This window comes from Chiloscyllium plagiosum, unplaced genomic scaffold (genome assembly GCF_037043375.1).
Source record: "Chiloscyllium plagiosum isolate Xiang-an unplaced genomic scaffold, Cpla_swu_hap1 HiC_scaffold_28, whole genome shotgun sequence".
Classification (NCBI taxonomy): domain Eukaryota; kingdom Metazoa; phylum Chordata; class Chondrichthyes; order Orectolobiformes; family Hemiscylliidae; genus Chiloscyllium; species Chiloscyllium plagiosum.
The window spans coordinates 18,610,991-18,683,079 of record NW_028270166.1 but is presented as its reverse complement, the minus strand read 5'-3'; the positions used below and the strand labels follow the sequence as shown (position 1 = coordinate 18,683,079).

General features: G+C 42.7%; 1 long non-coding RNA gene across 1 annotated transcript; it reads right to left on the bottom strand.

Moving 5' to 3' along the window:
* Positions 1-19,115: 19,115 nt before the first annotated feature.
* On the bottom strand, positions 19,116-61,716 carry LOC148142502 (uncharacterized). The gene is made up of 3 exons (XR_015751901.1): positions 61,293-61,716; positions 55,711-55,785; positions 19,116-19,905 (listed from the first exon to the last, which is right to left on the bottom strand). It is a non-coding gene; the product is annotated as an uncharacterized LOC148142502 (long non-coding RNA).
* Between the last annotated feature and the right edge of the window lie 10,373 nt (positions 61,717-72,089).

The window sequence follows — 72,089 nt, the reverse complement described above, 5'->3', positions numbered from 1 at the left end:
GAACAGACTTTCCTAATTGCTAGTTACGTGGAGGGCAACAGTGAGAAATATGGGAAAATATGTTGAGGTTGAAAAATCTGAATATTGACACCCCTTACCAATTCAGCCGTGGGTTCTGATCTTACTCATAAGCACGACTGCCTCATTTTCATACATTTTCTTCTCATTATTAGCTAATGTTGCCTCTTTCCACACACCTCATGGTTTCTCCCTCCTCTCCTGAGAAACTAGATGGCAATAACCCAGACTTGAAAATACATCTGGTGGATGCTGCTCACCACTTTCTTCTCTCGGCCTCCATTCCAAGGTCAATTCATCACCATTTCGTTGCATGCTCCTTGGATGGTGACAAACAAAGCCAGTGTCAGCAAACAACCAGCCTCGCCACATTGTCAGGGCTGATCTCTACTTCATTTTGATTAACTTAATCACTATCTCATTTTGACTTCAGTTTTAATTGCTAAACAAAGAACAAAGAAAATTTACAGCCCAGGAACAGGCCCTTCGGCCCTTCAAGTCTAAGCTGATCCAAATGTACTGTCTAAACCTGTCGGTCAATTCCCAAGCATTTGTAACCCTCTGCTCCCACCTACTCATGCATCTGTCCAGATGCATCTTACATGAATCTACCGTGTCTGCCTCTAACACCTCTGCTGGCATTGCATTCCAAATGCCCATCACCCTCTGTGTGAAGTACTTGCCACATGTATCCCCCTTAAACTTTCCACCTCTCACCTTGAAAGCATGACCTCTCGTTATTGAATCCTTCACCATGGGAAAAAGCTTGTCTCTATCCACCCTGTCTATACCCTTCATGATTTTGTGAACCTCAATCAGGTCCCCCCTCAATCTCCTTTTTTCTAGTGAAAATAAACCTAACCTACTCAACCTCTCTTCATAGCTAGCACCTTCCATACCAGGCAACATCCTTGTAAACCTTCTCTGCACCCTCTCCAAAGCATCCACGTACTTTTGGTAATGTGTCATCCAGACTGCACACAGTATTCTAAATGCGGCCGAACCAATGTCTTGTACAACTTTAACATGACTTGCCAGTTCTTATACTCAATATCCCATCCAATGAAGGGAAGCATATTATATGCCTTCTTGACCACTCTATCCACCTGTGCAGCAATCTTGAGGGTACGATGGACCTGCACTCCCAGATCGCTCTGCCCATCAACTTTTCCCAAGGCTCTCCCATTATTGTATAATTCGCTCTAGAATTAGACTTGCCTAAATGCATCACCTCACATTTGTCTGGAGTGAAAGCCACCTACCACTTTTCCACCCAACTCTCCAGGATGACATAAGGGAATAGGTTACAGAGCCAGTCATCACTACATGCATGTTGTTTACAATCAAGAGATTAAACCTGAATATGACCAATCATAAGTTTGAGGGCTCATATGCTGTAGCGGTAGTGTCCCCACCTCTGAGTCAGATGTCCTGGGTTCAATTCTCACCTTCTCCAGAGGAATATCATAAAATGGCTGAATAGGTTGATTAACAATAACCATGAAGTTCCTTACTTGATTATGGTCAATGAACAAAGTTGATGCGTGAAATTGAGCTTGACATTAAACAGTACCAATAAACTCAGTCCTAAAGTTTAAAATTGCACATCACCAGGTTATAGTCCAACAGGTTTATTTGGAAGCACTAGCTTTCGGAGCACTGCTCCTTCATCAGGTGTTTGTGGAGAATAAGATCGTAAGACACAGAATTTATAGCAAAAGTTTACAGTGTGATGTAGACAATAGATGCAGGAGTAGGCCATTCTGCCCTTCGAGCCTGCACCACCATTCAATATGATCATGGCTGATCATCCTTAATCAGTATCCTATTCCTGCCTTATCTCCATAACTCTTGATTCCACTATCCTTGAGAGCTCTATCCAACTCTTTCTTAAATTAATCCAGAGACTGGGCCTCCACTGCCCTCTGGGGCAGAGCATTCCACACAGCCACCACTCTCTGGGTGAAGAAGTTTCTCCTCATCTCTGTCCTAAATGGTCTACCCCGTATTTTTAAGCTGTGTCCTCTGGTTCAGCACTCACCCATCAGTGGAAACATGTTTCCTGCCTCCAGAGTGTCCAATCCTTTAATAATCTTATATGTCTCAATCAGATCCCCTCTCAATCTTCTAAACTCAATGGTATACAAGCTCAGTCGCTCCAATCTTTCAGCGTGAGATAGTCCCGCCATTCCAGGAATTGACCTCGTGAACCTACGCTGCACTCCCTCAATAGCCAGAATGTCTTTCCTCAAATTTGGAGAGCAGAACTGCACACAGTACTCCAGGTGTGGTCTCACCAGGGCCCTGTACAGCTGCAGAAGAACCTCTTTGCTTCTATACTCAATCCCTCTTGTTATGAAGGCCAGCATGCTATTAGCCTTCTTCACTACCTCCTGTACCTGCATGCCTACCTTCATTGACTGGTGAAAGTGAGGACTGCAGATGCTGGAGATCAGAGCTTAAAAATGTGTTGCTGGAAAAGCACAGCAGGTCAGGCAGCATCAAAGGAACAGGAGAATCGATGTTTCAGGCATAAACCCTTCTTTAGGAATAAGGAGGGTGTGCCAAGCAGGCTAAGATAAAAGGTAGGGAGGAGGGACTTGGGGGAGAGGCATTGGGAATACGATACGTGGAAGGAGGTTAAGGTGAGGGTGATAGGCTGGAGAGGCGGTGGGGGTGGAGAGGTCGGAAAGAAGATTGCAGGTCAAGAAGGCGGTGCTGAGTCTGAGGTTGGGACTGAGAAAAGGTGGGGGGAGGGGAAAGGAGAAAGCTGGAGAAATCTGCATTCATCCCTTGTGGTTGGAGGGTCCCTAGGCAGAAGATGAGGCGCTGTTCCTCCAGGCATCGTGTTGCCATGGTCTGGCGATGGAGGAGGCCAAGGACCTGCATGTGCTTGACGGAGTGGGAGGGGGAGTTAAAGTGTTCAGCCACGGGGCGGTTGGGTTGGTTGGTGCGGGTGTCCCAGAGGTGTTCTCTGAAACGTTCCGCAAGTAGGCGGCCCGTCTTCCCAATGTATAGGAGGCCACATCGAGTGCAGCAGATGCAGTATTTGATGTGTGTGGAGGTGCAGGTGAATTTGTGACGGATATGGAAGAATCCCTTGGGGCCTTGGAGGGAAGTGAGGGGGGAGGTGTGGGCACAAGTTTTGCATTTCTTGCGGTTGCAGGGGAAGGTGACGGGAGTGGAGGTTGGGTTGGTGGGGGGTGTGGATCTGACGAGGGAGTCGTGGAGGGAGTGGTCTTTTTGGAACGCTGACAGTGGTGGGGAGGGAAATATATCCTTGGTGGTGGGGTCTGTTTGGAGGTGGCGGAAATGACGAAGGATGATACGATGTATCTGGAGATTGGTGGGGTGGTAGGTGAGGACCAGTGGGGTTCTGTCCTGGTGGCGATTGGAGGGGCAGGGTTCAAGGGCGGAGGAGCGGAAAGCGGAGGAGATGCGGTGGAGAGCATCGACAACCACATCTGAGGGGAAATTGCGGTCTTTGAAGAAGGAGGCCATTGGGTTGTTCGGTATTGGAATTGGTCCTCCTGGGAGTAGATGCGGCGGAGACGAAGGAATTGGGAATATGGGATGGCGTTTTTACAGGGGGCAGGGTGGGAGGAGGTGTAATCTAGGTAGCTGTGGGAGTCAGTCGGTTTATAGTAAGTCGGTCGTCCGTTGTGGGCGGCACGGTGGCACAGTGGTTAGCACTGCTGCCTCGCAGCGCCAGAGACCCGGGTTCAATTCCCGACTCAGGCGACTGACTGTGTGGAGTTTGCACGTTCTCCCCGTGTCTGCGTGGGTTTCCTCCGGGGGCTCTGGTTTCCTCCCACAGTCCAAAGATGTGCAAGTGAGGTGAATTGGCCATGCTAAATTGCCCGTAGTGTTAGGTAAAGGGGTAAATGTAGGGGTATGGGTGGGTTACGCTTCGGCGGGTCGGTGTGGACTTGTTGGGCCGAAGGGCCTGTTTCCACACTGTAAGTAATCTAATCTAATCTATAGAAATGGAGAGGTCTAGGAAGGGGAGGGAGGAGTCTGAGACGGTCCAGGTAAATTTGAGGTCGGGGTGGAAGGTGTTAGTAAAGTGGATGAACTGTACAACCTCCTTGTGGGAGCATGAGTAGTGCCAATACAGTCATCGATGTAGTGGAGGAAAAGGTGGGGGGTGGTGTCAGTTTAGCTCGGAAGATGGACTGTTCCACATATCCAGCGAAGAGGCAGGCATATCTGGGGCCCATGCGGGTGCCCTTGGCTACTCCTTTGGTTTGGAGGAAGTGGGAGAATTGGAAAGAAAAGTTGTTCAGAGTGAGGACTAGTTCAGTCAGTCGAAGGAGGGTGTCAGTGGAAGGGTACTGGTTGGAACAGCGGGAAAGGAAGAAGTGTACTGGTGTACAAGAACACCCAGATCTCTTTGTACTGCCCCTTTACCTAAATTGATTCCATTTAGGTAGTAATCTGCCTTCCTGTTCTTGCCACCAAAGTGAATAACCATACATTTACCCACATTAAACTGCATCTGACGACTCACCTAACTTGTCCAGGTCACCCTGTAATCTCCTAAGATCCTCATCACATTTCACCCTGCCACCCAGCTTAGTATCATCAGCAAATTTGCTAATGTTATTACTAATACCATCTTCTATATCATTAACATATATTGTAAAAAGCTGCGGTCCCAATACTGATCCCTGCGGTACCCCACTGGTCACTGCCTGCCATTCCGAAATGGAGCCGTTTATCACTACTCTTTGTTTTCTATCAGCCAACCAACTTTCAATCCAAGTTATTACTTTGCCCCCAATACCATGCACCCTAATTTTGCTCACTAACCTCCTATGTGGGACTTTATCAAAAGTTTTCTGAAAGTCCAGGTACACTACATCTACTGGATCTCCCTTTGTCCATCTTCAGAGTTACATCCTCAAAAAATTCCAGAAGATTAGTCAAGCATGATTTTCCCTTCATAAATCCATGCTGACTCTGACCTATCCTGTTACTACTATCTAGATGTGTCATAATTTCATTCTTTATAATAGACTCCAGCACCTTTCCCACCACTGAGGTCAGACTAACTGGACTATAATTTCCTGCTTTCTCTCTCCCACCTTTCTTAAAAAGTGGTACAACATTAGCCACCCTTCAATCCACAGGAACTGATCCCGAATCTATTGAACTCTGGAAAATAATCACCAACGCATCCACGATTTCTCGAGCCACCTCCTTCAGTACCCTGGAATGTAGACCATCAGGCCCTGGGGACTTATCAACCTTCAGACCTAACAGTCTTTCCAACACCAATTCCTGGCAAATATAAATTCACTTAAGTTCAGGTCCTTCAGCCACTGTTACCTCAAGGAGATTGCTTGTGTCTTCCCCAGTGAACACAGATCTGAAGTACCAATTCAATTCTTCTGCCATTTCGTTGTTCCCTGTAATATATTCCCCTGTTTCTGTCTTCAAGGGCCCAATTTTAGTCTTAACCATTTTTTTGCCTTTCACATACCTAAAAAAGCTTTCACTATCCTCCTTTATATTTCTGGCCAGCTTACCTTCGTACCTCATTTTACCTCTGCGTATTTCTTTCTTAGTAATCCTCTGTTGTTCTTTAAAAGCTTCTCAGTCCTCCGTTTTCCCACTTATCTTTGCTATGTTATACTTTTTCTCTTTTAACTTTATATGTTTCTTAACTTCCCTCGACAGCCACGGCCACCCATGCCTCCTCCTAGGATCTTTCTTCCTTTTTGGAATGAACTGATCCTGCAACTTCTGCATTATACACAGAAATATCCGCCATTGTTCCTCCACTGTCATTCCTGCTAAGGTATTACACCATTGAACTTTGGCCAGCTCCTCCCTCCATATGCCCTTTATTCAACAGAAATATTGTCACTTCCGATTGTACCCTCTCCTTCTCAAATTGCAGATTGAAGCTGATTGTATTATGGTCACTACTTCCCAATGGCTCCTTCACTTCGAGGTCCCTGATCAATTCTGGTTCATTGCACAATACCAGATCCAGAATTGCCTTCTCCCTGGTTGGCTCCAGCACCAGCTGCTCTAAGAATCCATCTCGGAGGCACTTCACAAAGTCTCTTTCTCGAGGTCCAATACCATCCTGATTCTCCCAGTCTACCTGCATGTTGAAATCCCCCATAACAACTGTAGTAACATCTTTGCGACAGGCCAATTTCAGCTCCTGATTCAACTTACATCCGACATCCGGACTACTGTTTGGGGGCCTGTAGATAACTCCCAAGAGGGTCTTTTTACCCTTAGAATTTCTCAGCTCTATCCACACTGACTCTACATCCCCTGATTCAAGGTCCCCTTGCGCAAGGGACTGAATATCATCCCTTACCAACATGGCCACCCCACCCGCTCTGCCCGTCAGTCTGTCCTTGCGATAGCACGTGTAGTCTTGAATATTCATTTCCCAGGCCCTGTCCACTTGAAGCCACTTCTCAGTTATCCCCACAATATCGTATCTACCAATTTCCAAAAGAGCCTCAAGCTCATCCATCTTATTTCTAATGCTTCATGCATTCATATATAGTATTTTTAATTTGTTACTGCCCTCACCCTTCCCATCAAGTCCTATTTCACTCAATCTTACAGCATGATCCCTTTATGAGTTTTCTGCCTCATTGATACAGTTGTCTTTCTTGACTTCCCTTGTTCTAACCTTCCCTTCAATTTCCTTCTTAAACATTCAGTTTGTCCCTTCTCTCCCCCCCCCCCCCCTGCTATTTAGTTTAAACGTAGCTGTAACTGAAATTATATAGTGAAAAAGACTATATTGGATTGTTTGTTAAGTCTCATCTTTTAGAATGAATATGTTGGCTTCAGTTCTTTCATATGTAAATTGCAGAACGTTTTTAGAAGTTACATTCTCAAATGAACTTCAACAATTGGTGAGCTGCCCTATGTGAGACTGTCTGTACCACAATGTTCAGATTGATTCTAATCTAAAAAATGGATTTAGAGAATCTTACCATGGCTTCATGCAGTTTTGAGCAAAATAAAATGTAATTCTGCAAGTACAAATTCACCTCACAAACATATATCTATCTATATGTATGTATGTGTATGTGTGTATGTGTGCTTGGGGGCAGTGCTTATGAGTGTCTGTGACAGTGTGTGGATGTGTGTGAATGTGAGTGTGAGTGTAAAGAGGTATAAGTCTGTGAGAGGGTGCGTATGTGAATGTGGGAGTGTATGGATACCACCATTACCCATGGGGACACATCCCACTATGTACGTGGCAAGTACTTATGCGACTCAGCCAACGTTGTCTATCTCCTGCAGGCAAGGATGCCCTGAGGCATGGTACATTGGCGAGACCAAGCAGAGGCTACGGCAACGGATGAATGGACAACACACAACAAACAACAGACAGGAGTGTTCCCTTCCAGTCAGAGATCACTTCAGTGGTCTGCGACATTCAACCTCAGATGTTCGTGTGACTGTCCTCCAAAACGGTCTTCGGGACAGGCAACAACGAAAAGTGGCTGAGCAGAGGCTGATAGCCAAGTTCAGTACCCATGGGGATGGCCTCAACCGGAACCTTGGGTTCATGCCACACTACAGGTGACCCCATTGCACTGCACACATGCACAGACACTCTTACACACACACACTCGTCCACACACACTCCAACACAGGCTCACACACTCTCCTACACACACACACACTCCGACACACACACACTCCTACACACATACACACTCGTCCACACGCACTCCAACACACGCTCACACACTCTCCTACACACACACACACTCCGACACACACACTCCTACTCACATACACACTCGTCCATACGCACTCTAACACACGCTCACACGCTCTCCTACACACACACACACACTCGGACACACACTCCTATACACACACACACACTCGTACACACGCACTCCAACACACGCTCACACACTCTCCTACAAACACACTCACACACTCTCCTACACACATACTCACATAAACTCACACACACACTCCTACACAAACACAATCGTACACACACACACTCACTCCTACACACACACACTCACTCCTACACAAACACACTCCTACACACACACACGTACATACACACTTCTACACACACAAACTACACTCACACACACAAACTCTTCTACACACACACATACTCACTCCTACACATACACACACCCCTGCACGCACACAAAAACTCCTACACACACACACTCCTGCACACACACACATACTCACCTCTACATAGACACACACTCACTCCTACACACACACTTGCTCCTAAACACACACACACTCACTCCAACACACACACATACGCACTCCTACACATACACACACTCCTACACACACACACATACTCACTCCTACATACACACTCACTCACTCCTACACACACATACTCACTCTTACACACATACACACTCCTACACACACACATACTCACTCTTACACACATGCACACTCCTACACTCACATATACACACTCACTCCTACACACCCACACATACTCACTCCTACACTCACACATACACATTCACTCCTACAAACCCACACATACTCACTCCTACAGGAGAAAGTGAGGACTGCAGATGCTGGAGATCAGAGCTGAAAATGTGTTGCTGGAAAAGCGCAGCAGGTCCTGAAGAAGGGCTTATGCCCGAAACGTCGATTCTCCTGTTCCTTGGATGCTGCCTGACCTGCTGCACTTTTCCAGCAACACATTTTCAGCTCATACTCACTCCTACACTCACACATACACACTCACTCCTACACACACATACTCAGTCCTACACACGCACACATACTCCTGCACACACACATACTCACTCCTGCACACACACATTCTCACTCCTACACACACACATACTCATTCCTAAATACACACTCACTCACTCCTACACACACACACACTCACTCTTACACACCCACATACTCCTGCACACACATACTCACTCCTACACACACAAGCTCACTCCTACACACACACACATACTGACACCTACACACACACATACTCATTCCTACACACACACATACTCATTCCTACACACGCACACACACATCTACTGACTCCAACACACACATACTCAGTCCTACACACACATATACTCACTCCTACACACACACACTCACTCCTACACACACACACTCACTCCTACACTCACACACTCACTCACTCCTACACACACACATACTCACTCCTACACTCACACACATACTCACTCCTACACACACATACTCACTCCTACACTCACACACATACTCACTCCTACACACACATACTCACTCCTACACACACATACATACTCACTCCTACACACACACACATACTCACTCCTACACACACATACATACTCACTCCTACACACACATACATACTCACTCCTACACACACATACACACTCCTACACCCACACATACTCCTGCCCACACACATACTCACTCCTGCACACACACACATACTCATTCCTAAATACACACTCACTCACTCCTACACACACACACTCACTCCTACACACACGTACTCACTCCTTCACATGCGCACACACACATACTGACTCCAACACACACACATACTCAGTCCTACACACACACATACTCACTCCTACACACGCACACACACTCACTCCTACACTCACACACGTACTCACTCCTACACACACACTCACTCCTACACACACACATACTCACTCCTACACACACACATACTCACGCCTATACACGCACACACTCTGACTCCTATACACACACATACTTGCTCCTACACACACACACACACTCCTACACACACACACACACTCCTACACACGCACACACACACTCCTACACACACACACCCCTACACACACACACTTCTACGCACACACACTCCTATGCACACACACACACACTCCTACACCCAGACACTCACTCCTCCACCCACACACCCACACATACTCCTACCCACACACACATTCCTACGCACACACACACTCCTACATACACACACACATGTTCCTACATACACACACTCTCCTACACACACACTCCTACACACACACACTCCTACACACACGCACACGCACACTCCTACACACACACACACACACTCTCCTAGGCACACACACACTCCTACGCACACACACTCCTACACACACACACACTCTCCTAGGCACACACACACTCCTACGCACACACACACTCCTACATACACACACACACTCCTACATACACACACACACTTCTACATACACACACACTCTTACACACTCCTACGCACGCACAACACTCCTACGCACACACACTCCTGCACACACACACACACTCTCCTAGGCACACACATACTCCTACGCACAACACACTCCTACGCACACACACACACACTCCTACACACACACACACTCCTGCACACACACACACTCTCCTAGACACACACATACTCCTACACACACACACTCCTATGTGCACACACACTCCTACGCACAACACACTCCTACGCACAACACACTCCTACGCACAACACACTCCTACGCACAACACACTCCTACGCACGCACACACACTCCTAAGCACGCACACACGCTCCTACGCGCACACACACTCCTACGCACACACACACTCCTATGCGCACACTCTCCTACGCGCACACACACTCCTACGCGCACACACACTCCTACGCGCACACACACTCCTACACACACACTCCTACACACACACTCCTACACACAGCACACTACTATGCACCACACACTCCTACACACAACACATTCCTACACACACACACACACTTCTACACACACACCTACACACACACAAACTCCTACACCCGCACACTCCTACACCCACACAAACTCCTATACACACACACACTCCTACACCCACATACACTCCTACACACAGACACACTCCTACACACAGACACACTCCTACACCCACACACACTCACTCCTACACCCACACACTCACTCCTACACCCACACACTCCTACACCCACACACTCCTACACCCACACACTCACTCCTACACCCACACGCTCCTACACCCACACACTCCTACATACACACACACATGTTCCTACATACACACACTCTCCTACACACACACTCCTACACACACACACTCCTACACACACACACTCCTACACACACACACTCCTACACACACGCACACGCACACTCCTACACACACACACACACTCTCCTAGGCACACACACACTCCTACGGACACACACTCCTACACACACACACACACTCTCCTAGGCACACACACACTCCTACGCACACACACACTCCTACATACACACACACACTCCTACATACACACACACACTTCTACATACACACACACTCTTACACACTCCTACGCACGCACAACACTCCTACGCACACACAGTCCTGCACACACACACACACTCTCCTAGGCACACACATACTCCTACACACACTCCTATGCGCACACACACTCCTACGCACAACACACTCCTACGCACACACACACTCCTGCACACACACACACTCCTAGACACACACATACTCCTACACACACACACACTCCTATGTGCACACACACTCCTACGCACAACACACTCCTACGCACAACACACTCCTACGCACAACACACTCCTACGCACGCACACACACTCCTAAGCACGCACACACGCTCCTACGCGCACACACACTCCTACGCACACACACACTCCTATGCGCACACACTCCTACGCGCACACACACTCCTACGCGCACACACACTCCTACATACACACTCCTACACACACACTCCTACACACACACTCCTACACACAGCACACTACTATGCACCACACACTCCTACACACAACACACTCCTACACACAACACACTCCTACACACAACACATTCCTACACACACACACACTTCTACACACACACCTACACACACACAAACTCCTATACACACACACACTCCTACACCCACACAAACTCCTATACACACACACACTCCTACACCCACATACACTCCTACACACAGACACACTCCTACACACAGACACACTCCTACACCCACACACACTCACTCCTACACCCACACACTCACTCCTACACCCACACACTCCTACACACACACACTCCTACACCCACACACTCACTCCTACACCCACACGCTCCTACACCCACATGCTCCTACACCCACACACTCCTACACCCACACACACTCCTACACCCACACACACTCCTACACCCACACACACTCCTACCCACACACACACACACTCCTACACCCACACACTCACTCCTACACCCACATACTCACTCCTACACCCACACACTCCTACACACACACGCACTCCTACACCCACACACTCACTCCTACACCCACACGCTCCTACACCCACACGCTCCTACACCCACACACACTCCTACACCCACACACACTCCTACACCCACACACACTCCTACTCACACACACACTCCTACCCACACACACACACACTCCTACACCCACACACACTCCTACATACACACTCCTACACACACACACACCTACACACACACACACACACTTACACCCACACACTCACACCTACACACACACACACACACTCCTACACACACACTCACTCTCCTACAGGCCCATACACTCACGCAGACCTTCTGTCATACGCTCACACATACACTTCCACACTCTCACGCACCCTTTCACAGCCTTATACCCCTTTACACTCACATTCACACAAATCCACACATTCTCAAGGACACTCAAAACACCCCCCTCCCACACACACACACACACACACACACACACAAGTTTGTGGGGTGAATTTGCACTTGCAGAATTACATTTTATTTTGATTAAAAACTGCATGAAACCATGTAAGATTCTGTAAATCAGTTTTTAAGATTAGAATCAGTCTGAACATTTGGCACAGACAGTCTCACACAGGACAGCTCACTCCTTCAATGCATTATCTGGGCTGACATGGCATCTATTGTTAAAGTTCACTTGAGGGACAGAATGGCCTACTCCTGCACCTGTTGTCTATTGTCTATTGTCTAATATAACTTTATGAATGTTCTGCAATTTACATATGAAAGAACTGAAACCAACATGTTCATTTTAAAAGATGAGAGACTTAACAAACAATCCAGGTCTTTTTCAATATATAATTTCAGTTACATCACACTGTAAACTTTTGCTATAAATTCTGTGTCTTACGATCTTATACTCCACAAACACCTGATGAAGGAGCAGCGCTCCGAAAGCTAGTGCTTCTAAATAAACCTGTTGGACTATAACCTGGCGATGTGTGATTTTTAACTTTGTCCACCCCAGTCCAACACCGGCATCTCCAAATCATGGGGTGTTTAAGGGGATGTTAGTTGAAGCCACATTAATGGATGCTGGCAAGCATTTTAAGGAGCAACTAGTTGTTTAACTAGCTCAGAGGCAATTAACTTCAAACCCTTTACCAAGATGGTATCTTATGCTAAATGCAGGATTTAGTATTTCAGAGTAAGACCAGATCTCAGTCACCACTTTAACACCTTATTTAATTATCAAAAGCTGTTCCCACTATTTACAAGTCGTTCATGGCCTACTGCAGGGGCTCGAGAAGGGAGGATGGGAAGGTTTAAATTTAATTATTGAAGGAACGATCAATTGTTTTGGAAATGGTTTCCACCTTACTTTTTAAAGCAAGATTATGTGCATTTATCAGCAATTCTTAAAAACTCACATTCTTAAATTAAAAAGGAAGCTTTGGTTACAGCTTGTAAACCCTCAAACTGATGTGTAAACCCTGAAATGATCCTGAGGTGTCAGGAGGATAGATATTTGAATATGTCAGCAAAGAAAACACTTGATAATTTTATTTCACTTTGTGTACTGCTTTGATCTGACTTGCATCATCTGAAAGGATGGTGCAGCAGCTTCAATCATAGATCCTGAAACAACACATCTCCATGACATACAAGTTCTGGACCTTCTCCACCGCCAGGTGCTAGCCACCCGAGGCCTGGAGGAAGAACACCTCATCTTCCACCTTGGGACCCTCCAACCACATGGGATCAATGTCAATTTCACCAGTTTCTTCATCTCCCCTCTTGCCACCTTATCCCACATCCAACCTTCCAACTCGGTACTGCCCTCTTAATCTGTCCATCTTCTTTCCCACCTATCCACTCCACCCTCCACTCTGACCTATCACCATCACCCCACACCTCCATTTACCTATCGCATTCCCAGCAACATTCCCCCCAGCCCCATCCCCATCCCATTTCTCTCTCAACTCCCTTGGGCTTCCCCCACATTCCGGATGAAGAGCTTGTGCTCAAATTGTTGACTCTCCTGCTGTTCGGATGCTGTCAGACCTGCTGTGCTTTTCCAGTGCCACATTATTTGATTCTGATCTCCATGACATTGTAAGTCCAGTGATACTTTCGGTGCTAACAAAATGCAACTTTTTACACACAGGTGGCAGAATAAATAAAGGCTTGAATTTTCCAATACATTAGTAAATGGGTCACAAAATAGGCTTGGCCTCAATGTTCCTTTTCTTTGTAAGTCCTCATGAAAACAAAGATTTAATTCACCACCCATGAGGCCAATACCTATTTAGACTCCACAGCTGATTCTGAATATATTTTAAGCCAGCACAACAGTAATCAAATCACGCCCTGTGCCTTTAATGGAATCCACAGTAATACATTATTAATGAACATGTCGATAAATCATTGCATCCAAGAATCGGAGGATAATGTGTAAATGAGAGTAAATTCTGAATATGAATAATTAAAACAGCAACATTGACCTTACATAGATTTTAACCATATCTAATATTGTCTCATTATATATTTAACAGGGCATCATTTATACGTTCTTTAAAGTTTCACAAATCTACTTTGTTTATTGATGGCCATGTTGCAAGTCAGAAGCTTCATGATAGGGTCATATTTGGGTTTAAATTGTTGGTTGAAAACAGCTTGTATTTATTGATGGACTGCTCTGTAACCTTTTCCTGATGTCAGTCGAGATCAGCTAAACCTAAGAAGGGAAATTAAAACAAAGCGTTTAATGCTTCTGTGCACTCTTAGATGGCCACCTTACCTCTCCAAAAAGAGCCCCTGGACCTCTCTGAAAGAGTATGCTATCTCTCCAAAAGAGTCTCCTACTTCTCCAAAGAATTCAGATAATGTTTATACCTTTTCCTGAAAAGTAGAAAGCCCGCAGCTTATATTTTGGATATCCCAGTGATGAGGATGGTGTTTGAATGAAGGTAGCTGCACTTTTACATGTGCATTGTGTCTCTCTGAACTGTGAATGTAAGATCTACACCCATCCCTAGCTCTCCACCATCCCTCTCACTCAATCATCAGAATAGCAGATGCTGGGGTTGGGGATAGAACATCTAGAATTGGCAATGCAGCACCGTTTGAGTTAGCTGGAGATGATCGCTTTCATTGTGAAAAATTCAGGTCAGTATGTCTGCCCATGTGAGTGATTCTTTGCATTGCAAACCTAGTAGTTGCAGCAAAACTGCTGGTAAACCGCTAACCTTCACAGGGGAGACTGCACTTTCCCTCAAAAGGCAACCTTGAGTAGATCTGGGTGTTCTGCCTCAAACATTATCACCATGCTGTCTGGGCTGACTGGTAAGGACCATCCAGATCAGCAGTAGACTTGTGAGGATAACTGCTGTCACCTTGAGAGTCCTCAGCAAGCTTTTTAAAGTTCCACGGGGCTTTTTCTCCACTTCCACTTATCTGGAGTGGCCACTAAGCAATGCTAGCAATCCATAAGAAGACAGATTACAATCAAGTGGCAGTGTGTCCTCATGACCTTTGCTCCACTGCTTGAACAGGATGCACTTGTTGGTTCTGAAAGGTCAAAGGTACAAGAATAAAGAAACGTGGAAGGCACGGGGGACTGACTGGAAGACATGGAAAAGTAAGATGACTGTGCACATATACCATCCCCATCTTTGTAAATTAGAAGAGACTGTGGGTTGAGGAGGCAGTAGATTGTATGCGCTGAGGATGATTAAATATAAAAGGTGTGATCTTCATTTCTGCCTCAGAGATTGCTATTGCACTTTTGATAATAATCAGCATGACCATCTGCATCTTGAGCATTAAATTATGCAGATGTGCCTTTCTGGCACTGGTTAGTTTCTCCGGCCTCGAGTTCTGCACCATCGTCTCCCTGCTGAAGAGAGCATTGTGCGTCAGTGAATGTTCTGCAAGTGGTTTGAGTGGCAATGGCTGGTTGGATGTATGTATATGCAGTCTGTGAGGTGTTAGTGTGAGATCTACAGGAGTGTTAAGCTTGAGGTATTTTTCAGACTATTTTGTGCAGCTTGTTTTGTAACTTCCGTGTTAGATGTGAGTTCTGTTGATACAAATTGTTGGTAAGTGCGTTACAGAGATATGGTGATTTCAGCCATAGCTGAAACTCATGGTGCACTCATTGACCTAACCACTCATGTGTGGTAATTAAACTTCTTGTGACACTGTATCCAGACCTTGGAGCCAGAATTGTGGCATTAACTGGCTGGCTCATTGTACCCACCAATATTTCACAATGTGTCGAGAGAGCCCATTGGTTATGTGTATTGGACATCTGTCCCTGTTCCACTTTCCTCACCTGGGCTAGCATTAAAAAGTCTGGGTATCCCAGTTTTCACAGTTTCAACCATTCTTCTGCCCTTTCCATGTTGGATTCCATTCATAGGTGTCTTCACTGCTTCTCCAGCCACAATGCACCTTTCCTTTCAGCAGTGCGAGCAAATATCAGTTTAGGGATTCTTATCAACTGATAGGCAGTGCCATTTGTACTGGCTGCCCTCTGAGATCGTGTAAATGAGCCAGCATCATAAAGACACCGTTTTGCCTCCGTTAACAGAGCCACTTCATCTCACATCCCAATCTCGGCTCCTGATTTTTGGTGCCATCTAATTTTTGCCTCTTCTGATATCTTTTCAGCACTTTCAGGAAAGTTCAAATTATAGTAATCAGAACTGCAGAACAAAATGTTAACCTAATTTCAGGTTTTCAAATTGGTGTATTAGTACTTAGTCTGTTTTCACCCTTTGACTGATATACTTTGTGGTATTCTGAACATAGCTCATGTTAGATATACAACAGGCAGTTGAGTTCTTATTGAGAGGGATGTATTGAAGTTTATTAACAGCATTGATATTGTAGCCATGTAAATAGTTAGAGGTTTAAATACAGAGTCTGGTTTCTATGCTTACTGTACATTGCACACACAACTGAGTGACTACACTGCAGAGACCAAGTCAATGCTGGATGGAAAGGTACTTCATATCAAAATGTCACATGTCACAATACTGACTAGTTTATAGTCTCTGCCGTAACAGATTAGATAAGATTACCTACAGTGTGGAAGCAGGCCCTTCAGCCCAACCAGTCCACACTGACCCTCCAAAGAGTAACCCAACCAGACCCACTTCCCTCTGACTAATGCACCTAACACTACGGGCAATGTAGCACGGCCAATTCAACTGATCTGCACATCTTTGGACTATGGGAGGAAACTGGAGCATGTGGAGGAAACCCACACAGACAAGGGGAGAATGTGTAAACTCCACACACACACAGAGTTGCCCAAGGCTGGAATTGAACCTGGGACCCAGGTTCTATGAGGCAGCAGTGCTAACCACTGAGCCACCATGCCACTCTAAATATTGACTTCTGGATTCTTCAAGTATCTTCACTTTCAGGAATGTATCATTTTAATGTCTTTTATTTGTAATGCCTTCATAAATTTTAGTGAACTCAATCTCTCAGCATTTATTTCACATTACCCCAATTGGCATTCAATAAAATGATTGCACTTCCTTCGGTTTTTGTACATGAACTTTGTTCATTTTTTTCTAACGTTAATTGCAGACCTCTTTTGGGATAAATAAGATAAATAGTAACCTGAGTCTGAAATCCAATTTTATCTGAAGTTGTTCAGTTCATTAGAGCAAGGCCAAACGTTTTCTTTCAGCTTCACTTGAGCACAGATTCATTTGTGATTCCCCCTCTCTTATCCCCCACAAGTGAAATAATCTGCAACTCTGCTACATTTTACTTTGCTATTAAGTTGGAAGAGGAATGGAGATTTGATGGTTTGGATTCTTGCAATGGTTCAATGGGAATTCATCTGCTCATAGCTATACTTCATTTCTATTTCACACATAGCACTAAAGATTCCTTTAATCACGCTGGAACTGTCTGAAAAACACATCCTTTTGTAGCTTTCTCTAATTTAGCCTATTTAAGTGCTGTATTTATTACTTTCCCATGGCACAGCCTGTGGAGCCAAATGTTTATAAATTCTATCCTGCCTCAATAGGAGAAAAAGATTTAGCAAAATGTTAATATGCAAAAGGATTCTGGAATAGGGCCCATATGCATTAAAAAGCAGAGAGAAAAAATGGTATACATTATACAAATAAATTCAAGAATAAATTAGGGGATGACAACATGAACAGGAAAAAGGAATAGATATTTTAAATTTAAATAAGTTTATTTTTATGACCAATATTAAATGAATAATGATAGTGACATAAAAATGTCTGTTTGAGATTTACAGACAGAGAGGAAAGCAAATTGACAGACTGGAAAACATCCAGAGACGTAGGTAGACACCAGACAGAGTAGGCAGCTAGTCAGACAAGCATTGTGGTTCCAGATCTGTATATTCAGTTATTTATTTAACAACTAAAAGAAATGTGCGTCAAGGGACTGAAACTTTTTGCATTGTGTTCCTCTTCCCTTTGGGGAGACACCTTTTGATTGGCTGATGTCCCCCATCGATTCCAAATCCCAGAGGGTTGAGATGGTGGGATAATAGCACGCTGGTTAGCTCAGTTGCTTTGCAACTGAAATAATTGCAGAGAGGCCAGTCTCCTGTCACAAAGTCATCCTTTATTTACATGTGTAGACCAGCCAGCTCAGTGCAGTCATAAAATCTCCTGTTTATTTATTATTTTTTATTTATTTTTAAACAATTACCCCCACACTACTGCCTAACTGAGGTAGTGCTTACTAATTCCCCCACACCCATGTTGTGTGTGTACATGCAGGTGTGAGACACAGTGAAAGACACAAGGTGCACAAGTCTTTATTCAGTTTCCACCACCAGGAAGAAAAGAAACACCCAAGTGGCCAGTGACAGGTAGTGCCAACAACCCCAATCAAGGATCTCATAGTCAATGAGATCCACCGGGCCCTGGTTCCAATCAGTACAGCAATGCAGCATAATTCCAGCAGGTAGAAAGTGAGCACTGAAGATGCTGGAGATCAGAGTTGAGTGTGTGGTGCTGGAAAAGCACAGCAGGCCAGGCAGCATTCCAACAGCATGGGTTCAACTCTCACACTGGCTGAGGTTACCATGAAAGTCTTGCTTTTTCAGCCTCACCCTTAACCAAAGCAGGTGACCCTCAGCTTGAATTCACTGCCAGTCATCTCTGTTTAATGAGAGAGCCGTCCTCTGGGACCATGGCTACTACTGCTAATGTTAGGCAATGTAATCAGTGAATCAGAAAAGATCTCTTCTGTGTTTGATAAATTCAGCTGGCTGCAGGCTTTCTAAGTTCAGAATAAGGTAACAATTATTAGAAAGGAAAAGAACGGTTTTCGTTTGAATAGTGCCTGATCACACCTCTTAAATTATTCAATATATAACACAGAATGAAATATGAAACGATTGCTTTGTAAGCCACTCTGTTTATATCAAGATTTTACAAAGGGTTTCGATTTAGTTGGTTGAAGGAAGAATGTTGATCAAGCTGTCAGGAGAAGTCCATGTTCCTTTCCTTGAATAGTGGTAAGAAGCATTAACACCCAGCTCAACTATTAGAACAGACAGAAAAGACTCTGTTTGGCAGCTCCTCTGACATTCCTCCATACTGGAGTCTCAATTTCTCCCACAGCTCAGGTCTGACTGGAATATACAATACATTTCTTTAAAAAAAAAGTTGACCATGCAGTTTGATAGCTAGTCATTGCTATTTTTCTTCATGATAGAGAAACAATATTTTTTAGCACGTTAAAAATTCAATGGCACTATTTCATAGAGTTATCACACAAAAAATGATTATCTGATTATAACCTCATTTCTGTTTCTGGAGGTTTGCTGTGTGCAAGTTGGCTGATACATTCCCTATCACAACAATGAACACACTTCAAAAGTACTAAATTGGCTGGAAAACATTCACAGACATCCAGTGGTTAGGAAAGGTTCTATATAAACACAAATGTTTGTTTCCTTTTCTTTTGAATTGGGGCATTGATCAAGACCTCAACAAAGACTTTATGAAGTGAAATGGTCTTATATCTTAGAAACAAATCAAATATATGCAGTCTGCAACCATTATACTTATAATGGTGCTATATTTGCTGCCTTTTGTTTTTAACTGGATCTTTGTTAGAGTCTGTCAGAAGCTCCACGAGCACTGAGAAGATTTTTATTTTGATGATTGCAACAATACTTTGGAGGCTATACCTTCTAAAGTTGTGCCTCACTAATAAAGAAAGGGTGGCATGGTGACTCAGTGGTTAGTACTATCGCTTCACAGCACCAGGGATTAGATTCCATTCGATCCTTGGGCCACTGTCTGTGTGGAGTTTGTACATTCTCCGTGTATCTGCGTGGGTTTCCTCCAGGTGCCCTGGTTTCCTCCCACAGTCTAAAGGTGTGCAAGTTAAGTGGATTGGCCATGCTAAATTGACTTAGGATATGTAAGATAGCTGGATTAGCCATGGGATATGCAAGGTTACAGGGATAGAATCAGGGATGGGTCTGATGGGATTTTGTTCAGAGGGTTAGTGTGGATTCAATGAGTCAAATGGTCTGCCCCCACACAGTAGAGACTCTATTATGACATGAGGCCTTTTCAATTGTGTGGCCGAAATTCAGTTGAGACAATCACTTCAGTTAACTTAAGAGTAGCAGTGCTCCCACAACATGCTTTGTTGTATTTGAGGCTTGGAACTGCCTTCGTGCTTGTCACTTTGAGTGTTTACATTTTTATTGCAAGAATCTATTTGCTATTGGATCTCTGCCTGATAAATTCTCAGTATTTGATATTTAGTTTCAATTAATTGAAACACTCATTGGAAGAACTATGACAAATATTTTTAAAAAATTATTAACCCTAAAGAATTTTCCTGTTGCATCCCAGATGACCAATTAATTATCTTACTTTTGACCAAAGGCATATTTTTCATGTTTACATATTTATATTGATTTCTTTTCAACAGCTATCATATCAGGTTGAATGGATCAGTAAGCTGCAACTGTGTGTTTTCACCTTGAGGAGAATAGCAAGACCTCGCCATCCAATCTGCAAACGATGATGGACAGGATCAAACCCATTTATCTCTGACCCACCCCAGCAGACACTAGGCTAATCGCTTGGAAATGAGAAGTGGAAAGCATGAAGGTGAAAAGCTGCTACGAGCACAATTGAGGTAAACATTGGACATGTAAGATATAAAAGGGCTTTTGTCAAAAAGGTTTTGCTTTTTTACTATTTCTTCCCAAACAGTCCTCAAATTAATCCATTGAGTTTAGTCCACTGAACTGATCCACGGCCATGAGATAAGAGATCCATTAAAATTGATTCAGGAAAAGCTCTGCCTGCAAAGCAATGAATCCTCAAAAGATGTCCATGTTTCTAGAGAGATTGAAAAGAACATATAAAGTTGTGCAGGGATATTTAAAAACATCACAAATATGCTTAAACAAACGTGCTATGGCTAGGACATTTCAAGTAGATGAAGTACCAATATTATTGCTTTTACAAGGTGAACTTCAGAAAGCAAAATTTGGTGGTGGTTCCGAGATAGCTAGAAGGTTTAGAAAAGTGATTTATTTGGTAGTTACTCCTAATCACAAGAAGAAAAATCAGTGATGTCATGTGAATGTCATGTGAATGTACTGAAGCAATATCTACATAGCGAAGATGAGAAAGAGCAAGTTCATCAAGTGATAAAAGTGGTGGAGGATGACACCGACAATAAGAATGAGCAGGATGGAAGGGTAGACCATTCTCAAATCTCATCCAACACAACTAGCCAGTATGAAAATACTAGAATAGTTAGACACTATTCTTGCAATTGGAGGAAAGACAATGGGAAATTCTGGTAAGGTTACTTAGGGAGATTAAGGAAATCCTTAGTGTACTAGGTTAGGGAGACACAATGTAAACATAGGAGACTCTGTGCTAATAAAATATCCTTATCAATTGAGCAGAGAAAATCAAGCACAGGTGGAAAGTGATTCAGTACAACCAGAAAACCACTTGAATGGACCTAGCCACAGCATCTGTAGTTCACTATTGTTAGTTCCTAAGCCTGATGGATTGTCTAGATTTTACATAGACTGTAGACAATTAAATACAGTCATGAAAACAGATTCCAATTAGGCTAGAAGATTATACCAACAGACTGGCAATATATTTCCAAAAGTGATCTCATGAGGGAATACTAGAAAATATTACTACATAAAATATGTTATGTCAATGTTGGGTGATGCAGCTACATTCCAAAGATGTTTGCATCAAATAGTAGCTGAAGTACATGACTACGTAGTTTATTTAGACAGTGAGAGGATGAGGACGAGGACGAGGGGAGAGAAGGATTTGTCCTAAGTTTTAAAAAAGGTAAAATTAAGTATGACTTCTATCATTGATATAGGTGTCACCTTGGGGCAACTTATAGAACTCCAGTATTTTTCATGTAAAAGTACACAAGACAATACATTTCTATTCTAACTTTGGTCCATCAGCATTATTGAAAGCTTAAAGTCTGAAATGTAAGATTTTTCAGATGGATTTTAGCGATACAATGATTCAAACTTAAAGACTTTTCACAGCAATGCAAAAAAGCCATGAGATAACAAACGCATTGCCACAACATCATAATTGAATAAGTTGAAAATTTAAGAGAATTGATAATACAGATATACAATATTTGTGTACAGGATGAATGGAGATGAACAGATGTAAGTTTCATATTTTATTATCTATGCAGCATATACTTTTTCAATGAAATGCATTTGTAAAATGTTGTTTCATAGCTCCTAAGGGTGGAGGACCCTTATTTCTTGGACTGTGTACAAAAAAAAGGTAAAAATTACTGCATTAAATCAAGAGGCAAAAGTGAGGACTGCAGATGCTGGAAACCAGAGTCTAGATTAGAGTGGCGTGCTGAAAAGGCACAGCAGGTCAGGCACTATCTAAGGAGCAGGAAAATTGACATTTCGGGCAAAAGACCTTCATCAGGAATGAATCGTTCATTTTAAAATGAAAGAACAAAGAAAATTTACAGCCCAGGAACAAGCCCTTCGGCCCTCCAAGCCTGAACTAATCCAAATCTACTGGATAAACCTGTCACCCAATTCCTAAGCGTTGTACCGCTCTGCTCCCCAACTACTCATGCATCTGTCCAGATACATCTTAAATGAATCTACCGTGCCTGCCTGTACTACCTCTGCTGGCAATGCATTCCAGATACACATCACCCTCTCTATGAAGTACTTGCCGCGTGTATCCTCCTTAAACTATTCACCTCTCACCTTGAAAACATGACCTCTCGTTACTGAATCCTTCACTCTGGGAAAAAGCTGATCTCTATCCACCCTGTCTATGCCCTTCATGATTTTATAAACCTCAATCAAGCCCCCCTTAATCTCCTTTTTTCTAATGAAACCAAACCTAACCTACTCAACCTCTCTTCATAGCTAGCATCTTCCATACCAGGCAACATCCTCGTAAACCCTCTCCAAAGCTTCCACGTCCTTTTGGCAATATGGTGACCAGAACTGTACACAGTATTCTAAATGTAGCTGAACCAATGTCTTGCACAATTTTAACATGACTTGCCAGCTCTTATACTCAAAACCCCTTCCAATGAAGGCAAGCATACCATATGCCTTCTTGACCACTCTATCCACCTGTGCAGCAACCTTCAGAGTACAATGGACCTGCACTCCCAGATCTCTCTGCTCATCAACTTTTCCAAAGGCTCTTCCGTTTATTGTATAACTCGCTCTAGAATTAGACTTGCCTAAGTGCATCACCTCACATTTGTCTGGATTGAACTCCGTCTGCCACTTTTCCACCCAACTGTCCAGTCTATCTATATTCTCCTGTGTTCTTTGACAGTCTCTTATGCTTTCTGCTACTCCACCAATCTTCGTGTCATCTGCAAACTTGCTGATCATACCAACAGTGCCCTCTTCCAGATCATGTATATATATATATCACAAACAAGAGTGGCCCCAACACTGGGTTCCTGTGGAACACCACTGGTTACCTTTCTCCATTTCGAGAAACTCCCTTCAACTACTTCGGTCTCCTGTTGCTCAGCCAGTTCTTTATCCACCTAGCTTGAACACCCTGCACACCATGTGACTTCACTTTCTCTATTAGTTTACAATGGCGAACCTTATCAAATGCCTTATTAAAGTCCACGTATATGACATCAACAGCCCTTCCTTCATCTATCAACTTGGTCACTTCCTCAAAGAACTAAGTTGGTAAGGCACGATCTCCCCTGCACAAAACCATGTTGCCTATCACTGATAAGCCCATTCTTTTCTAAATATAAATAGATTTTATCCCTCACTACCTTCTCCAGCAACTTTCCCATCACTGATGTCAGGCTCACTGGTCTGTAGTTACCTGGAATATCCCTACTACCCTTCTTGTACAGGGAGACAAGATGAGCAACCTTCCAGTCCTCCAGCACCTCACCTGTGTTTAAGGATGCTACAAATATATCGGTAAGGGCCCCAGATATTTCGTCTCTCGCCTCCCTCAGCAACCTGGGATAGATCCCATCATGTCCTGAGGATTTGTCTATCTTAATCACCTGTAGCCTACCCAACACATCTTCCCCACTTATGTCAACATGATCCAGATTAATCAAACCTTTGTCTCTAATCTCAACATCCATCAAGTTCCTCTCCTCAGTGAACACTGATGCAAAGTAATCATTCAGAATCTCATCCATTCTCTCAGGTTCGAGACACAGCCTTCTTTCATTATCCTTTCGTGGATAAATCATTTCTCTAGTTATCCACTTGCTTCTTATATAAGAATAAGACACTTTGGGATTCTCCTTAATTCTGCTCGCTAAAGCTATTTCATGACCCCTTTTAGCCCACTTGATTCCTCATTTAAGGCTTGCCCTACTCTTCCAATATTCCTTCAGGGCGCATTCTGTTCTTAGCTGCATGGACCTTACGTACACTTCCCTTTTCCTCTTGGCTAGTCGTACAATTTTTCCTATCATCCACAGTTCACGAATCTTTCCCTTCCTACCCTTTGCCTTCAATGGGACATGCCTATCCTGCACCATCTCTGAAAGCCTCCCACATATCAAATGTGGACTTCCCTTCAAATAGCTGTGTCCAATCCACATTTCCCAGCTCCTGCCTAATTTCGATATAATTGGCCTTGGCCCAGTTTAGAACTCTTCCCTTAGGACCACTCATCTTTTTCTACGAGTATTCTATAAGTTACAAAATTGTGGTCACTGTTCTCAAAGAAATCCCCCACCCACAACTTCTACCACCTGTCCTGGCTCATTCCCCAGTACCAGGTCCAATATGGCCCCTTGTCTCATCGGGCTATTGAGGTACTGCTCTGGAAAACTCTCCTGGACGCTTCTTACAAATTCTACCCCATCCAGACTCTGACGCTAAATGTATACCAGTCAATGTTGGGAAAATTAAAATCTCCCATCACCACCATCCTATTGCCTCTACATCTTTCCATAATCTGTTTACCTATTTGTTCTTCTACCTCACACTCACTGTTGGGAGGCCTGTAATACAGCCCCAACAATGTAACTGCACCCTTCTTATTTCTCAGCTCCACCCATAATGCCTCACTACCCAAGCCCTCCATAGTGTCCTCCTTTAGCACAGTCACGATATCATCCATGACCAGCAATGCACCCTTTTACATCCCTCTCTGTTCTGTCTGAAGCGTGTATATCCTGGAACATTTAGTTGCCAATCATGGCCTTCCTTCAAACAAGTCTCTGTGATAGCAATATCATACTCCCAGGGACCAATCCAAGCCCTAAGTTAATCTGCCTTACACATTATGTTCCTTGCATTAAAGTAGATGCATTTCAGGCCACCAGTTCTTTTGCATTCATCTGCTCTCTGCCTACTCTTCCCTTTATGCTATCTTCATGATTCTTACAGTCTCCACCTCACTACATACTTGTTTTCTCTTCTGGTTCCCAGCCCCCTGCCACATTAGTTTAAAACCTCCCAACAGCTGAAACAAAAACTCCCCCCCAAGGACATTGGTTCTAGTCTGGTTCAGATGTAGATCGTCCATTTTGTAATAGTCCCATCTTCCCCAGAACCAGTCCCAATGTCCAACAAATCTGAACCCCTCCCTCAAGCCACTTGTTCATTTTTCCTATTTTTTCATTTCTACACTGGCTAGCACATGGCACTGGTAGTAATCCCAAGATCATTACCTTTGAGGTCCTCCTCTAACTTCTCTCCTAGCTCCCTGAATTCTTCGTTCAGGACCTCATTTTGATTTTCCACTTTTCCTGCTCCTCAGATGCTGCTTGACCTGCTGTGTTTTTCCAGCGCAACGCTAATCTAGACTCTGCATTAAATCAAGAGTCTGCAGAAGATGTGGAAGTTTTAAAATAAAACTATTACAATTCATTGCACCTTGTATTCACAAAGTTCCCTAAATTCAGTGGGTGGGCTGCTATATACCTCCATTTTGTACATGAATGTACAAGGGCATAGTGACAGATTTGTGATTGATTTTGCAACCAAGACCAGTTTTATGTTCAGGAGTACTCAGCAAAGCACAATTTTGTGACTAATTCCTGGGTTGGGCATAACCAGCTTGGGGCTGGGACAATACTGGAGAAACATCCAGTCATGAATGGAAAAACATCTCTCCCTCTTTCCCTTCTGAGAAAGAACATTCAAAACATGGACACTGCCTGTATATTTCTAATCACTCACTATTAGAAGTATTCAAATCACTCTTCATAGAGTGCACAACAGTGACCACAGTCTCTGCACAAATTCCAAAATTAAAGCTCATGCTTTTGCAGTCAGTGGTGTTTCCTGCTGCTCCTTTTCCCTGGGATATAGTATATGGGACTTCCTTGACCTCAGAGCACAGGTCCCACAGACCTTCTGACCTGCCATTTCTAACTCCAAAACTATGTTTTTTGTGGAATAAGTATGGACTTACTTTGAAAAGTTAACAAGATCTTTCATAGAGAAAGATGGAAATGTCCCAAAACCTAAACATAAGTTATTTACATAACATTCACTTCAAAAATCAGAAATACATACTCACTAATCAGTTGCCTTTCCTGCACTCATGATGTTATGTTGCTATTGGTCTCAGCTTAGATAGGCCTCTCAATCTTTGCTTTATGTTCTTCCCTGCTCACCTTTCACTCTAGAGACTCGATTTCCTAGAGGGAAAACCTTAACTAAAACCACTCTTTCCCTAAATTCACAACTACTCCATTTCACCCCCAGCAAAATTCCCCCTCATCTTCACTGTATGTTTTGAATTTAGATTAGATTAGATTACTTACAGTGTGGAAACAGACCCTTTGGCCCAACAAGTCCACACCAACCTGCCGAAGCTTAACCCACCCATTCCCCTACATTTACCCCTTTACCTAACACTACAGGCAATTTAGCATGGCCAATTCACCTGATGTGCACATCTTTGGACTGTGGGAGGAAACCAGAGCACCCGGAGGAAACCCACGCAGACATGGGGAGAATGTGCAAACTCCACACAGTCAGTCGCCTGAGTCAGGAATTGAACCCGGGTCTCTGGCACTGTGAGGCAGCAGTGCTAACCACCGTGCCGCCCACTAAAAGCTCTTATATAAAGAGCTCCTATGAATCACTTCTTTCCTTAACTACCGAAGACATAATCAACACTAATTCAAACAAGGAATTTCAGGTGTTTAATGGAAACTGTCATTATCAAGTATTACCTCGTTAACTAGGTAATTTTAACTTCTTTAAAGGCTATTGGTTCTGCATGTGATATTTTTTCCCTATAATTAAATTTGCAAAATATTTACTAGTCAAATTCCCATTTAACCCAAATTCCCAGTTACCATTCTATCTCAGTCTCATTCTGGTGAAGTTTCCCTTACTTTGACCAATGCAATTTATTTTCCCTAACTTGGGAGTATCCTTAAATCAGAGAGCTTTTCATCATAAATTCAAATAAATCACATTTAAGTTTGATTAGGTCCTTGAGGCTACATTTACTTTTCTCATTAATTTTACTGACAATAAAATACAAGAATTCCTTTTCATGTTGGGTTAAAGTGCCACTCTAAAAATTGTTGGTGATTTGAGGATTCCCTTTGTGCTAAGGCGTATTAATAAACATTAAAAATTCAAAGTTTCACTCAAGTCTCAAATGACTAATTCATGTAATATTCTTTGGCTGTTGAATTGATGAAAATGTGCGTTATTTTATAACAAAACACTAAAACACATCAGAAACAGGAATCTGTAAAAGAGACACAGTAGTTCCTGAACACATTCAACAAAACAGCATGGCACCTGTAATGACATTTTATGAATATTTTAGTCCTGATCAAGCTTAGTGTAAATGTGATTAATCTAAAAATGCACACTGACTCTCATTTACCCATTACATTAGCCTGTAGCTCTCCATCCAGCAGGACGTTCTATCTAATATCTTATGCTTTTATAGAATTCTGACAAACCAGTGGCTGTTTGTGTCTCTTATTGCCAACAAACTTGATAGGGCTCTTTCAGAAGGAAGTTAAGAGTCAACCACAGTGCTGTGCATCTGGAGTCAAATGAAGTCGGTCAGGTCAGAAAAAGACATGAATAGGAAAGGTATGGAGGTATAAGGCCTGGAGTAGGCAGGTGGGACTAGTTTAGTTTGGGATTATGGTCATAGAGTCATAGAGATGTACAGCACGGAAACAGACCCTTCAGTCCAACCCGTCAATGCCGACCAGATATCCCAACCCAATCTAGTCCCACCTGCCAGCACCCGGCCCATATCCCTCCAAACCCCGACATGGACGAGTTGGACCAAGGGTCTGTTTCCATGCTGTATGGCTGTATGACTATGACATTACTGAACCAGATGGATTTTTACAACAATGGTTTTACAACAATTTACAACAATTGTGTACCACGAGCTTTTTCTTCCAAATTCATTACCTGATTAAATTTTTCCAGCTAGCGCAACCATCTGGATTATCAGTCCGGTGACATTAAGTCAGCCTTTCTGACCCAGCCTTGTATTCAATTCTCCCCAAGCTCCCACTTCTTCCACACTATTCCTACTTCAGCCCTATGGTCCTCCGAGATCTCTGCTGTCCTGCAATCTTGTCCCATTGGCCAATGCCCATTTTTATGTCTTCATCACTGCAGACTGTACTTTCAGCTGTCTACCCTAAAGCTCCTTCCATAAATATATCTACCTCTCTTCCACTTTCTCCTCCTTTTCAGTACTTCTTATAATTAGATTACATTACAGTGTAGAAACAGGCCCTTCGGCCCAACAAGTCCATACCGACCCACCGAAGCGCAACCCACCCATTCCCCTACATTTACCCCTTTACCCCTTTACCTAACACTACGGACAATTTAGCGTGGCCAATTCACCTGACCTGCACATCTTTGGACTGTGGGAGGAAACCGGAGCACCCGGAGGAAAATGTAACAGCTTGACCAAATTTCACTCTTCAGAACACCTCCTCATAGAATCCCTACAGTTTAGAAACAGCGCATTCAGCCTCCAAAGAGCATCTTACCCGGAAACCCCACCTATCCCTATAACCCTGCATTTTCCTATTGCTACTCTGCCTAACCTGCACTATAGGAGGAAACTGGAGCACCCAGAGGAAACCCACGCAGACACAGGAAGAACATGCAAACTCCACACCAACCATCGCCTGAGCGTAGAATTGAACTTGGGTCGCTGGCACTGTGAGGTCCTTCAGCCAGATTTTGTCTGCTAGAACAGCTAAGAGGCAGCTTGGGAACTCTTACTGCCTTACAGGAGCTATATAGATACAAATTGTTGCTGTTGTAATTTGGGCTTTTGACAAGCGTGTAAAATGTGCTGTTGGCTCAGCCACCCATTAAACGCCAATCCTGATCCTCTGTTCCATTCATGAACTGAATGAATGGGAGCCTTCTGAAGCATCACCAGAGCAGTTCTAGAATATTTGGCTCCTCCTTGAAGCACTTGGTAGGCATTCTGGTGCAATGTGATTCTGTGATAACAAAGAGGGCATTTATTATCATGCTTCTTTCTTTGCAACTTAATAAGATGATTTAAAAATTAGTTTTAAAGATGAAAAATTGCCTTGCAGTGGAGAGACAAGTATTTTCCCTTTTTCGTTAAAGAATGCTTTAAGAGCGTATTGAAAAATGACAATCTCTCTTGTACAAATGAGATGTGATTGGTGCCCTGAGAATGCACCTTTAATTGCTTTAAAAGCCCATCAACTTTTTAAAAACTCTGATTAACAGGAAAATAAATGTTGATACCGATTAAAGCCACAGAGCAGGAGAATAGACATTTCAGGCATAAGCCATTCATCAGGGATTCCTGAAGATTCCTAATGAAGTACTTATACCTGCAACGTTGATTCTCCTGCTCCTTGGATGTTGCCTGACCAGTTGTGCTTTTTCAGCACCACACTCTTTGACTCTGATCTCCAGCATCTGCAGCCCTCACTTTCTCCTAACTCATTAAAGCCACACCTTATTAAAGATCTTATAAGAGAATTAAAGTATTGCAGGAGAGAAGTGTTATAAAAATGGCAGGAGAGCCTTGGCTAGAGGTTCAAATGAGAAAGTCAGTGACAGAATAACCATCACAGGATTGGAAACAGATTACACTCACTCTCTTTATTACCTGAAGAAAATGAGTGTTTAAGAATATTTGAGCTTTTTCTTTTATCTACAGAGATTTTTGATGAGTCACTTTGTCTTCATCATATTCATCTTTTAATGTTATATTTTCATTGCTTTTTATTAAATATTGGAGAAAAATAGTGATTTGCAATTTTAAATTATAGTGAAACATTAGTCATCTTCAATTTGAATTTGAATTGATATTAGATATTATTGTAAAAGATCATTTGAAAATTTGGAATCAAAACTGCATGTTATTTTTGAAAAATCTACTTTCCATAAGTATACTATAAACTACTTTATTTGGGTTTGATATTTTGTATTTTAATGGACCTCTATTCTTGTTTCAAGTTACTTTCATGCTGTACTTGAGCGACACAGAGAGTTTATTCAGGATGAGCAGTATAACTGTAGTGAGTGTTGGTTAAATATTTAATGCGCACCTATCCCAAGAACAAGTCAACTTTCACATTTGGAATTTTTGATGAGACTATCTTGTCAATACTTAAACATGAAAAATGTCACTGATAACTAGGAGCTGATGCTTGGAGCCTGGCTAATTAATTAATTATTTCTACGATATCTGTGGAGTTTTGCTTTCTCAGATTAGGTTATAAGATACTGTGTTGTCTGTTTCATCTGCTATAGAAAAAATAAATTACTATAATGATATACTAGTGAAGCCTTTGCTTCATAATATAATTTTGTATTAGGGATGATAGGTCTGGGTCCCTCAGGTGCGAAGCTGCTCCGAGACCTTATTCCTATGCTAGTTCGGAAGCTTTCTATTAGCATGTGGTGAAAGATGAGCCAAAAATATCTATGGTTTGCCTGAGTGGCCAGAAAATTGGAAAATGGGATTTAATCTGGAGAGGAATGAAATTAAGCACTTGAATGAGGGAAAACAAAGCTATGGAATACACAATAAATAGAAGGATACTGAAGGGACAGAGGAAGTGAGAGACTTAGAAGTGCATTTGAAGGCCTTTTCTGGAATACTGTTTCCAGTTCTGGTCTCCCTGTTATTGGAAGGATACTGGAGAGGGTTCAAAACAGATTTACCAGGATGTTGCCAGGAATGGAGGATTTGAGTTATGGGGAGAGCTGGATAAATGGGACATTTTTCACTGGAGCATAGGAGGTTGAGAGGTGACTTTATTGAGGTTTATAGGATAACAAGAGGTTTAAATGGAGTGAATGGCAAGTGTCTTTTCCCCTAGGATGGGGAATTTCAAGACTGCGGGATATATTTTTTAACATGAGAGAAGAAAGATTTAGAAAAGACCTGAGGGACAATTGTTTTACACAGAAAGCGATTTGTTTGGAGAATGAACATCCTGAGGAAATGGGCCATGCGGGTACACTTACAACATTTAAAAGACATTTAGATAAGTAAATGATGATGAAATGTTTGGAGGTAAATGGGCCAAGTGCAGAGAGGTAGGACTAGTTTATGTTGGGTTTATGGTCGGCATGAATTGGTTGGACCGAAGAGTGTGTTTCCATGCTGTATGACACCATGAGTCTATGCACGATTCCCAAGTCCTTGAAGGTTTCAGGAAAGGTGCACAGCTAGTAAAAGTAGCATATGGAAACTTACCTTTATTGGATGAGTTATAGAATTGAACAAAAGCCATGATGTAGTGTTGAAACTGTAGGGAGACAATAGTTAGATTGCAGCTGGAAATCTGTATACAGTTGTGGTCACCACATTACAAGAAGAATGTAATTGCTCTGGGTCCCGAGAGAACAGAGGAGATTTACAAGAATTTTGGCAGGGCTTGCAATTTCAGCTTAAAGGATAGGCTAGGGTTGTTTTCCTTAGAACCCTGAGGGATGACTTTATTGAGGTGTACATACTTATCAGGAGTCCAGATGGAGTAGAAAGGACAGACTCGTTTCCTTAAGGGGGGAGGCCTTGAGGTGCAGTTTAAATGTGATTGCCAGAGTGATTATCATGGACATGAGGAATAACATTTTTCACCAGGAGGTGGTGGCTGTCCAGAATTCCCTGCTATGCTGCTGGCTGAGGCAGAAATCCTCAACTCATTTCAGAAGCACCTGGCTCTGCACCAAATTCTGTAGCCCGAAAGGGAAGTGGGATTAAAGTAGGTAGTTTTAAAATCCTCAGCCAGGATAGACGCAATGAGCCAAATGGCCTTTTCCTGTGTGGCAACCTTTCTATGATTCTATGGAATAAGTTTCAGCAGAAGAGGCATTTGTCTTATGGAATAAAGTAAGTTTTTTTTGCATCTTACTAAATATAGTCAGGTCACAAGATGCAGATTGTAACACGAAGAATAGACGAAATGATTGTCTCTACCTCAACTGCCCAGAATTGGTTAAAATTGCCCAAATGACCTGATGCTCCACCTAGTGACTGCGCTATCAAAGTATGTGGAGCTTCACCATGGCTCAGATGAGTCCTTCTATATCTGTGATGAACATCCCTCCTCCAAACCTTTGGCCTTTAGTTTACCAAATACTCATTAGGGTTTCAGCAATTTGCATTATACTTAACACTATCCATTCTCCCCCATGTTTCTGACTTCAAAACTCTAAGTGAACTAATTTTGGTTTGATCATTCTTCCAGAATATTATTTGTTTCAGACTTGGAAGATTGTAAGGTCATTGGCTTGAGAGTTATTGACCTTGATATTATCATTCTTTTATCTATTCTCTGGAGGATCCTTTGTCTTGTGAATTGCTTTCACTAAGGAATTGGTTGACAGTTAACATTGGTGTTGTTGGTGGTCCATTACCTTATCTTGAGGACCTTTGATTTCATAAATGTCCTTCATGGAAGATGACTGTGTTGATGAATGATACAGTTCTAACTTTAGAATCATGTACTGTTCATGCAGCTGGTCTCTTGCAAGGGGTTGGATGGCTTCCATCATAGTATGTGTTCTTTTGCCTAATAGACTTCTTTCATATTAAAGCTATCAGCGGTGTTGACTGTTTTGTGTCAACTGACTACCATTACTGGCTCAATGAATAGTTCATCAGTTCAGGTGGATTGGTATGGTTCACTTGTAATAATATTGCAAAATGAATCGGACTTAACCTGTCTAGCTTTTTCTCATAAGGCAATCAGCTTATTCCAGACAGTAATTGCATAAAGCTTCTCTGAACAGTCTCCAGTGCATTAACATCCTTCTGTAAGTATGGTGACCAGTACTGTACACAGTACTTCAGTTGCAGTGTCACCAATACCTTGTATAACTGAAATGTAATCACCTACTCTTGTATTTGTTTCTCCTACATTAAACTTAACATTCTATTAGTTTCTATTCTCAAAATGTTGAAAACAGGGGCTTTTTGCCTTTTGAGCAACAACAAATGTACAGTTGATGCATGATCACTTCACCCGACTGACATCTATTGAGGCAGATCTCAACTAAGTCACAGATGGTTTCTTGTGCTCAATGCTGTACTGCTGTATCACGCTAAAGGTAATGTTCAACCATGTCCTCCTCCTCAAAAGAACCACTCAAGATGGTGATCTGTCCAAACAGTGTGGCGCTCCACCCAGTGGCTGGGTTGTGTATCAGAGTGGATGGAGCTTCAGTTTAACTTCATTTAACCTTTTCATATTTGTATATTTTGCAACAATAAACCTCACCCAACCACCTCCACTCTATGTACAAGATGTTGCTATTAAGATGCAATGGAAAAATAAAAGATTTTTTTTAAAATTTGAGAATAGAAACAAACCAAAACCAATGTATAATACATCCATGATGTAAAAGATAGGAGTGTCTTGAAGCACAGTGGTAGTGTCCTTACCTCTAAACCAAGAAGCCTGTGTTCAAGCCTGACCAGCTCAAAAGCATGTAATGAACCAATTGAATCAGAAAGAGAGGTATCCTGCCTACAGGAATTTTCTGCCTTCTTCTCATGCTCAGCTTGAGTCCTAGGCAGTGCTAGGCCTCTGATACATTGTCAAAGTGACCTCAGGCTGTGTTTCACCAAAATTCAGCTCCGTGTCGAGTTTCATCAAGGATTTCTCTCCATGAAGCCTGGCAAATGTTCTCAGGCCATCATCATAAAATCACCTTATTAACTCCATACTAAGTTTCCATGGTGCCGCTCTCTTCCAATGCTAGCCCAATTCTCCTACTCACATCATGTGGGAGTACTCACTACTGCTGGAACATCACAGGGTTTCTGGCACAGGCGCCATATTTGAAAGGCTGTTGTGCATCACTGAACAATGATTGGGAGCCAGAATTCTAGTGGATTGCTCTCTCCTCTTTGGTCCTGTAGTGCTGACATTAATATTAGTGCCCTCTATGTCCCCATTCACTCTTGAGCAGTTAGCATGTCCTGTGCATTGAACCCGGGAACCTTTCTGATCTGTGGTATTGAATAGAATGCTGGTTCGTGTTTTCACTTACTGAGCCACAGAGGAGAAATAAGAACTGTGAATTGTTGACAGCTCTATATAGGTCAATGGTTAGATATAGGTGTATCACATAGCTAAGAAGAGGTGAAGTCATTTATTTATATGGATAGGTATCTATGTATAAACGTTTGAAAAAGCCCAGCTGCCAAATGCAACTCCACACATTTGGTGAATGAAAAGAAAATGCATTTCCAATGACTTTCACAGCAGTCAGAATTATTTGATAAAAATCTATTGACCAAAAAAAACCTTGCTGTTTTACTACGTGAATCAGTTCTTATGTGAAGTATCGAGAGAAAAATTACACATAAAGAGTGTGCTTAAACAGTGGGTGGCTTCAACAAAGGCTTGATATTTGGGTTACCTTGGCAACCTATTTTAGGCCTGAGCTACCAAAGCTCTTGAAACAGATTGCCTGGCCTCGTTTGAGAATATATGAATACATCAGACCTCTCCTGCCTGACAGCGTCTACCTCCACATCCATTTCCAACCCACTCAGGACCAGAATATCAGATGCTTTCTGGAATTGTGTTCTCTCATACTAAAGCAATTAGTTGCCCTTCGAGCCAGCCTGCTGTGTAGTCTGACTAGAGCCCCAGAGAGGGCTGTGTGTAAATGTCAACAGTATTATTTCATTTCACGTCTCCACATGTTAGGCTGGACAAGACTGTGTCATTCTTTAAGTGAATCACATACATCCACACAGATCTCACTGAAGAAAGAATAGAAATATCAACAAGCCTCAGGGGTGGGGGAAAGAAAGTAGCTGATAATGAAAAACCCCATAATCTTTAAAGCAGGAAAATGCTCTTATATTTAGTTAATGGAGGCTTTACCAAAGATGGATCAGGACAATTCTAAACTGACTGTAATTTGGATGGTTTTAACATGAGTTTTATTCTACAAGAAATCTAAGGCCGAACTGACAAAAACACTTTGGTGTAGGTTAATAACACTGTTCATTGTTGGGATTTGATTCCAACGTCAAAAGGCCATAGACAGTTCATGCCAAATTTAATGAAATGGTTGCTAATTCATTCCTTTAAATATATCCAATTACCACAGCAACAATTTTCCTCTCATCGGGATGGTTTGCTCTAATGTATTTTTAACCTTTCTCCTTTTATCTTTTCTCAGTTTCTGAAAAGAGGTTAAAGTTACCGTTCGCCGGGTATTGGAATGCATTTGGTTGCAGACATAATCAGCATTCAGGGTGAGACTGGGGAATGCCTATCGCTCACCTGGATGTGAACAGCATCACGGTTTTGGTCTCACCCTGTTTCCTCCACAAACACACAGAATCCATTGAATATTCGACAATGTATGGTGTGAGAATTCAGCTTGACATGCAGTGAAGCAGTCTTGGCTGAATTCATGACCACTTATTCTGAGTCCAGCTGTTGAGGTCTTTCAAGTTGAAAACCTGAGGTTACCTGAGTAGATCAGACACTGAACCCAGAAACTTTATGGCATTTAATTGACCACCTGTTATTTAGGCAGTTCAGACATCCATTAAGTCACTGGTTGAATTGTATGTTTATTGAAATAAGTCATTCACAAATGGCTCTGCTGCTAACCAAGTAAAAAATCTTTGCTGTCTTTTTGTATGACATTAACAGGTCACTCATTGAAAAATAGCAAGCATACTTCTGAAAAAAATGTCAAAACTTAGAGCAAATTGATGGAAGTTTAATTAATAGAAGTATAAAGTAAGTTGCATATTTTAAATTATTTCAAAACTGAACTGGCTACAGAGTAAGATCTACAGCACTACCTTGCAAAACATCTAAGGTCCTCTATGTATATAGCTGTATGGAACAAAAGTAGTCTCAATCTCCAGTTGGAAATAGTGATTACAAGATTAAATGAAAACCAGTGAAAAATCCACTTGCAATAAACTGGAGGCACGGTTCAATTTTGTACCTAAGTGAAAAGAGATTCTCTTAAGATAGGCTGAAACATTCACTCTTTTTAAACTGTGAGGTTGGCTGTATCAGCTGGTATCTAATATGCCACCCCACTGCCAAGAAAACTTGCAGTATCGTAGGCCACTCAGCCCTTTTAGTGATGATGGGCAGGCTTTAGTGCATTTCTTGGTAAATCACACATATCCACCTTGGCACTGGCAACCTGGGTCCCCAGTAGCTGCAGGCCACTTAGAGGCAGGTAGCTGCTAAATCCTGATTGTCAAGGCCTTGGGGAATCCAGCAGCAAGAAGTGATATACTAATTATACTCAATGGGCTCTGGTCTTGGGAGAATGATTTTGGAGGGCAAAGCTCTAGTGTTTAGAAGCCACCCTACTCTCCACTAATCTTTCCAATCCTGGCCGCTTGAACACCATCTCTCCACCACTTGGCCATTAATTGACCATATATGGTTATGGATTGAGAAAGTCATGTGTGCACTTTATTAGTGAGGCAGTGAGAAGGGTGTGAGAAGGGTGTGAGTTTCTCTCCAATTCCAATTTATCTAATCATTTCTCATTACCTCTCTTGTGACCTCAAGATAATAGATTTTAAGCTTGAGAAAGGGGCGGCACAGTGGCTCAGTGGTTAACACTGCTGCATCACAGCATCAGGGTCCCAAGTTTGATTCCAGCCTTGGGTGACTGTGTGAAGTTTGCACATTCTCCCCTTGTCTGCATGGGTTTCCTCTGGGTGCTCCGGTTTCCTCCCACAGTCCAAAGATGTGCAGGTCAGGTGAATTGGCCATGCTAAATTGCCCTTAGTGTTAGGTGCATTAGTCAGAGGGAAATGGGTCTGGGTGGGTTACTCTTCGAAGGGTCAGTGTGAACTGGTTGGGCCGAAGGGCCTGTTTCCACACTATAGGGAATCTAATCTCAGAATGGGATTGAGAAGGTAGGTACTTATCTATCAGGCAATCAATAGATATCACCTTACCATACTCGATGAGGTATCAATTGTTTTTCCCACTCAGAGATCTCCAATCATAAATAATTTTAGGTACCAGGATTGCAAAAAGCAAACAAAACTTGGAAGAACAGTAACAGAGGAATTGATTTGTGACTGATTCAAACTCAACTCCTGGAGTAGTAGGAATCCACCAGGCAAAGTAGTTCATTGATCCAAAGGTGGGACCTTTTGGGATGCCAGACTTAATTGAAGTGCTGAAGTAGCTGTTTAAAATGCAGAGTTTTTACTTTGTAAGCAAATGTTTTGGAATACTGTTGAGGAAGATTTCCACATTTAGCAGTTTAAGTGTTTCCAAATATCCTCTTTACAAGGATGTTTACCGAGACTGGGGCTGCTAATACATCCTAACACCCAGATCAAAAGAAAGATCAAGAAAATAATCAGGGTAAAGTGATTGACCAGCACTTTCTGGCAAGTACAGTAGATGGGAAAAGAATTATACATTAGGCAATGTGTAGATGATTCGAGCTGAAAATGTGTTGCTGGAAAAGCGCAGCAGGACAGGCAGCATCCAGGGAACAGGAGAATCGACGTTTCGGGCACAAGCCCTTCTTCAGTAATGAGGAAAGTGTGTCCAGCAGGCTAAGATAAAAGGTAGGGAGGAGGGACTTGGGGGAGGGTCGTTGGAAATGCAATAGGTGGAAGGAGTTCAAGGTGAGGGTGATAGGCCGGAGTGAGGTGGGGGTGGAGAGGTCAGGAAGAAGATTGCAGGTTAGGAAGGCGGTGCTGAGTTCGAGGGATTTGACTGAGACAAGATGGGGGGAGGGGAAATGAGGAAACTGGAGAAATCTGAGTTCATCCCTTGTGGTTGGAGGGTTCCTAGGCGGAAGATGAGGCGCTCTTCCTCCAACCGTCGTGTTGCTATGGTCTGGCGATGGAGGAGTCCAAGGACCTGCATGTCCTTGGTGGAGTGGGAGGGGGAGTTGAAGTGTTGAGCCATGGGGTGGTTGGGTTGGTTGGTCCGGGTGTCCCAGAGGTGTTCTCTGAAACGTTCCGCAAGTAGGCGGCCTGTCTCCCCAATATAGAGGAGGCCACATCGGGTGCAGCGGATGCAATAAATGATGTGTGTGGAGATGCAGGTGAATTTGTGGCGGATATGGAAGTATCCCTTGGGGCCTTGGAGGAAAGTAAGGGGGGAGGTGTGGGCGCAGGTTTTGCATTTCTTGCGGTTGCAGGGGAAGGTGCCGGGAGTGGAGGTTGGGTTGGTGGGGGGTGTGGACCTGATGAGGGAGTCACGGAGGGAGTGGTCTTTTCAGAACGTTGATAGGGGAGGGGAGGGAAATATATCCCTGGTGGTGGGGTCCATTTGGAGGTGGCGGAAATGACAGCAGATGATATGTTATATATGGAGGTTGGTGGGGTGGTAGGTGAGGACTAGTGGGGTTCTGTCCTAGTGGTGGTTGGAGGGGTGGGGCTCAAGGGCGGAGGAGCGGGAAGTGGAAGAGATGCGGTGGAGGGCATCGTTGACCACGTCTGGGGGGAAATTGCGGTCTTTGAAGAAGGAGGCTACCTGGGTAGTACAGTTTTGGAACTGGTCCTCCTGGGAGCAGATGCGGCGGAGACGAAGGAATTGGGAATTTGGGATGGCGTTTTTACAGGGGGCAGGGTGGGAGGAGGTGTAGTCTAGGTAGCTGTGCGAGTCGATCGGTTTATAGTAAATGTCTGGGTTGATTCGGTCGATCTCTATCTCTATCTCGGGCTCTCTCCCCTTCCTACACCTTTCCATTTCTATCTCAGGACCATCTCAGACTCCTCTCTCCCCTTTCTAGACCTTTCTATTTCTATCTCGGGCGACCGAATCAACATGGACATTTACTATAAACTGACCGACTCCCACAGCTACCTAGACTACACCTCCTCCCACCCTGCCCCCTGTAAAAACACCATCCCATATTCCCAATTCCTTCGTCTCCGCCGCATCTGCTCCCAGGAGGACCAGTTCCAAAACCGTTGGAGGAAAAGCGCCTCATCTTTCGCCTAGGAACCCTCCAACCACAAGGGATGAACTCAGATTTCTCCAGTTTCCTCATTTCCCCTCCCCCCACCTTGTCTCAGTCAAATCCCTCGAACTCAGCACCGCCTTCCTAACCTGCAATCTTCTTCCTGACTTCTCCGCCCCCACTCCACTCCGGCCTATCACCCTCACCTTGAACTCCTTCCACCTGTTGCATTTCCAACGCCCCTCCCCCAAGTCCCTCCTCCCTACCTTTTATCTTAGCCTGCTGGACACACTTTCCTGATTCCTGAAGAAGGGCTTATGCCCGAAACGTCGATTTTCCTGTTCCTTGGATGCTGCCTGACCTGCTGCGCTTTTCCAGCAACACATTTTCAGCTCTGATCTCCAGCATCTGCAGTCCTCACTTTCTCCTCAATGTGTAGATGATTGCTTGTATAAATTAAGCTCTTGCATCATTCATTTGTTTGCACTTTGTGCCCACGTTTAAGACTTTACAGGAAATTGTGTGATCCATGAGTGTAGCTGGAATTGATAAAATGTCTTAATTTCTTTGTCGTTCACAAAGATACCATTGTGAATGATCCCACTGGGTTGGATCCAGCACCTCATCAATTTGCATTTATTTTTCATAGGTTTAGAGATCAATCATTGATCATTATGGAATTTTCAGCCAGACTAGAGCAAAAGTTGGTTATAATGAGTGGTTTTCACTAACTAAAGTTTGCCAGAAGATTCCCAGTGACTCATTTGATTTATTCAGCTATTTCTGAGCCATATAGATAAAATTTAATCCCAGTTTCGATCTTGTGACTGTGATGAATAAGTTGATTTTAAGTAAGACATTAATAGGAGCTTTACATCGAGCCTCAATTCCCACTTTAGGATGGAGAAATCAAGGAAGTGTTCGGTATCTAATAAATCCTGTTGGAAATGAGTTGCATGCCAGACAAGACGTGAAATTTTACAAGTTCTTGGCAAAGACTGAGTTGTATTGTGGTTTTTGGAGGATTTGTTGCCAATAAAATCCCTCATTGTGTCTTACCTCATTAATTACCTACCCCATCCCTATGGTCTCTCATATCCAATTTCCACTCCAACTTACCATGTCACTTTCCAAAACAAATCACTACTCAAAGGATATCTTGATTGTCATTGGCATTGTATGCACCCACATCATCTCAAAAAACCCATTGGGCACCTGGACGAGTACTACAAGTGCAAAGCTGCCATGCAAAGTTCCCGACATTTGGCCCAGATTTGGTCGAGGGAAAATTGATACACAGCTTTGCTGGCAGAGTGTTGGCTCTCTGCCAGGTGAGGTGGTACACAGATGAAACTTATTCTTCCCCGAGAATCAGAATGGAGGCCACAACACCAGTTTGGTCTAAGTTTTCTGTCTGGGTTAAAGCAGTTTTAGCCATCTGGAGTCGAGAGTGTGGTGATAGAAAGACACAGCAGGTCAGGCAGCATCCGAGGAACTGGAGAGTTGATGTTTCATGCATAAACCCGTCATCAGGAAGGGCTTACTTCCCAATGAAGGGCTTATGCCTGAAACATCGATTTTCCTGCTCCTCGGATGCTGCCTAACCAATGGTGTCTTTCTATTACCACACTCTTGACTCTGATCTCCAGTATCTACAGTCCTCACTTTCTCCTTAACCATCTGGAGAAATGCATGGCAGTGTAGAAAGAGCCTTTCAGCACACCAGTGCAAGGACCACCCTCTTCTGATACCTTACACTTACACAAAGCTTCTGTACCCACCTCCACCAATGTCCATATTCTACCATGCTCACTATTGTCCATAGCAACTTCCCTTACTCACTCTCATCCCCCCCAAACCCCAGCACCACCATGCCTGCATGCCTTTTGTACTGCCTACTCATTTGTTTGGTACACCTCTCCACCCACTCCTACAGTAATAGCAGTGCCACCCACTTGTGTCTCCTGTTTGCTGTGTCTCTCTCACTCTAAGAAGAAAACAACCCACAATAGATGAAATTTACTACAGTGTGGAAACAGGCCCTTCAGCCCAACAAGTCCACACTGACCCTCTGAAGAGTAACACACCCAGACCCATTTCCCTCTGACTAATCCACCTAGCACTATGGGCAATTGAGCATGGCCAATTCATTTGACCTGCACATCTTTGGACCGTGGGTGGAAAGCGGAGCACCTGGAGGAAACCCATGCAGACATAGGGAGAATGTGCAAACTCCATACAGACAGTCGCCCGAGGCTGGAATCAAACTTGGGTCCCTGGTGCTGTGAGGCAGCAGTGCGAATCATTGAGCCACCGTGCCACCTATAGGGCAGAAAGACTAAAATGGGTTGTGGGCTGTCCGTCATTCAGCCTGTCACCCCTTATCATCCTGTCATCCTGACTCCGACCACCCAGGGCAGAGCCGAGATGAGTATCAAACATTGCCTTGACTTATTTTGTCAGGGTCCTGAATGGACGCTGTCCTCCTTCACTTGAGTTAGGCCTGCTGACAACGGTGACAAGCTCCCTGGCTTTGTGTTCAATGGCAAGGCAAGACACCAGTGATAGGAGCCTGATATCTCTGGCTGAGGGGCAAAGCACAAAAAGGCAAGGCAAGGCAAGGCAAGGCTGGGAAGCTGTGAGCATTCAGGCAGGTTCAGAATGAGTGAGTGATAATGAGACCAAGTGAAGAGCCTGGTCCAGCCCATGAGCTGGCTGTGTCCCTGAGTGTCCTTGTACCAGCATTACATTGAGTGTTGCCGGTGCAGCCTGAGCTGCAGCATTGCCCTGCACAGGATCCTTCAAATGGATTGGAGGTATTCCACAAGTGATTTTCAAGGCCAACGCAGGCTGGATGCCCATGTTTGTGGACGTGGCTTGCTTGTGGCCAGTGCTGATGGAGTGTTGAGATATTTGTCCCTGTATTCCAAAACGGAGGTTGTTTGGAGCAAGACAGCAGGCTAAATTCATAGGTACTTGCCCTCATTTCCTTGTCGAGTTTTCCTGGCACTGAGCTTGATTGATGAATTTAGTAAGATAGAATGCTGAATATTAATGAGCTAGGTTGCACAGTTAACAGGTGTTTAACAAGCATTAAACTACACTAATTGGCATCTCACCGCTGTCTAGTGAGAATCTCAGCATGCTGCTTGTGAAAAAATGGGGCAAGGTGATCTTTGCTGCATTTCTTGTCCACATTCATTGCCCACCTCGCTCAGATCCTGATAAAATTACAAACCAGGTGTATGCCCAACTGCAGCATCACTTGCTACTAATATTTACAGTCAGTGTTTGCTGATAACTAGCAGACTCTTATACAAGACACCTGATGTGGAGATTGGTACTTGCACACCAACATGCAAAAACACCTTTAGGAGAGATGGAGAGAAAATTGGCAAAAGAAAGGTAATACTAATTAATGCTGAGGCATCACAGAAAATAATCATGTAACGGAGAATAATGAGAAAAAGAAGGAGAACAAAGAATGAATGGATCTAGCACATTTCTTCAATGAAGGTCATTAGAAATCTCATTATTAATTCTCTAAATATTGTACATCTGTGATGGTACATGATCCAGGCAGCAACTCCTTCACAGTATTTCCACAATGCGTGATAGGGGTTGTTTAAAAATGAGAGGGAATGTTTTATCTATTTCTCTGGATAAAAGTTAATAAGAAATACAATACACTATTAACTCCTTTCAGCCGAATGACATAATGGTATAATTTGCTGGTGTGCTCTATTGTTTCGATGTAATGGGCAGAGGTTAAAGGCGATTGTCGCTCACTGTGTTTTGACGCCAATTTGAAACGAGATATGTTATAAATATTTTTAAAAACTAAGTGATTTAATTTTAGAGATTAGTATTGCCATGACATATCAGAGTCACAATGTATACTGCAGCTAAATTTAAATGCTTTATATTTTGAAAACAAGTTTACATAACTGGTATAAGGTGCAAATATGAAGATGGTTAATTCAAAGAAACATTTTTTGCCTTAGATGGGGTGTATTCTGACTTAACGGTCAGCACCAATCTTCCAGAGGCATGTACAGGTTTATATTGCTATCAGAACCAATAAAATATTATATCAAATCAGAAGCACTATTGTTAAGGCAAGCTGTTCTGACATGCCTGATAGTACAGTTTTGGGTTCTCATTTATTCAAAGAAAGATGTCGGTACCTTGACTGTTTTTCTATAAGTACTTGGCTACAGAAGTTAGTAGTTATGAGTCAGGATGTGGGACAAAATGTTATACCCTGGAGTTCATCCTGTGATGAAGTGATCTTCATGACAGGGACCATGGACTGATATTTATAATTTACTGTTATCCAGCGACATTCTGCAAAGCATCTAAGCTAAGCTGTATTCAAGACAGTGTGATGTTCTAATATTGTTTTATTATTCACTGCATCTGATAGGGAATGGCAGTACAGTGATAACAGTTTAAAACCACCAGACTTAGGAGCAGAAGTGGCTATTCAGCCCATCGAGTCTGCTCTGCCATTCAATAAGATCTTGGCTGATCTGATAATCCTCAACCTCACTTTCTTGCCTTATTCATATAACTCTTGATTCCTTTACTGATTAAAAATATATCTATCTCAGCCTTGAACAAACTTAAGATCCACCTTTATAGCCCTCTGTGGGAATGATTTCTATAGATTCACTAGCCTCTCCGAAGAAATTCCTTCTCATCCTTAACTGATGACTCTTTACTCTGAGATTATGCCCTATACCCAAGGGCAAACAGCCTTTCAATGTTTACCCTGTCAAGCTGTCTAAGAATCAGATATGTTTATCATATAATAATATGTAAGTCATATAACAAGGTTGCATCTCATTCTCCTAAACTCCAGTAAGTACAGGCATAATCTACTCAGAAGAAATCCATTTATACTTAGTCATGATTTGGAGATGCTGATGTTGGCCTGGGGTGTACAAAGTTAAAATTTACACAACGCTAGGTTATAATCTATAAGGTTTAATTGGAAGCACACTAGCTTTTTCAGAACGTTGCTGCTTCATCAGCTGGTTGATGAAGGAGCACCTGATGAAGGAGCGACGCTCCGAAAGCTAGTGTGCTTCCAATTAAACCTGTTGGATTATAACCTAGCGTTGTGTGATTTTTATATTTATACTTAGGATTGACTCTGGCCAACTTTCTTGAGACTGCTTCCATTGCCAACATATCCTTGGATAAGAAGGCCAAAACTGTTGATAATAGTCTAGGTATGGTTTACTATAGCTGTGCCATTTTCTGGTTTTAACTAAACCACCCCTTTTTTTATATTTCATTTCCTTTGAAATAAAGGCTAACATTTCATTTATGTTCCCTATAACCTGCTGAACTCAGATACTTCTTTTTTTCATGATGCATCAGGACTCTGTGCATGGGAAATCATGTCTCACGAACTTTATTGAGTCTTTATTTTAACATTAGTTTCTCTACAGTGTGGAAACAGGCCCTTCGGCACAACAAGTCCATACTGACCCTCTGAAGAGTAACCCACCCAGACCCATTTCCCTCTGACTAATGCACCTAATACTATGGGCAATTTAGCATGGCCAATCCATCTGATCTGCACATCTTTGGATTGTGGGAGGAAACCGGAGCACCCAGAGGAAACCCATGCAGACACGGGGAGAATGTGCAAGCTTCACACAGACAGTCGCCCGAGGCTGGAATCGAACCTGGGACCCTGGGGCTGTGATGCAACAGTGTTAACCACTGAGCCACCGTGCCGCCCATAAAAAAAAGGAATGCTTCATGAATTTGCATGTAACAAAGATGATTAATGAGGGCAGAGCGGTAGATTTGATCTATATGGACTTCAGTAAGGCGTTCGACAAGATTCCTCATGGAGAACAAACCATTTGGATACAGAACTAGCTTAAAGGTTAAAGACAGAGGGTGATGGTGGAGGCTTGCTTTTCCGACTGAAGGTCTGTGACCAGTGGTGTGCCACAAGGATCAGTGCTGGGTTCACTGCTTTTCGTCATTTATATAAATGATTTGAATGTGAATATAGGAGATATTGTTAGTATTTTTGCAGATGACACCAAAATTGGATATGTAGTGGACCGTGAAGAAGGTTACCTCAGAGTTCAACTTCATCTTGATCAGATGGGCTAATGGGCTGAGGAGTGTCAGATGGAGTTTAATTTTGATAAATGTGAGGTGCTGCATTTTGGAAAAGTAAATCAGAACAGGACTTGTACACATAATGGTAAGGTCCTGGGAATGTTGCTAAACAAAGAGACCTTGGAGTGCACGTTTATAGTTCCTTGAAAGTAGAGTTGCAGGTAGATAGGATAGTGAAGAAGGCATTTGGTATGCTTTCCTTTATTCATCAGAGCATTGAGTAAAGGAATTGGGAGGTCATGTTGCGGCTGAAATATTGAGTGCATTTCTGGTCTGCTTTCTATTGGAAGGATGTTGTGAAAGTTGATGAAGGAGCACCTGATGAAGATTTACAAAAGATTTACAAAGATGTTGCCACGGTTGGAAGATTTGAACTATTAGGGAGAGGTTGAATATGCTGGGGCTGTTTTCCCTGGAGCATCGGCAGCTGAGGGATGACCTTATAGAGGTTTATAAAATCATGAGGGGCATGGATAGGAGAAATACACAAGGTCTTTTCCCTGGGGTGGGGTGTCCAAAAGGAGAGGGCATGAGTTTTGAGTGAGACAAGAAAGATATAAAAGGGACCTAATAGGCAACATTTTCATACAGAGGGTGGTGCACATATAGATTGAGCTGCAAAGGAAGTGGTGGAGGCTGGTACAATTACAGCATTTAAAAGGCTTCTGAATCAATATATGAATAGGAAGGGTTTAGATATCACTGGCAAATGCAATCAGTTTAGGTTAGGATATCTGGCCTGCATGGATGAGTTGGACCGAAGAGTCTGTTTCCGTGCTGTACATCTCTATTACTCTATGACTTCCAAATCCTTCTGCGCTGCAGCTTTCTGCAGTCTTTTCCCATTTAAGTATATTTAATTTCTCCATTCTTCCTGCCAAGTTGCATAATTTCACCTTCTCCTACAGTATATTCTGCCAAATTTTGCCGACTCACTTAACCTGCCTAAATTGCTTTGGAGACTCTTTGTGTCATCCTCACCATTTGTCTTCCCATTCATTTTTGTGTCATCCGCAAACTTGGTGATAGCATATTTACTTTTCTCATGTCATTAATATATATTGTAAATAATTTTGGTTCTAGCACTGATCCCAGTGGCTCTCCGTTAGTTACCATTCTGAAAATTTCCCCTTTACCCCAATTCTCTGTCTTTTCTCATTATCCAAACCTCTATCTGTGCTGATATGCTACCCCAACACCATGGGCTCTTATTATGTTGCTAAATATGTGGTGCTTATAAAATGCCTTCTGAAAATACAAGTATATGGCATCTATCCTACTTATTACCACTTCAAAGAATTCCAGTAAATTTGTCAGGCATAATTTCCCTTCATGAAGCCATGCTGACTCTACTTGGTCATATTATGTATTTCAAATTTTTCAAGTTATTACGTCTTTTATAATAGACTCTAACTTTTTTTTAGTATCAGATGTTAATCTAACTGGGCTTCCTTTACTCTTTTGGGTCTCTTTCCCTTTTGGAAATAAGGTTTTGAATTAACAATTTTCCAAATGTCTGTGACTTTTCCAGAATCTAAAGGTTACCTTTGGAGTTACTTCTTTTAATATCCAAAAAAAAACCAATCATGTCCAGGAGACATACTGACCTTTAGTTCCATTACTTTCGCTAGGAAGTTTTCTCCTGTGGTAATTCTTGTATTTACTTTGTCCCCCCCACCCTTTTGCCTCTTGATTGTTTAGGAATTATATTATGCAATTCCTCTGTGAAAACTGATGCAATATATTTATCCAATTTTTCTATCTTTTTCTGTTTCCCTATTGTTATTTCTCCAGCCTCATTGTTGAAGGGCCTTTGTTTATTTTGGTCGCTCTCTTCCTTTTTATTTATGTAAGAAAGCTCTTGTTGTCAGTCTTGATATTAATTGCTAGTTTGCCCTCAAAGTTATTTTCTCTCTCGTTATTAATTTTTTTGGTAATCTTTTGTTAGGTTTTCAAACATTCCCAATCTTCTGGTTTACCAGTAATTTTTGCCAGATTGTATATTTTAATCAATTGTAATGTCGCATTCCATTATTTGTATGTAGTGGATTGTAGTGTTGCATTGCATTGTTTGTTGTAGTAAATTGTAATATTGTGGTGGATTGTAATGTATTGTGTTACATGTTTTAGTGGATTGTAATGTTGTATTGCATTGTATGTTATTTCAGATTATAAGGATCTTGTGGATTGTGTGTTGCAGTGAATTTTAATCTCAGAGGTTTAGTCTAATATTTTGGAGATAAAGTTCAAATGACACAATGGCAGCAGCCAGAGAGTTTAGACTCAATTGGTTAATAGATATTTGCAAAATAAAATGCTAGTCTCATTATGAATGATCAATAAGATTATCATACAAACATATTTGATTTACTTTGCAGTGTTTGGAGAGGATGGTAAGTGGTCAAACTTACCATCACACTCAGAGGAAAACCACACAGACACAGGGAGAATGTGCAAATTCCACACAGACAGTCACCCAAGGCTGGAATTGAACCTGGGACCTGGTGCTATGAAGCAGCAGTGCTAACCACTGAGCCACCGTGCTACCCATCAGGACTGGCCAGGCCGACATACAACTTCAGATCCACATCAATGTCAATAACTGTTAACTGCCTTCTAAAATGTCTAACAAGACATTACAGGTGGCTCACCACCCTACTGAAGAGCAATTAAGAATGGGAGATAAAGGCTGGCCTTGCCAATAATGTTCACAACCTGAGAACAAACAAAATTTTAAAAATGAAAGAATTGCGAATGCTGTAAATCAGAGACCATAATAAAAGTTACTGGAAAAGCTCAGCAGGTTTGGCAGTATTTGTGGAGAGAAATCAGAGTTAACATTTCGAATCGAGTGATCCTTCCTCAGAACTGATGGTAGATAGGAAAATGTTGGTTTCTGCGCAGAAGATAGGGTGGGGGAGGGGTAAGGAGTAAATGATAGGTAGGGATAGAACCCAAAGAGAGAGAGGAGCAGTTGGACAAAGGGTTGGATAATGACGTGGCTAGGTTTGTGATTAGCTATTAATGGGGACTAGTTAGTGGCAAACATGGATTGTGTGTAATAGCACACTATGTGATTACAAGGTCTGGTGTGTGGGGGGTGGGGTAGGGACATGGGAGAGCTCAAACCTTCAAGTTTTTTAACTTGATATTGAATCTGGGAGGCTGCAGGGTCCCCAAGCAGATGATGTGCTGATAAATCTCCTTTCACAATTCCAGATACAAAGACTCAGATAAATCATAGAAGCAACGATTTTGCCCACTAGTGGCCACGCATCTTGTACATTCCTAAACATTGTGGAATTGATGAGCAATAATCAATGAAATTCACCAAAACTGAACTAATCATACTCTCAGCCAATGACCACATAGTATGCTGTCCACCAGAAATATTCTGCAGTGATTGACTTTGTCATGTCCTTTTCCCTTTTGCTTGGTTTTAGGCCAATTGTAATGCCACTAATAGCAATCAACTCAGTTCTCAAAGCTAGGATCTTTTTGGTTTTGATGCTTTAAGTCCACATAGAAACTTTTTTGATTAATTGACTTATAAGGGAGAGCCATTGCTGGTGTGTCTAATCTTACTGAACTTTTAAGCTCATCAAAACTGAATAGGATGTAGGCTAAGTGACAAATGGCCCATTACTAATTCCGGGAACTGAAGTCAGAAGCTGTAATGATTTGCTGTTCCCAACCTTAAGGGAGACGAATGTCATGTTAAAGCTTAAAAGTGGATAGGAGAAGAGATGGAAATCCTGCTAAAAGGAAGGATTTATACTTTGAATATATCTATATTATATTATTGCTCTGAAGTGGAATCAATGATAAGATTAATGTGTGAAGTATGAATTGCTTCTTTCACTGTAAAATGCTTACGCAAGTAACACAGCATTCAGGAACATGTGCCTTGGAGAGTCAACTCTGTGCATCTGACATCATTGTTTTCCCTTAAGGGAACTGAAGACTGACATCCATCACAGGCACCATGCCTATAAATCACTAAAAAGTGTAAGTAAATAGAGAGCCAGCAGGGAGCCCATAGTAATATGGGAATGACAAAGAACACAGCACTTTGTTAAATGTCCTGGGAATTGTGCAGTTTGATAGAAAATCTGATTTATGTATTAAATTACATTTATTTAACAGGAGTTTAAAGCTCCAGTGTATAAACAGTTTCAAAATGTATGATCCTTCCACTGGTTCAAGAGCCTTTTGAGTGAAGATAATGTTGAAGTGAGCATGCGTGGTTTTTATATTAAATGGGATATTTAAAGTTATGATGTATTCATAAAAGCTCATTTAAATGAAAGATGTTCTCCTGGGTGGTAACAAACTACAAACATCCATTGCTACATCATTGCTAAATGGCTATGTGCTCAACATTAATTTGTTTTTAAAACAATGGCCTTGACTTTTTCTCAATTAGTCTGTGGAATGTATATTATTACACGGCATGCCCAGAAAGCTTTAGATGCAATTCCTCAGTCTACTGCAACTGAAAGAAATTAGAAGTCAGTGTGGTGGAAGAAGCCATTTGTTAAAAACCACATAAGAGAGGGGAGAGCTGGAAAAGCACAGCAGGTCAGCAGCATCCGAGGAGCAGGAAAATCGATGTTTCAGGCAAAATTCCTTCATTAGATTCCTGAAAGTAGGGTGTCAACCTGGCAAAGCTACAAAACAGGATTACCCGTGTGCCAAATGGCATAAACAGCAAATGATGCACTGATTCAAAAAGTGGGCGAAACTTCAAATCCCCCTCCCACTCCGCCAAGGACATGCAAGTCCTGGGCCTCCTCCATCACCAAAACCTAATCACCCAACGCCTGGAGGAAGAACATCTCATCTTCCTCCTTGGGACCCTCCAATTACATGGGATCAATGTTGATTCCACCAGTTTCCTGATCTCCCCTCCCCCAACCTTATTCAACTCTCCAACTCGGCACCGCCCTGTTGAACTGTCTTACCTGTCCATCTTCCTTCCCACCTATCCACTCCACCCTCCTCTCCGACCTATCACCATCACCCCCCCACCTGCAACTACCTATCGCATTCCCAGTTGCCTTCCCCCAGCCCCACCCTGTCCTATTTATCTTTCAGCCCCCTTGGGCCCCTCCCACATTCCTGATGAAGAGCTTGTGCTCTAAACGTCGACTCCCCTGCTCCTCAATTGCTGCCTGACAGGCTGTGCTTTTCCAGCACCACACTTTTTGATGAATGATATACAAAGTCAACTGATCACACCACAATGGATCAGATCTAAGCTCTACAGTACAACTCACTGGACGAGGAGGCTCCACAATTATCCCCATTCTCAGCACTGCAGTGCAAAAAATAAGGCTGAAGCATTCACCATAATCTTCAGATGCCAGTTTTCAACCAATTCAATTTACTCCACGTGACATCAAGAAACAATTGGAAGTACTGGACACAGCAAAGGTTATGAGCCCTGACAACATTCCAACAATAGTATTGAAGAATTATGTTCCCAAATTTGCTGCTCAGCTAGTCAACCTGTTCTAGTACAGCTTCAACTCTGATCTCTGCCTAATAATGTGGAAAATTCCCCAAGTATATTTTGTACACAAAAAGCAGGACACATCTAACATGGCCAATTACCAAACTATCTTGATAATCAGTAAAGTGATGGCAAATGTCATCAACTGTGCTATCACCTGTCTGACCAATGATCAATTAAACTGCAAGTACAACAATGAAGCCATAGAGGTGACCGATTCAAGACACTGTACCACGTATGAACCCTGTCAGTTCAGCGTGGAGTAATATCTTGTCACTTTTCATCAGATGCTGCAAAGCCTCAAATAGTTGTAAACTTAACTTCCATCAAACAACAGATAAAGAAAAGAAAATATAATTTAAAAAGTGACATTTGCTTTTGGGACTGAACAGAGACTCCTTGCCTTTTAAGTGCAACAAATGTTTAGTCAACAAATCATAATTTCATTTATCTCAGATTTATTGTATTCAAGTATCAACTAAGTCTCATCTGGTCTCTTGCGCCAAATGCTGCAGTGCTCTATCATGCTGAAGATGTTGTTCCTCCCCTGTAATTTCCTTACATTCTGCCTCGGAAGATTGCCTCATCTTCGACACAATCAAGAAAGGCAGCATTGCATGTAAGAGCATGGAGTGGAATACTTACAATTTGATGTGTGAGGGCAGCAATTCTACACCCTTCTGTAATCAATGAGACCTTGGAATGTGCTTGGAGCTCTTTATCAGTTGCCTGTGATTACTTCCACTTCATTAGATTGTTAGGATTAGTTTGCAATAATCAATGTCATGGTCACCTTTACTTGTGACCAGGATTTGTTTTTGACACATTCAACCTGAAGTCTATGAAGTACAAGTGCCAGATTAATGCATTGTCCTTTGAAGGGACTCACATTCCTTATAAGTAGAGCTCAGACAAATAAACACCCATATTGCAGAAATGTTGGGACAAATGGCCTCCTTCTGTAAAATTCTATGATTATTCCACTGACTCCAAGTGCGCTGGCTGTCATGTTTCATTTCCATTATGCATTTGTGATTCGGGTAGAGATAAAGGGCAACACAAATTAACGCTGCACAGACTGAGGTGACTGTTCATGCAGGTGACTAACCCCCCACTAACACTTTCATATTCCTTTTTACCTCGCACTCCCCAGTCAACGCAATCAGGATTGAGTCTCTCCACATTCCCATGCAACATTTTTATTGAAGTCTTCATCTCCCCACTCAATCCCGTGAGCCTCCAGGCCTCCCAGCTGAGACATGGCAAACAAATTATGCATCACATTGACACCAATGGATCGGGACTCCGCGCTTGTCACTGTCTCTGTGACAATGGGACTGCAAGCAGCCACAAAAATTGACAGGGAATATATGCACTTGGAAGCCCAGGAGCAGCAGCGAATTGTGGCAGATGTTAAAGAGCCTCCAAATACAGAGTTTCCAGAAAAAAATGCTGTTATGATGTAGACCAAGTGAAGGAGAGCCACAGTCTTTTGTCTTTCCTTTTGCATGTCCTTCAGATGAGGGAGGTACAGTACCATTGCCATGATCAATGTGACATAACTGTTTCATCTACTGGAGCATTCCAGACACAGGGTGTTGTAGACGGTATCCATGTTGTGGTGAGAGAACATGTCCTGACATGATTAGCTTCATTAGTAGGGAAGGTTTCCAATCAGTCAATATCGAAATCATCTACAATCATTGCTACCACATCTTAGATATCTGCATGAGGTAGTTTTGAAGCTAGGAGAAAGTGAGGACTGCAGATGCTGGAGATCAGAGTCGAGAGCATGGAGCTGGAAAAGCACAGCAGGTCAGGCAGCATCCGAGGAACAGGAGAATTGACTTTTCAGGCATAAACCCTTCATCAGGAATGAGACTTGTGGTTCGGCACTGAGAGATAAATGGGAGGGGGATGGGGTTGGGGGGAGGTAGCTGGGAAAGCGATAGGTGGATGAAGGCGAGGGTGAAGGTGATAGCTTAGAGGGGACAGTGATGGACAGGTCTAGTGGGTGGTGCCAATTTGGAGGATTGGGACTGGGTAATGTGGGGGGAGGGGAAGTGAGGAAGCTGTTGAAATCCACATTTATCCTATGGGGTTGCTGGGTCCCAAGGCGGAATATGTGGCTTTCCTCCTCCAGGTGTTGGGTGGTAATGGTCTGGTGGTGGAGGAGGCCCAGGACCTGCATGTCCTTGATAGAGTAGGAGGGGGAGTTGAAGTGTTCAGCCATGAGGCGGCGAGGTTGGTGGGTGTGGGTGCAGTAGTATTGAAGCTTCCAAGGAGCCTGTATGTTTGAGAACTCTCAACTTTCTTCTTCAATCCAAAGGTGGAATGGCTCACAAGGATGGTTGGTGGAAGACAAGCATCTTCACACATGGCTAATGATTCTATTACACAACTCCCTGACTGAGGTTGAATATAGATACAGTCTTCCAGTGGAGCAATCACAGGGCTTGATGGTGTCTCCTCAACTTGATGTCTCAATGCTTGCTACTGTCTGGGCTTCACTGCAGTACACTGCAGACAGAGTGTGTCACTAAACCGTGCATGTTATGGTCTGGACAACTGAAGCAGGCAAAAAGAGGAAATGGATGGACAGTGGGGAGATGTTAGAGCAGCAGCATTCTTCTAAGGAGAAAGATGAGGACATTGATCAGGAGGAACATTCCCTGTATCATGATAGAGGGCAGTAGCATGGGTGAGACAAAGCTGAAAGAACTTATTTGGTAACTGCTTCCAATGGTAACGAGTTGGATGAAGTCATCACTCATTGACAATAAATATATTGATGCTGGAAAGGCAATCAATCCCTGTTCATTCCCAACAGTAAAAGCCACTTTTTAGTTTGTTCATTCTTTGCTTTTTCTGATGTGTAATAGAGGTTAGAGATACAAACTGTTGGAAAGCTTTACAACACACAATACCCCCACAATCAAACAGGGCAATGCTATACACTAGTACGGATGCTCAGGAAAGAATGGTAATTCTTCAGAAAAGGCTGTAATATTGTGTGTCACTAAGGTAGTGTCTCCTTCCTAGTATCACTCTTCCAACTGCAGCTAAAAAGGCAGCAAACAGACCAATGTAAAATGAAAATATATTTAAAAATGAGATTCTATTTATCATGAAGTGTCCGTTCATCAAATTCATTAAGAGTTGATTTATCTTAGCTCTGAATATAGTGAACAGCACAGCCTCAATAGCCCTCTGAGGTAAACTGAGGAAGGGGCAGCACGGTGGCTCAGTGGTTAGCATTGCTACCTCACAGCGTCAGGGACCTGGGTTTGATTCCCGCCTCGGGCAACTGTCTGCGTGGAGTTTGCACGTTCTCGCTGGGTGCTCCGGTTTCCTCCCCCAATCCAAAGATGTGTGGGTCAGGTGAATTGGCCATGCTAAATTGCCCATAGTGTTAGGTGCATTAGCCAGGGGTAAATGTAGGGAATGGGTCTGGGTGGGTTACTCTTCAGAGGGTCGGTGTGGCCAAGTTGGGCCGAAGGGCCTGTTTCTATACAGTAGGGAATCTAATCACATACCACAGACAGCATTGGTGGATTCGTCCAAGCTTCAATCCAGTTTCCTACTGCTCCTGTGGCTGCTTGTACCATTCAGTTAAATCTTTAATGGCTAGTACTCACAGATCCTCTCTGCCTGGGGTTGAACACATGCCTGGTCTTTGGCAGGTGACTTGGGTCATTTCTTCCTCAGCCAGCTGTGGAGAGTGATGGTCTCAGAAGATTGTGCACCCAACTTTAACCTAGTTAAATTATCCAGCTAAATATATATATCAGTATTTGAGCTGTCAGAAAGTGCAGGAGGTGGCCTTACAATGTTTCCTGTCAAAGACTTACACATTCTTCCCCTAGGAATTGATGGCCAGAGAGGTTGGTCCCTTCCGGGGGAGGTTTTGTGGGTATTGCTGGTGCCTACAGAGGACATGAAAGTGAATGATTTATGAGAAAGGGGTAGATGTATTAGTAATAGATAACAATGCAGCAGATTACAATAAATTTTACTTGATTGTTAAGATTTGGAGGTTTCGGAATCACCACATGAGCAATCAGGGTTCTCTCCTGTTATAGCAAGGACTATTTCCTTGTAGGAGGTCATCAGATGAATGCCAGTCTTTCCCTACTGTGCCCTCTTATGGGCTGTTTTCTCTTGGAAGGAGGTTTGAGCAGGGATTGAATGAGATGAAAGGGGCTGGCACAGCTGTTAGTGCTGGTATACCTGAGGGAAGGGTGCTGAGGTGTCCCATGCACAGAGGGTATGGGGCCTAGCAGTCTGAGGGAATGGGGATGGGAATGGGGATAATCACTGAAGGAAGATGTTAAATGTAATAGTGAGAGTATAAGACCATGAAACGTAGTAGGAGGTGGGTGCCTTAGCAGAGTTAGAGTGAGTGTGAGGGGGTTAAGAAAAGATGGTGACACTTAGCTTTGTGGAACGTAGGAGACCATTAACTCCTTCTTTATTGTTGGGTACTCCACCGGACTGCGGACACTGCACTGACCCATATAGAAACCTCAGTCTAGACTGGCATCATCTGGTGCCATTGTGTCCTCTGGCTAACCTGAATGAATTACAAGGCCCTCCTGTCCATCAGAACTTCCAGGCCCCTGTCAGGAAAACAGTTGCTCACTTGCCCATATCAGCCATCTCCAGCATACTTCCTGGGCCTCCTTCACTGCCAAATCCAAGTCCCCGGTTCTGGAAGAGAAGTGCCTCATCTTCTGCCTTGGGACCCTCCAACCATACGGTATCAACGTCAACTTCACCAGTTTCCTCATCTCCCCTCCTCTCAACTCATTCCAGATCTAATTCTCCAACTCGGCACTGCCCTCTTGACCTATCCTTCCTGTCCATTTTCCTGCCCACCTATCTGCTGAACCCTCCCCTCCGACTTATCACCATCACCCTGTATCTGCACCTACCTATCGCCTTCCCAGCCCCCTTCACCACCACCCCTCTACACCCCCCACACATTCCTGATGAAGGACTTCTGCCCTAAACATCAATTCTCCTGCTCCTCAGATGCTACCTGATCTGCTGTGCTTTTCCATTACCACCTTTTGACTTTGATCTCCAGCATCTGGAGTGCTCACTTTCTCCTTCCTCACATACTGCGACTGTGAATGGCTATTGCTAGCTTGGCAACATTTGAACTTCTGCACTGCTGGGCTTGAAATCTGGAGGCAGTGGTGGGCGCAGCAGAACAACTGGAGTCCTTTTTATGAGGTAGACTGTGTAAAAATATTGATGGTGATCCAAAGATTATTGCTTGTTGAGGAATCTTATCTGGACTTAGAGTTCTGACGATGTGAATAATACTGTAGTGACAAAAAGAGTTTATCACGTTGAAACAAATCGATAAGTTCTGTTCAATTAGTGTGATGCATGCACTTTAGCCTCATGGAAGTGTATAAATACAATTCTTGGAATCCAAGAAATACCATCAATAAAATAGAATCACTGCGTGTAAAGGTAGAGTAGATAATCTTATGTGTTCTCAGTTATCTAGAACAACTTAACATTACGACAATGCTCTTTAATTATACATTGGATAACTATGAACTTGTGGCCATGGACACTCTTAATGTTAATTTATGCTGGTGCAATAATTCAACCAAAATATTCCAAAGTTCTTTGAAATTTCTAAGACAAAGAGGCATGTTTTGACATTTTCCTTGTGAATTGAAGCCACTTGTTAATAGTGCAGGCACTTTTTAGTCACTACTCTTTACCGTCCTCAACTCCTCTCTTGGTCTGAGGTTATTTAATGTTTGTTTATTTATAAAGTCAATTCCTTAAAAATCTGTCTATTCTCTATCAAAACTAACCTAGACAAGTATATCTGTACATTTGAAATGCCAAGTGCTGTATGGATTTGCATTGTTGGTTTGTACGAAATGCCAAAGAGTAATATCAAAAAGCTACTTAGACCATAGCTCACTGGAAAATTATTCGGTGTTTGACATTGGATTTGGAGTTAAAGGGGAGTTCTCGGGTTGAGGTAAATGCTCGAATTTTCCTGCTGCTTTTTTTCCCTTATGGCAATGAATGAAGTGAATACACAGTTAATTAATATTCTTCAGAATGGAGGATGGTTTGTATTCAAATGGCCCCCTGGCTTTTTCTGATTTATATTGACACCCTACAGCATTGCGTACAGACCACAATTCAAAACGTGTGGATGATCACTGAACTTGGAAGCATTGGAAACTTGGAGAAGAGGAATGTAGAATTTCAGTAAACAAGTTGGTGGAATGGGAAAACAGGTGGGAGATGAAGTTCAATATGGAGACATGTGACATGATTCATTTTGGAAGGAAGAACATAGAAAGATAGTAGAAAATAAAGGGAATTTATCTAAAAAGGACGCAGGAGCGGAGCAACCCAATTGTGCATGTGCTATTCTGACAAGTCCTGACAAACCTATCCCAACAGTCACTGCATCAGAGGTCAGATCAGTTTTCCTTCATGTGAATCCAACGAAAGTGATTGGACCAGACGGAGTACCAGGCTGTGCACTCAGAGCATGTGCAGATCAACTGGCAGAGGTTTTCTTGGCCATCTTCAACCTCTCCCTGCAACAGGCCACTGTCCCTGCCTGTTTCAAGAGGCCAACATCATCCCTGTGCCTAAGAAGGCTCATGCAGCATGTCTCAATGATTACTGCCCACTGGCCCTAGCTTCGGTGGTCATGAAGTGGTTTGAAAGGCTGGTCATGGCATTAATCAACTCTAGCCTCCCTACTACTCTTGACCAACTCCAATTTGCCTATTGGACCAACAGATCCACGTCAAATGCCAAATCACTTGCCCTTCACTCCTCCCTATAAGATCTTGACACCAAGAACAGCTATATAAGAATTCTACTCATTGACTACAGTTCAGCTTCAACACTGTTATCCCCAGAGACTGATTACTTAACTTAGTGATCTCGGATTAAGCCTTACTCTCTGCAACTGGATCCTTAGTTTCCTGATCCACAGGCTACAATCAGTGAAGATTGGGGACAATATTTCATCCTCACTAACACTCAACACTGGAGCACCCCACCGGTGCGTACTCAGCCTCCTACTTTACTCACTGTATACCCATGACTCTGTCGCCAAATACCAGACTAATGCCATTTACAAGTTCGCTGATGACACCACCATAGTCAGTCGAATCTTAGGTGGCGATGAAACAGACTACAGACGGGAGGTGGAAGATCTGGAAAAATGTGGGGGGGGGGTTAGTGTACTGAGAGTAACCTAGCTCTCAATGCCCGGAAAACCAAGGAACTCATTATTGATTTTCGGGGGATGTTGTTCATGCTCCCCTACACACTAACAGCACAGAGGTGGAACGAGTGAGAATGTCAAGCTCCAGGGAGTGGTCATCCATAATAAACTTTCTCAGACTCTTCATGTGGATGCACTGGTTACAAAGGCCCAACAACGTCTCTTTTTCCTCAGGCAGCTGAGGAAATGTGGCACGACGGCAAATACCCTTGCCAACTTTTATAGGTGCACCATCGAGAACATTCTGTCTGGATGTATCACTACCTAGTATGGCAACTGTACCATTCAAGATCGGAGATGGTTTCAGAGAGTGGTGAACTCGGCCTGGACAATCACAAAGGCCAAACTCCCATCTATAGAATCCATCTACCAGGCCCACTGTCAAGGAAAGACTGCCAGCATTCTCAAAGATCCATCCCACCCTGGTAATGCTTTTCTACAACCTCTATCGTCAGGGAGAAGGTACAGAAGTCTGAACACACGCACCAGCTGGTTTTGAAAAAGCTTCTACTATATTGTTGTTAGAATATTGAAGGGACTCACAAATTCTTAGCATTCGCCTGTACCTGTGTTTTGGTTTTTGCCGCTGTTTACCTATTATTTACTACCTATGCTATTTAACCATGTGATCTGTCTGTATTGCTCGCAAGACAAAGCTTTTCGCTGTGCCTCAGTACACATGACAATAAATTCAATTCGTCATTAAAGATAGCAGGGCAAGTTGAGAGAGCAGTTAAACAATGCATACAGTATCTGGGTTTTAACAAGGGCAGATAGTGCATGAGCAAACTATAAGACACAAGTTCCGAAAGAGCTGGAACATTCGGTCCAGTTCTGGAGATCTGGTAGAGGTGTTCACAATCATGAGGGGCCTAGCGAGATCTGTTGGATCGAAACTATCCACACACAAAGGATCAAGAAAGGATGAGGGGAAGGGGGAGGGGTGAATTGGGAGTTTGTGGGGCAGGGGTGGGGAGGGACCCAGTGGTGAGATGCAAAGGTTTAAAGCAATATGGAGAAAAATCTTATTAGTCAGCCAGTAGTTAGGATGGTTTGTGAAGGTTTGTAGCTCAGGTTGAGGTTTAGGGTGTAGGTTTGCTCGCTGAGCTGTAGGTTTGATATCCAGACGTTTCATTACCTGGCTAGGTAATATCATGAGTGGCGACCTCCAAGTGAAGCGAAGCTGTTGTCTCCTGCTTTCTATTTATATCTTTCTCCTGGATGGGGTTCCTGGGGTTTGTGGTGATGTCATTTCCTGTTCATTTTCTGAAGGGTTGATAGATGGCATCTTGATCTATGCGTTTGTTTATGGCGTTGTGGTTGGAGTGCCAGGCCTCTAGGAATTCTCTGGCATGTCTTTGCTTAGCCAGTCCCAGGATAGATGTGTTGTCCCAGTCGAAATGGGGTTTTATTTTTGGCGCTCCAACCACAATGCCATAAACAAACACATAGATCTAGATGCCATCTATCAACCCCTCAGAAAACGAACAGGAAATGACATCACCACAAACCCCAGGAACCCCATCCAGGAGAAAGATATAAATAGAAAGCAGGAGATAACAGCTTCGTTTCACTTGGAGGTCACCACTGATGATGTTACCTAGCCAGGTAATGAAACATCTGGATATCAAACCTATAGCTCAGCGAGCAAACATACACCCTAAAGTAGTTAGGACCTGGAATGCACTGAGCATGTGGCCGAGACAGGTTCAATCAAGGCAATTGAAAGGGAGTTAGGCAATTTGAAAAGAAGCAATGTGTTGGGGAGAAGGCCAGAAAATGACATCTGATGAAATATTCATTTGGAGAGCTGATGCAAACATGATGGGCTGATTGGCCCCCTTCGGTCCTGAAATAATTCTATGATTTGGTGATTCTCTGAATCCCATTTCGATTGAATCTCAACTAGCTCATGAACCAGTTCACTCTGTCCATAAATAATAAAAGGGTATGAGATTGCATTCTGATCTAATCAGATTAGTCTTTGAGATGCACGGCATTTTGCTAGATGGAGAAATGGAAGCAATCTGAATTTCCCTGTGTGGAAATTTTGGGGACTCTAAAACAAGTTTGCTTCCAAGGAATGTGTATCTTATTTGTGGGTAACAGGAGGATTTAAAAATAGCATTAAATCAAAAGGCTTACCTCACGACCTCTCCAAGTGGTGGTGCAACAGAATATTCCTGACATAGAAAAATGCCAACAGGAGTGAGAGGTGGCTCTTAATTGGATCCCGATGTGGATTAATTGGCTTCCCGATGGGTGGCCTCACTGCTGAGCTTTCCATATACAGTCATAGAGTCAGAGATGTACAGCACAGAAACAGATCCTTCAGTCCAACTCATCCATGCCGACCAGATATCCTAAATTCATCTGGTCCCATTTGTCAGCACTTGGCCCACATCCCTTAAACCTTTCCTATTTATATACCCAAGCAAATGTCTTTAAATGTAATTATACCAGCCTCCACCACTTCCTCTGGCAGCTCATTCCATGCACACACCACCCTCTGCGTGAAAAAGTTGCTCCTTCTGTCTCTTTTATATCTTTCCTATGCCCTCTGGTTCTGGATTCCCCCACCCCAGGGAAAAGACCTCGTCTATTTACCCTATCCATGCCCCTCATGATTTTGTAAACCTCCATAAGGTCACCCCTCAGCTTCCGACGCTCAAAGAAAAACAGCCCCAGCCTATTCAGTCCCTCCCTGTAGCTCTGGCAACAAAACATGTTGGCCGGACCTCCCTCTTGATGTCAGCCTATTACCCAGTCCTCCCCCGTCCTGGTCCATCAACTGCAAGGCTGGGGAATTTCAGCCCAGCAATTCTGCACGTGGGTGTCAGCTTAGATTATGTGGCATAAGCGTCTGGGGTGGAACTGGAATCCACTAACTACTGTTTGAGAGGCATTCACACTGACACTGACACTGACACTGAGCCAAGGCTTGGGGGCAGTGGGGGTTGGGTGGCGGGGGAGGGGGGATATAAAGCAGCAGTGTAGTTAAAAGTTAAATACAAATTAGAATAGAAAGATGAACAGCACTGGTGTGATTGGAGAGTAATTATACACGTGACAGTACAGTAATCTGTAATTGAGGAGAGGCAGCTGACTTGAATGTTTCAACCTGTGAACTCAGTCAAGCTATCAGCCCTCAATTACAATCCAGTGTAATCCGACTTGTTCAATATTGCTTAATTAGAGGCTAGGAGTCACAGATCAGTCAGTTTAGTAATATCAAAGATAGAGGTGAGTAGATTTTTAATGTTTGGACTGCTTCCAGTGTGCGATGTTTCTATGAATGGGATTTTAGACTGTCTAAAATAACGCTTAGTATAAAAATCACTGAGTCACACACAAGCATTTAATGAATGATTTAAATTTCCTTCTCCTTTCTCTCCTCGGCTCCCAAGGGTATTGAGTCCATGCTGGGTTATGATGTGATTACTGTCAGTGGGCCTCCAGTAAAACAAAATGACTTACTTTTTGGTTCTGTCTTTCACATCACAGAATGCCCAAAGTGCGTCACAGTCTATGGTTTACTTTGGGCTTGCAGTTACTGTTGGCATGTTGCCAAATCAGGCAACCAAATCATATCCACTAAGACCCCTAAAGCAGAAGAATAGGAAGAATGACCAGTAAGCTGCTTCAGTCGAATGTTGACAAAGATGCCTATTCTACTTATCTTTGAATAGCATCAAGAAATCTTTTATATTCATCTGCACCAGCAGAAAGGACTTTGGCTTAACATCTCACTCAACCGCCAGCACCTCGAGCAATTCCACGCTTGGCGCAATGGTAGGACTCTTGAAAATTCCGGTTTCCACCCCAGTCCTACAGATCCGTGTACATTGTTTAGGCTAATGCTTTATTGTAGCAATGCATAAATAGATAGAGATAGTATTTTTTGAATAAGATGTTAAATTGAGATTTCTTTGGCGTGGTTTGTGTGATGTAAAATACACAATTGTATTATACAAGAAGTGCATACAATTCTCCCAAAATTACTTCTCTTGCAAACAACATTTTTCAATCAGAATATCGTTCAAAGGTCACCGTTTTCATTCTGGTATCTTGCTGTGAGCAAATTGGCTGCTGTGTTTTCCTACAAAACAATCATGTCTGAACTTCCAAAATAATACTTAATTGGCTAAAAATCAGAGAAATCTTCAAAAGAGCTTAATAGGTGGGAATGTGATTTGTAACATCTTGAAGTCATGAAAGGTGCCATACAAATCCAAGTTCTTACTTAGTATATTTTTCTTTATAAATGCAAGTATTGCTTTAGGTGCTGGAGTTGGAATTGAATCCTCAAATTGTTGAGAAGGAGACAGAATCAGCCAAGCCAACACTCTACAGCAACTGAAAAGTTATCATTTTATATGTCTGAAACATTAAAAGTTTTTATATTTGTTCTGTGATGTGAGTGCCATTTTCAAAGTTCGGATTTGCTACTATCCCTAATGACCCTTGAGAACATGGTAGTCACCTGCTTTCTTGAACAATTCCAGTCCTTGCGCAGCACTGTTGGACAGTGAGTTCTGGGAATGAGCCATGATAGTGAAGGTACAGTGATAAAATTCCAAGTTGGAATTCTGTGAAGCTTTCACATTTCTTGTCCTTGTCCTTTTAGGTCCAAGGAACACATGTGTTAGGTTTGGATGATTTTGTCAAATAAGATTAGACAAGTTGCTGAAGTGCATCTCGCTGAAAAACCCTGTTGTCATTGTGTACCAGTGATAGATGGAGTGAATGTTTACGTGGTGGATGGGGAGCTGATTAATTGGGCTCATTTGGTCCTGTGTGTCAGGTTTCTTGGGTATTGTTGAAGTTGTACACATCCATGCAAATGCAAGGGATTCCATCACACTCTTGACTTGTACCTTGTAGATGATGGACAGACTTTGGATTGAGAAAGTGACTGACTTGCTGCAAAGTTCCCAGCCTCAGGTCTGTTCTTATAGTGACAATATTTATGTGACTGGAGGAAATGAAGTAGAGATTCTGCCTTGGGTGTAACTGAGTAATTCCAATGTAAATTTCAGCCATTTTGGGAGATATGTTTTTCCCAGATTTAAACTCAAATATCAAATTCACAATCTGCTATAAACCAACAAATTCTGGAAAGGCGTTGGGGTCTAATGGGACCCAGATTATTGAGACAGGTAAGTGGGGAGATTACTGAGGCCTTGACCAAGATCTTTGTATCTTTGCTAGCCACTGAAGAAGTCCCGGAGGACTGGCGAGTAGTTAATGTTATTCCTCAGTTTTAGAAGGGGAATAAGGATAATCGAGGAGACTATAGATAGGTGAGTCTCATATCACTGGTTGGGAAGCTATTGGAGAGAATTCTTAAGGATAGGATTTACATACATTTGGAAAAGCATGACCTAATTAGGGACAGTCAACATGGCTTTGTATAGAGCAGGTCATACCTTATTAACTTGATTGAATTTTTCGAGGAGGTGACTAAGGTGATTGATGAGGTTAGAACAGTGAATGCTGTCTACGTAGATTTTAGTAAAGCTTTCAACAAGGTCTCTCATGGTAGGCTCATCAAGAAGATTAAGATGTGTGGGATCCACAGTGACTTGGCTGCGTGGATTCAGAATTGGCTTGCCTACAGAAGGCAGAGGGCAGTGGTGGAAGGATGTTTCTCTGGCTGGAGGACTGTTACCAGTGGTGTTCTGCAGGGATCCATACTGGGACCTTGCTGTTTGTGATCCATGACTTAGATAAAAATGTAGATGGGTGTTTTAGTAAGTTTGCAGATGATATAAGGATCGGTGGAGTTATGGAGAATGTAGAAGGTTGTTAAAGGAAAAAGTGGGATATAGATCAGTTTCAGTAATGGGCAGAAAAATGGCAGTTGGAGTTTAATCCGAGTGAGTATGAGGTGCTGCATTTTGGAAGATCAAATGTTAAGGAAAAGTATACAGTTAATGGTAGGACCCTGAACAGCATTGACGTACAGAGGGACCTTGGGGTTTAAGTCAATAGCTCCTCGAAAGTGGCCACACAAGTAAATAGGGTGGTCAAAAAGGCTTGTGGCATGCTTGCATTTATTGTTCAGGGAATTGAGTACAAGAGTCTGGATGTCATGTGGCCACTTTATTCGACTTTGATTCGGCCACACTTAGAGTATTGCATTCAATTCTGGTTGCCACATTACAGGAAAGATGTGGAGACTTTTAAGAGGGTGCTGAAGAGATTTACCACAATGACTGGATTGGAGGGTATGAACTATAAGGAGAGGCTAGAAAAACCTGGGTTGTTTTCTCTGGAGCGACAGAGGCTGAAGGGAGACTTGATAGAAGTCGACAAAATTATGAGATACATAAATAGGGTTGACAGTCAGAATCTTTTTCCCAGAGTTGAAATGTCTAAAACTTGGGGGCATGCTTTTAAGGTGAGAGGGGGGAACTTCAAAGAAGATGTGGGGGCAAGTTTTTTTACACAGTGGTCAGAGTCTGGAACAAGCTGCCAGGGGTAGTGGTGGAGGCAAATATGATCGGGGCATTTAGGGAACCTTTAGACAAGTACATGAATATGCAAGGAACGGTGGGAAATGGATCAAGGCCAGGCAAAAGGGATTAGTTTAATTTGGCATCATGTTCAGCACGACATCATGGGCCGAAGTGCCCGCTCCTGTGCTGTACTGCTCTGTTCAATGTTCTATAATGCAATTGTTGAGAAAAAAAAATCCTTGATATATTTTTGAGTAACCTTGTAGTAACTATGTAAGTTGGAAAAGTTTGATTGTCGCCGGAAATCAGTTTGTATTAAAACATAAGATTTTAAAGTTGAAAATTTGAAATTATTTTAAAAATTTGGACAAAATTATTTGCTACTTAAAATCAGGTTACAATAGTCAGTTCCTTAGCATATTAAAAAACTTTGCAAACCTTTCAAACTCATCATCCTGAAGACTCGGTACAATATTTTGCGTCTACCCAAAGGCACACAAGTGAATCTAATTTTCAGAAACTCCCAAAGGTGACTAATTTGTCAAGGGGCATGGTCACTTTTGTGGGAAGGGTATGTTTCTAGCACAGTATTATTGAAACTAGTGCACAGCTTCAGGTAAACCTGAGTTGCATTGAATGTATTTTGTTTCTAAAAGTCAATTTGTTTGCAGTTATCCTGCTTTTGAGGAATTGAGTTGATGATGTGCAATAGAGTGGAAACTCCACTTCTGTTTCATTATATAGTATGCTTCTTGTTGTTATTACAAGTAGCCATTAATTGGAACTGTTGATGTTCAGTCTTCCCATTGGATTGGGTCTCATTTTTGTTTGTCCTCTTGGGATGAGTAATGTTCCCTCATATAGCCTCAACTATACATTGAGTGTTTCATTCTCAGATCACAGGTCTGTAAAACTCATGATGTTGCACAACCATCTACGATCTTACTGACACTTCACATTCACTTCTGTATTTACAGTTCCATGAGTCACAAGCCGTTTATCATCTTTGACCTGACAATATCAAACTGATTTATGGCTTAGAAGCATTGGTCAGAAGCATCATCTGACATTACTCCAGTAGCCACCTTCATAGGTTTGCTTTTCTTCCTGCAAACTAAACACGCGTGTAAAGTAATCTAGCTTCTTGAAGTTTTGTTTTGATTAGATTACTTACAGTGTGGAAACAGGCCCTTCGGCCCAACAAGTCCACACCGACCCTCTGAAGAGCAACCCACCCAGACTCATTCCCCTACGTTTACCACTTCACCTGACGCTACGGGCAATTTAGCATGGCCAATTCACCTAACCTGCACATCTTTGGACTGTGGGAGGAAACCAGAGCACCTGGAGGAAACCCACGCAGACACGGAGAGAATGTACAAACTCCACACAAACAGTTGCCCAAGGTGGGAATTGAACCTGGGTCTCTGGCGCTGTGAGGCAGCAGTGCTAAACACTGAGCCACCGTACTGCCCTGCTTTCCCCACACTGGACATGTGTTTTTTTAATGTGGAGATCTCCATAATTGGTCTATTCTTTCCTCTGGCCTTTCCACAAATATTTTTTTAAGAGCAAGTTCAAACATTAGCCTTTCAGGCCTTCAAAGTTCAGCTTTTCTGTTCTACAGGGAGCTCTAGTGTGCAAATACTACTTAAAGCACTGACAACGACAACGGAGCTTTGACTTTCATTTGTTCAGATAACTTTGAAACTATTGATAATTTTGCCATTGAGACTGGACAATGTTCATATTTTGTCTTATATGCCCTTACACTTCTGAAGCATCAGGGACTGCAAAATGTACAGCCATTCTGGTTCAGCCAGTAAATCAAAATTGCTGACTGCTGTTCTAATTCTTCCTTGCTGTTTCCTAAAATAGCAGGCTCCCTTACAACTCTGAAAATCTACACAATTTAAAATGTATACATCTGGAACCAAGTTTCATATCAAGGCTTTTAATAGCTTCTGCATCAACTGAAATTAACTACTTCAGAAGTCACATGATTATGACAAGTCAGCCTATAAAATGTACAAATGCATTCCTCTGTAAGACAATGCATCAGCAGCTGAATTGAATCCAGTTTTTATTTGATGTCCACAACATTTTACGTTCCATTGGAGAACTGATTTCTTTTGGCATCTCCCAGTTATTGGGGAGGTCATGTCAATTGTTACACCCTGACTCAGATCATAGCTCAGTACTAACTGTGCATCAGTCTTGTTACTGTGCACCATATAGCTTGCCACCAAATCAGGGAGATCATTTTACTCACTGTGCTATCAGTGGAGATTGCAAAAGAATGTCTTTGAAATTCAAATGTTGAAGTCTAAAGTGGACCCCTGTTATGGTGACCTAAAGAAAAATAAAGAGTCCTTCACACTTTGTAATAAGTGTTGAAAGTGATCAAAGCTCCTTTTATTTAGAAGTGCTTGAGGCTGGTGTTGGGATCAATACTCTCTCTTAGTTCCCTGTGTTCAATGTTTCCATTCTATACTTAATTTTGCAACAAGCCTCAATTATTTATTCCACAATGATCGAGTATTTCAAGGTGAAGCAAACCATTGTAGTGCTATCAGTTGTAATTGAGCTCACAAACAGAACCTTGTGCCAAACTGTAGTGTGGTATCCCTGTTTATATGAATTAAACCACTGGTATGGTATGGATATAACTTCCTATCCATACCATACCAGTTGGAATCGTGTTGGAGGATAGATAGACCATAAGACCAGAATGTATGAGCAAGAGTAGGCAATTCAGCCCATCGAGTCTCCTTTGTCATTCAAAGAGATCATGACTGATCAGATAGTCCTCAACTCCACTTTCCTTCTTTATCTCCACTACTCTTGATTCCCTTACTGATTAAATATATATATTACAGCCTCGAATGTACTTCATAATCCAATCTCAACAGCCCTCTGTAGTAAAGAATTTCGCAGATTTACCCCCCTCTGAGAGAAATAAAATCCTCCTCATCTTTGCTCTAAGATGAGAGTGATCTGCTGTGATGAAAGGTTGTGCAAATTGGGTCTGTATTCCCTAATGTTTTGAAAAATGAGAGGCAATCGCATTGAAGCATTCAAGACCATGAAGAACTTTGGCAGGCTGGATACCAAGAGGTCTTTTTGTTCCAGAGTGGAGAATCTAGAATAAGGACACCATTTTTTGGAGAAGGGTCTGATCATTTAGAACTGAGATGAGGGGATTCTGTTTTTCACTCAAGAGAATTATGAATCTTCTGCACCCTCCACACCAGAGCATTGTAGTTGTGCCATCATTGAACATATTTAAGACTGAGTTAGACAGACCCTTGGTCACTTAGGGAATCAAGGATGTGTGGAACAAATGTGAAGGTGAAACTGAAACTAAATATCAGACATGAATATATTAAACAATGGACTGGGCTTGATGGGTCATAGGATCTTTTGCCTTTATTTCTATCAGTACCAGCCTCACCAAGATGGCTTGTCTTTATGTTTTGGAGATGGCAGTGTTGGACTGGGGTGGACAAAGTCAGAAGTCACACAGCACCAGATTATAGTCGAACAAGTTTATTAAAATCACAAGCTTTCTTAGCAATGCTATAACCTGGTGTCGTGTGACTTCTGACTTTGTCTTCATGTATGAACATGGTGGCAAGGCACCAAACAGTATTAGATGTTATAATGAGCCTGCTCCTGTTTACAACTGAACATTTATACGTGAGCTTTGAATAATCATTGGGAAATGAGATCCTTGAAAACTTTTCCCCTTTCCTAATTCAGGGTTCTGCTGTAGTGCTTCAGTTGCTGCCCCTACAGAATAGCTCACTCAACGTACTGATCCACTCTGCCACTGGGTATCGCTAATAGAGGACTAGTCAGATGATATTTGATCTGATTTTTAAGCTGGTTCACAAGCAAGATTGTTTATTGTAATAATGGGCAAGATTTGAGTGGGGAAATGCTGGTGTAAACACTACTTCCTCATGGACTATTGTGGAGGATTCAAAGCAAAATTTTAATTTGTATCAACAAAGAGACCATTTATGAGAAAAGCATGCTAGTTTATATTTCCCATGGGAAAGTAAAATGGTAAAGCGCATTCTCATATGTCTAGCTCGGTGAATTGCAATGTAATTTAAAAGCAACAATTTACATTTATATGGGGTCTTCAATGTCAAAAATGCCCCAAGGACATTTCAAGGAGGAGAAAAGGAACTGATCGTCTGCCTCTTGTGGAGCAGTTCAGGGAAGTAACCAAATGTTTACTGTTAGAGGTGGGTTTTTAAAGAGGCTTTCAAAGGCAAACAGTGAAGCAGAGATGTGGGTTGGGTGAGGGAGAGATTGTAGGAGTAAGGTTAAACTGTGTGCTCAGTGTGAAGGAGAGATTGCACAGAAGATGAGATCCTATGGACAAGGAGGGTGCAAGAGACGATAAGTGACCTGTACAAGAAGGATGGATTGCACCTAAATTGAAAAGGAGATATGACGGAGCTGCTCGGGAGGATTTAAACTAGTAGGGGTGGGGGGGGGAGGTACCCAGGGAGATAGTGGGGAAAGAGATCAATCTGAGACTGGTACAGTTGAGAACAGAAGCGAGTCAAACAGTCAGGGCAGGCAGGGACAAAGCAGAGAACAAGGTAGGACTAATAAATTAAACTGCATTAATTTCTATGCAAGGGGCCTAACAGGGAAAGCAAATGAACTCAGGGCATGGTTAGGAACATGGGACTGAGATATCATAGCAATTACAGAAACATGACTCAGGGATGGAATGAAGTGGCAGCTTAATGTTCCAGGATACAAATGCTACAGGAAGGATAGAAAAGGAGGCAAGAGAGGAGGGGAAGTGGCATTTTTGATAAGGGATAGCATTACAGCTGTACTGAGGGAGGATATTCCCGGAAATACATCCAGGGAAGATACTTGGGTAGAACTGAGAAATAAGAAAAGGACGATCACCTTATTGAGATTGTATTATAGACCCCTAAAACTCAGAGGGAAATTGAGAAACAAATTTGTAAGGAGGTTATAGAGTCATAGAGTTATCCGTAAGAATAATAGGGTGGTTACAGTAGGGGATTTTAACTTTCCAAACATAGACTGCGACTGCCTTATTGTTCAGGGTTTAGATGGTGAGGAATTTGTTAAGTGTGTCATAGACATACAGATGTACAGCATGGAAACAGACCCTTTGGTCCAACCCGTCCATGCTGACCAGATATCCCAATCCAATCTAGTCCCACCTGCCAGCACACGGTCCATATCCCTCCAAACACTTCCTATTCATATATCCATCCAAATGCCTTTTAAATGTTACAACTGTACCAGCCTCCACCACTTCCTCTGGCAGCTCATTCCATACACGTACCATCCTCTGGGTGAAAAAGTTGCCACTTACATCCCTTTTATATCTTTCCCCTCTCACCCTAAACCTCTAGTTCTGGACTCCCCCACCCCAGGAAAAAGACTTTGTCTATTTATCCTATCCATGCCCCTCATAGTTTTGTAAACCTCTATAAGGTCACCCCAATTTTGTAAACTTCTATAATGTCATCCCTCAGCCTCCGATGCTCCAGGGAAAGCAGCCCCAGCCTCTCCCCATAGCTCAGATCCTCCAACCCTGGCAACATCCTTGTAAATCTTTTCTGAACCCTTCCAGGTTTCACAACATCTTTCCGATAGGAAGGAGACCAGAATTGCATGCAATATTCCAACAGTGGCCTAACCAATGTCCTGTACAGCCAAAACATGACATCCTGTACTCAATACTCTGACCAATAAAAGAAAGCATAAAAAATATACAAAAAAATCTTCTGATTCAATATGTGGATGTATCTACTGTGCAAAACTTGACCTACTCTTGGGAAATAAGGCAAGGCAGGTGACTGAGGTGTCAGTAGGAGAGCACTTTGGGGCCAGCAACCATAATTCTATTAGTTTTTAAATAGTGATGGAAAAGGACAGCTCAGATCCAACAATTGAGGTTCTAAATTGGAGAAAGGCCAATTTTGACGATATTAGGCAAGAACTTTCGAAAACTGTTTGGAGGCAGATGTTCACAGGTAAAGGGACAGCTGGAAAATGGGAAGTATTCAGAAATGAGATAACAAGAATCCAGAGAAAGTATATTCCTGTCAGGGTGAAAGGAAAGGCTGGTAGGTATAGGGAATGCTGGATGACTAAAGAAATTGAGGGTTTGGTTAAGAAAAAGAAGGAAGCATGTGTCAGGTATAGACAGGATAGATCGAGTGAATCCTTAGAAGAGTACATAGGCGGTAGTAGTATACTTAAAAGGGAAATCAGGAGGGCAAAAAGGGGGACATGTGATAGCTTTGACAAATAGAGTTAAGGAGAATCCAAAGGGTTTTTACAAATAGATTTAAGGACAAAAGGGTAACGAGGGAGAGAATAGGGCCCTCAAAGATCAACAAGGCAGCTTTTGTGCAGAGCCGCAGGAGATGGGGGAGATACGAAATGAGTATTTTGCATCAGTATTTAC